We start from the raw sequence: 68,485 nt of genomic DNA, 5'->3' as shown, positions 1-68,485 counted from the left end.
CACTCCATAAGGAGCTAGCAGCCATAAAGGAGGATCTGCGGAAACGGGGTTCCGTAGTCTCCTCCCACCTGGATATGACAGTGAAGGCCGTCCCCGCATCACGGCCCCCACAAACACCGAACGAGACGTCCTCCGTGGAGGAGATCTGCCGTGCAGTGATGGTCCAGGTCGGAGGCATGATGAACGCCCGCCTGGCCTCGCTTGAGGACAGACTCCTCCCGGAGAGGAACCTGCGGCCGCCTCTCGCGGCCGATAAGAAGAGGGACGGGAGCTCGTACGCTGCCAAGCTTGCGGGGCAGCCGACGGTGCCCGCTAAAGGAAAAGAACAGGGAGCGGCCAGGCAGGCGGCGCAGAAAGTGCCAGCCCAGCCAGGCACCAGCGGCACCCAACGAAAGGCTCCCGCTGCGCCATCGCAGCGCCCGCCGGGCCCCGCCCAGAGCCGGCCCGAGACACAGGGCACGAGCGCCCCCTCACCCGCTACTGCGGAAAAGGGGAAGAGCAAGAGAAGGAGAAAGAGGAGGAAGAATAAGAAAAAGAACTCACCACCCGGGCAGCAGCAGTCGCAGCCCGTGGTGGGTGAGTGGATAAAGGTGGGGCCCAAAAGGCGACAAAAGGAGAAGGCTGGTGCCGCCAAACTCCACGCGCCCCGGTCGTCTGCGGTGGTCATTACGCTGCAGCCGGGTGCATCAGAGAGAGGTGCCACTTATGCAAGCGTCCTCGCCTCGGCAAAGGAGAGGATTAACCCGGCCGAGTTTGGAGCCCAGGGCGTTCGCCTTCGGAAGGCTGCCAACGGGGGTCGTATTTTTGAGTTCCCAGGCGCCTCCAGTGGCGAGAAGGCGGACTCCCTGGCCCAAAGGCTGCGGGAGGTCCTAGATGGTGAAGTCGTCCGCGTCTCCCGGCCTACTAAGTCGGTGGCGCTGCGGGTGTCAGGCTTAGACGACTCTACCACCGATGCCGAGGTGGTCGCCGCGATTGCTGCAGTGGGAGGGTGCCCCGCCGAGCAGCTGCGGGCCGGCGTGATGTCCACCGGCCGCGACGGACTGGGATCAGTGGTTGTCCAGTGTCCCGTCGCGGCTGCGAAAAAGATCGTGACCGCTGGTCGTCTTCTGGTGGGCTGGGTGTCCGCCCAGGCTAGAGTGCTGGATGCCCGGCCAATGAGATGTTTCAGGTGCCTGGCTCCCGGGCACCTATCCGGCCAGTGCCAGGGGGTGGACCGCTCCGGACTCTGTTTCCGGTGCGGTCAACCAGGGCACAAGGCCCGCGGATGCACCGCTGCGCCTCACTGCGTGGTCTGCGCTGCGGCCGGCGTGCCGGCGGAGCACCGAGTCGGCAACAAAGCCTGCGTCTCCCCACCCAAGGGGAAGAGAAGTAAGAAGGGAGGTGGGGACGGTCAGAACTCGACGGTCGGACAGCCCACTGCCTCACCCCTACAGGCGGCACCGCCGCAGGCCGAGGAGGTTGCTATGGTCGTGGAATAATGGCCCTAAACCTCCTCCAAGCCAACATCAATCACTCCGCCAGAGCTCAGGACCTTCTGTTCCAGAGCATGGCGGAGTGGTACATCCACGTGGCGGTGGTGGCCGAGCCATACCGGGTCCCAGCTGGGGACGATTGGGTGGGAGACGCAGACGGGCTGGTGGCCATAACATCCCGGTCCATCGCAGGCTCTCCGGCCTTCGCGGACGTGGTCCGAGGCCGGGGATACGTTTCGGCCCTCGTCGGCGACATCATGGTGGTCGGAGTGTACTTCTCGCCGAATCGGAGTCTCGCCGACTTCGAGTCTTTTCTTTCTGAGGTCGGCGTCCTGGTAGGCGGAAGTCGCTCCGCCCGGGTGCTCGTCGCGGGGGACCTCAACGCCAAATCCTCGGCTTGGGGGTGCCCGGCGACAGATCCGCGAGGCCGGGAGTTGGAAGATTGGGCGGTGGAGACCGGACTCGTGGTCCTTAACCAGGGGTCGGTCAACACGTGCGTGCGGCGTCAGGGCGGCTCCATCGTTGACGTCACCTTCGCCGATGCCGTCTTGGCACGCCGTGTTCGTGGCTGGCGGGTGGTCGAGGACGTGGAGACGCTATCGGACCACCGGTACGTGAGGTTCGACATCTCCGCGTCCCCGTCCAACCCGAGCCCAGTCCCAGGCCGGCCCCCGAGCGGGGAGGGCCCACGCTGGTCGCTGTCGCAGATGGACCGGGATTTCCTGGTCGAGGTCGCTCTCGTGGAGGCGTGGTTCTCCGCGCCCCGAGAGTCTGTGGTCGAGGTCGGTCAGGAGGCGGCGCGGTTGGGTGCGGCCATGTCGCGTATTTGCGACGGGGCCATGCCGAGGGTCCGTTCCGTCCCCTCCAAAAAGCCGGTGTACTGGTGGACCGCCGAGCTCACGCTGCTGCGCGGTTCTTGCGTGGCGGCGAGACGCCGGTACACCCGCTACCGTCGGCGGAGGCGTCGGGACCCGACGGAAGAAGAGCGGCTCTACTCCCTCTACAGAAGTGAGATCCAGGCCCTGCGGGCGGCGATCGGCGCGGCGAAGGACAAGGCGAATGACGAGATGCTGAAGACTCTGGACATCGATCCGTTCGGGAGGCCCTACAAGGCCGTGCGGCGAAAGCTCCGGTCTAGGGGTCCCCCCATCACCCAGAGTCTTCAGCCTCATGAAGTCGACACGGTGGTCGCTGGCCTGTTCCCGCCAGCAGCTGCCGGTTTCGTGGCGCCGGAAATGGCTGACCCCACTGTAGAGGGAGGAGCGGATTCAGGTGCACCGCCGGTAACGGAGGAAGAGCTGAGGGCGGCGGTGTTGCGCATGCGCGCTAAAAACACTGCCCCCGGCCCCGACGGTGTGCCCGGTTGCGCCTGGGTTCTAGCGCTGGAGCCGCTCGAACCGTGGATTCGGGCACTTTTCCAGGCCTGCTTGGAGCGGGGCCAGTTCCCGAGTGAGTGGAAGAAGGGGAAACTGGTCCTGCTCAAAAAAGATGGACGTCCGGCCCACGAGCCGTCGGCGTACCGGCCGATCGTTCTGCTGGACGAGATCAGCAAGCTCTTTGAGCGTGTCGTTGCCGCTCGTCTCGTCCAGCATCTGGAGAGGGTGGGGCCGAATCTCAGCGCCAACCAATTCGGCTTCCGCACTGGCAGGTCCACCCTTGACGCCATTGCGCGGGTGAGGACCCTTGCGGAGGATGCCGAGTCCCGGGGCGAGGTGTTGTTGGCCGTGTCTCTAGACATTTCCAACGCCTTCAACACCCTGCCCTGGGAAACCATCAGGGAGGCGCTGGGATACCACGGCTTCCCGCCGTACCTCAGGAGGATCGTCGCGGCCTACCTCTCCGAGCGATCGGTCGCGTATCCAACCAGCGTCGGCTGGTTGCAGAAGGCAACCTCGTGCGGTGTTCCGCAGGGGTCGGTTCTCGGGCCGCTCCTGTGGAACATCGGGTACGACTGGGTGCTGCGCCTGCCCCTCCCAAGCGGTGTCGAAGTCGTTTGCTATGCCGACGACACCTTGGTGACGGCGCGGGGCAGCACCCACAGGGAGGCCCGATGCAGGGCCACAGCTGGCTTGGCCATAACGGTGGCCAGGATCCGTCGCCTGGGTTTGGAGGTTGCATTGCACAAGTCGGAGGCCATGTATTTTCACGGGCCTCGACGAGCACCTCCGACCCAGTCCGCGGTCATGGTGGGCGGAATTTCCATCGGCGTCGGGGGCACTATGAAATACCTCGGACTCGTCCTCGATAGCCGATGGAAATTCGAAGAGCACTTCCGGCGTCTCGTCCCGAAGCTCATGGGGGCAGCTGGGGCCCTTAGCCGGCTCCTGCCAAACTTGGGCGGCCCGGGCTCGCGGTGTCGTCGCCTGTACACAGGCGTGGTGCGGTCGATGGCGCTTTACGGCGCACCCATCTGGGCGGATACTCTGACCGCCCGGACTCGAGCCCTGCTTCGAAAGCCGCAGAGGGTCATGGCGGTCAGAGTAAGTCGTGGCTATCGCACCGTGTCGTGCGACGCGGCCTGTGTGCTGGCGGGGACACCGCCATGGGACTTAGACGCGGAGGTGCTCTCTGGCGCCTACTGGCGGAGAGTGGATGCCCGATCCCGGGGGGAGATCCCTCCCCCGGATCAGGAGAGTGCGTGGCGGCGGGCGGCGGAGGCGCAGCTCATTACTGAATGGCGGGAGCGGCTGCTTACGGCGTCCGCCGGCCAACGCACCATTGAGGCGATCCGGCCCGTCCTCGAGCTCTGGACGGGTCGGAAGCACGGGGCTCTCTCGTTCCGTCTGGTGCAGGTACTCTCGGGACATGGTTGTTTCGGGGCGTATCTGTGCCGGATTGCGCGGCGAGAGCCCAGTGCGAGGTGCCATGAGTGCGGCCACGCTGAGGACTCGGCGCAGCACACTCTGGAGTCGTGTGTGCACTGGTCGGCCCAGCGCGCCGCACTCGTGGCAGAAATCGGGATGGACCTCTCGCTGCCCGCTGTCGTCAACGCGATGGTGGGTAGCGAGAGCTCCTGGAACGCTGTCGCCTCCTTCTGCGAAGAGGTGATGGCGCTGAAGGAGGCGGCGGAACGTCGGCGGGAGGAGGACGCAGCCGCGGACCCTCTTCGCCGTCGTCGCGACGGGCGCAGGCAGCAGGCGCACACCCGCCGTCTGCCTCCGTAATGGCAGAGCTCCGGGCGATGGACGGCCTATTGGCCCATCGCCCGCCAAACCTTCGAGTGCTAGGCGCGCCTGGTATCGGGTGCGCCTTAAGACGTGTGTTGTGGGGACTCCCTACATCTTTGTCCCCACAAGAGGAGAGTCCGAGTGGACAACGCCGGCTGGGTCGCGGAAGATTGCGCAAGTGTTCCCGTGACCCAGCCACAAGGCGGAATGGAGGGCCCGAGGGGTTTTAGTGGGTATGGCCGAACGACTTTAGGCGAGTCCCACACTCCCTGCGCCACTGCACATACAGGCCCGGCGCAGGGGTGCGTAACTGCATTTCCCCTCGTAAAAAAAAAAAAAAAAAAAAAAAAAAAAAAAAAAAAAAAAAAAAAGGTTAGGTTAGGTTAGGTTCCACGGACCTGCTCGGTTGTCCGAGTGGGCGGAGAGGTGAACTCCGACGTGGCGCGTCCCCGGGTGGTGGATAGGGGAACGCCCCGGCATATTGCTGGGGTAGGGCTTTTTTCGCCCCGCGAACCAAACACCAAAACCCGTAAATCCGCACCCAGCGGAAACGGGGGCTCTGCGCACTGAGCGTAGGGCCGCGAGGAAGAAAACCTCTATAAAAAATTACCCTGGTGGCAACACCACACTTGGCGCCCACTGGTCTTTATGATCGGTGGACGCCAAGTAAACCGTAAGTCCGCACTGAGCGGAAACGGGGGCTCTGCGCACTGAGCGTGGGGCCGCGAGGAAGAAAACCTCTATAAAAAATTACCCTGAGGAGGAGGTGGATGTTCCGTAGGGCTACACCGGACAGGGCCACCCATACCGGGCAGGCCTGCGGAACATCGACGAGGGCGTGCGGCATCACGTTAAAAGGCAGCGGACTTCGGTCGGAGTATGGCGGCCTCCAAGGCCGCGCGTCATGACTGGGGGACCTCACCCTGCTCAACAAAGGCGGCTTCCGGTGTCCGACAACGCCGGACCACCAATGACCATGGCAGACTCGAAAAATGTATTACCCCAGGAGGGTACCGCTGGCTACGCCAGCGGAGAATCCCTCCCAGAGGTCACTCTGACCTCTGGCCGGCCCACGTATTCTGGGGGGGCCAAAGGATGCCACACGACCACTGCAAGAATATTGACAACGATTGCGAGCGACTTGGATTTGTTGAAAAAGGAAAGACGGGAAGCGTCGAGAGAGAGAGGGCCAAAGACTGGCAAAAACCCGACGGAGGAGGACGACACTAGCGACGCTGAGCTAGTGTCTGTATCCGAAGTGTCCGGAATGTCGGGACTGTCTGGGCTATCCTCAGACTCGGACAGCACAGTTGAGGGCACAAAAGACCTGGCGGAGACGAGTAAGACCGCCCCCACAGCCCCGAGACTCGCCCTCAAATTTGCGGCAAAGATGCCAAAGAAGAGGGCGCTAAAAGATGACGGAGCGGCGGCCCCGGTCGCCACCAAGGTGTCCACGGCGGCAAGAGGCCGCCCTAGACGCCCAGGGGCTCATGCCGCCTATCTGCAGGAGGCGAGAGCGCACATGGCGGAGGAGGGGGAGAGTGGAGCAAGCGGCTCGAACCCCCCCCCCTACCGGCCTCCTTGCCTCCTGCCCAGAGACTCTTCGGAGCCAAGGTGCTCCCAGCCGGAGGCCGCTACTATCGAGGCCCTGGCTGCAAAAGCCCTCCTGAATGTGGCCGCCATTCAGGGGGAGGTTAAAAAGAGCGGCCACATTAAGGGCACGGTCCTGGGCCAGATAAACCGGGCCACAAAGGGGGTGATTGAGGCGGTGGAGGAGCTCCGCTCAATCACCCCCCAAGAGGAGCAACGCCGACTCCGCGCGGAGAACGCCAGATTGGCGCGGGAAGTAGAACTCATCCGCGCGGAGTTAAAAGCGTTCAAGGAAGCGTACTCGGAGTCGCAGAAAAAAGCGGCCGCGACTCCGAGGGAGACTCCTCCGGCCCGGGAGGAGAGTGTGGAAACCGTGCTCAGGGGCGCCCTCGAGGAGATGAGGCGCGACCTTCTAGAGTCCGTAGGCGGGATGGTTAACGCCCGCCTAGGAGACCTAGAAACGCGCCTCCCCCCTGAGCCGGTGGTCAGGCCGCCTCTCCAGGCGGACAGGAACCACCCGCCGCCGCCGCGCCCTGTGGCCCGGCCCAATTTAGTGGCTGGTGCCACCAAAACCGTGGAGGTACGACCGGCCCAGGCCCCTGTGGCCAAAGCCGGTCCAGCGAAAACAAAGCGGAAGATTAGCAAGACCGGACCGGCCGCCCCTCCCCCCCCTCCACCTGCTGGCGGAGGAGGGAGCGCAGAGACGGCCACAAAGGCCAAAGCCGGAGCCACCAAACCCGCCCCCCAAACACCCGGGGGCGAGGAAACACCATGGTCCAAGGTAGTCGGCCGGAAGGCCCGTAAGAAGAAGGCTCCGGCCAGGGCCCCGCCCGCTGCACAGGTTCATCCTGTAAGAACGCAGCGGGCTGCCCCCCCCCCCAAAGCGGTAAAGATCGTGGCCCCCAAGACGGCGGCCATCACCGTCACCCTCAAACCGGGGGCCACGATCACGACAGCGGAAGGTCAGGTCGCCGAGGCCAAATATACAGATGTATTGGCCAAGGCCAAGGCGGCGATCTGCCTTAGGGACCTCGGCTTGGAGACGGTCAAGGTGCGTACCAGCATGACCGGCTCCAAGCTGATGGAGGTGGGGGGGAGCACCCCAGAAGAGACGGCCGACCGCCTGGCCGCCGAATTGACACGCGTCATTGGCGGCTGGGCGGACATCGCGCGTCCGTCCAAGCTCGCAGACCTTCGGGTCTCGGGTTTGGACGAGACGATAACGTGCGAGGAGGTGGCAGCCAAACTGGCTACAATCGGAGGCTGCCACCCCGAGGCCGTCAAAGTGGGCCTAATCAGGCCCAGCTTCTGGGGTGGGGGGTCCACCCTTGTGAGATGTCCGGCAGCGGCGGCAAAAGCCGTCGCTCAGATAGGAAAGGTGGCCATAGGGTGGAGTATGGCCACCGTCACCGCGGTAAGGGCCCGGCCGCTGCGCTGTTTTAAGTGCATGCAGCTGGGCCACACCCGGGCCCTATGCCCGTCGGAAGCGGAGGATGGTCGCCTCTGCTTCCGATGTGGCCAAGAGGGCCACAAGAGGGCTGCGTGCGAGGCGCCTGTCCACTGCGCCGTGTGCAAAAGGACAGGCTGCCCGCACGCCCACGTCATGGGGGGGGCTAAATGCACCCCCCCCACCATAAGGGGGAAGGCCCGCTCCACCGGCCCTCCCCCTGCGCCAAGAGCGCAGCCGCCGTCCGGGCCGCATCAACCGCCCGAAGAGGAACGTATGCAGGTGTCATAAATGCCCAGACACCTGCATACGGAGTTCCTGCAGACCAACGCCAACCACTCCGCCCGCGCACAGGACCTGCTCATGCAGGCCCTGGCGGAGTGGAAAATTGCCGTTGCTGTCGTGGCCGAGCCCTACCTCATCCCTTCCCAGCCTCATTGGGTCGGGGACACGGAGGGCTCGGTCGGAATGGTGGCGCCGCCAACGGGCCCGCAAATCCTCTCTCTCAGAGAGAGGGGTGCGGGTTACGTGGCGGCAAACTGGGGAGAAGTAGTGCTCATCGGAGTCTACTTCTCCCCGAACAGGAGCCTCTCGCAATTTGAGAGGTTCCTGGATGGCCTGGAGCTGGTGGTGCGGAGGGCATTGCCAGCCCAGGTCATCGTGATGGGGGACCTCAATGCTAAGTGCGCGGCTTGGGGATCCCCCATCACTGACGTCAAGGGGGCGCACCTTCGGGACTGGGCCCTCACTATTGGCCTGGTCCCGGAGAACCGGGGCAGCGCCTTCACATGTGTGCGCGCACGGGGTGGCTCAGTTGTCGACGTGACGTTTGCCACCCCCAATATCGGCGCGCGCATCTCGTGTTGGCGCGTCCTGGAGGATGTGGAGACCCTGTCAGATCACCTGTACATCAGGTTCAGGGTCTCCACAGCGCCCCCTGGGCGTCAAACCCGCACGGCGGGCGGCAGGGGCGTCTTCCCTAGGTGGCAGCTGTCACGTCTCGACGAAGACCTGGCAGAGGAGGCCGCTATTGTTTGTTCGTGGGCCTCCGACCCCCCTCAATCCCTGGGGGTCGGAGAAAGGGCTGCCAGGTTCCGTCGGGACTTGACGGCTGTATGCGACTCGGCAATGCCTAGGGCTCGACGCCTCACGCCCCGAGAGGGGGTGTACTGGTGGTCGCGGGACCTCGCGGCCCTGCGTGCCACCAGCAACGCTGCCCGCCGTGCACTCTCCCGGTGCCGAAGACGTCGGCATCGGGAGCCGGGCGAGCTAGAGCGCCTTCACGCCGAAATGCGTTCGGCCAAGAAGGCGCTCCAAGCCGCCATAGGGGCCGCCAAGGACGCTGCATACTCGGAGTTCTTGGCGGCCCTGGACGCGGACCCGTGGGGGCGCCCGTACCGGATGGTACGGGCCAAATTCAAAACGGCGCCCCCCACGGAGGCCATGGAGCCGGCCGTCCTCAGCGCGGTGGTAGAGGGGCTATTTCCAGACAGCCCCCCATTCGAGCCACCGCGCATGTCGCAACAGAGGACTGACGACGAGGACGACGCCGCCGTCCCTAATCCTCCTCCGATAACCGAGGAGGAAATGCTAGGGGCGGCCCGCCGGCTCCAAGGCCCGCGGAAGGCCCCGGGACCGGATGGGGTCCCGGGGAAGGTTCTCCCCATCGCGCTGAAGCACCTCGGGGACCGCCTACGCTGCCTCTTCGAGGACTGCCTGGCAGCGGGGCACTTCCCTGAGGTGTGGAAGGAGGGGCGGCTGGTCCTTATCAGGAAAGAAGGCCGCCCCGCGGACTCTCCGTCGGGATACCGCCCACTAGTGATGCTGGATGAGGCCGGGAAGCTACTTGAGCGAGTTATAGCTGCCCGGATCATCCAGCATCTAGAGAGGGACGGGCCGCAGCTCTCGGTGAACCAATTCGGGTTCCGGTCAGGACGATCCACCTTGGACGCCCTGGCCGCCCTGAAGAAGTTCACCGACGAAGCGGCCCAAAAGGGGCAGGGAGCCATGGCGGTGTCATTAGACATCGCCAACGCCTTCGGCTCCCTCCCCTTTGCGGTAATAGAGGAGGCGCTCCGATATCACGGAGTGCCCCTCTACCTGCGGAGAGTCGTGGGACACTACCTGCAAGGGCGGGTAGTGTCCTACATGGGGAGAACCGGTCGAGAGGAGAGGCGGATGGCCTCCGGTGTTCCACAGGGGTCCGTGTTAGGGCCCCTCCTGTGGAACATCGGGTATGACTGGGCCATCCGCGGAGAGGTGCTGTCCCGGATGGCGGTCATCTGCTACGCAGATGACACGCTGGTAGCCGTCCGGGACACCACCTGGAGCCGGCTCGTGAGAAGGGCTGAGGCCGGAGCCACATTGTTGACCCGGAGGATCGAGGCACTAGGCCTCCGAGTGGCCCTCAGTAAGACCGAGGCCCTCTGTTTTAAAGGGCCTCGGTGGAGGGTACCTGCGGGGGCCACCCTCCGGGTCAACGGAGAGGAAGTCGGGGTCAAGGCCCGGATAAAATATCTGGGTCTTGTCCTCGACGGGGGTTGGCGCTTCGGTGATCACTTCCGAGCGCTGACCCCCCGGCTTGTGGGCGCGGCCTCAGCCCTAGCGAGGCTCCTCCCCAACCTCAGCGGTCCGGGTGTACATGCGAGGATGCTGTACACCACGGTCGTCAAGAGTATGGCCCTGTACGGTGCACCGATATGGGCTCGCGCCCTTAACGCACCGAACAGGGCCCTCCTCCGCAGGCCGCAACGCATTGTTGCGGCGCGTGCGTGCCGGGCCTACCGAACGGTAGGCCATGCGGCGGCCTGCGTTTTGGCCGGCACCCCTCCGTGGGAGATCGAGGCGGGAGTGCTGGCCGAAGCCTACTGGGCGCGGGCTAGACAAAGAGCTCGGGGCGAAGCCCCGGTTCCCGAGGAGCTCTCCCGCGCCCGGGAGGCGAGGAGAAGGACGACCGTGGAGCTGTGGGCGAGAGGCCTAGCGCACGCCAAATATGGCGTGCGCACCATAGAGGCCATACGCCCGCAGCTCCCGGAGTGGTGTGGGAGGAGCCACGGCTCCCTCACCTTCCGACTGACACAGGTGCTGTCCGGGCATGGTTGTTTTGGACGGTACCTGTGTCGGATCGGAAGGGAGGTGACGATGCGCTGCCACGAGTGCGGCGCCAGCGAGGATACGGCGCAGCACACACTCGAAGTGTGCTGCGCCTGGAATGATGAGCGCCGCACTCTGGTGGCGGCGATAGGCGGCGACCTCTCACTTCCCGGCGTCGTACGCGCCATGTTGGGAAGTGAGAGGTCTTGGAACGCGGTCTCCTCCTTCTGTGAATTAGTCATGTCGCAGAAGGAGGAGAGGGAGCGGGAGCGCGAAGGGGATCCCCTAGCGCCCCCGCTCCGGCAGAGAAGAGTGGGGAGGAGGAGGCGGCAATTCGCTGCTGCCCTTCTCCCCACGCCTTAAATTTTGAGGGCCCGTAGCGGCCAAACGCAGGCGGGGTCACGGAAGTAAGCTAACGCGTTCCCGTGGCCCCGCCGTAACGCGTGAGAGGGCAGTCTGGTTTTAGTGGGTATTCCGGTCGCCTTGTCTTTCTTCTGCGGCCGGCGAGTCCCACACTCCCCTACGCCATTGCACAGCCCGGCGTAGGGGGTGCGTAAATGCATTTCCAGACTATAAAAAAAAAAAAAAAAAAAAAAAAAAAAAAAAAAAAAAAAAAAAAAAAAAAAAAAAAAAAAAAAAAAAAGGTTAGGTTAGGTTAGGTTAGGTTAGGTTAGGTTCCCCACCAACGGTTCCCGCCTTGTCGTGGCGGTGGGGCTCTAGTAACCGTGGCTGCCTCCCACGGTGAAGCTAAGAGGAACCAGGGTCGGCCTAGCGTGCAGGACCGGCTGTCTTGGGCCGGACTGGGCTGGTCTAGCGTGCAGGGCCGACCCACCCGGAGGAGGCTGCCAGAGGCGGACTGTGGGGTCCGCTTCGGAGCATGCCAGAAGGTGGGGCCGCGGGGGGTGCGGGTGGGTACTGGTTTATCCTGCCCCCTGCAGCCCTCGTGGCCGGATGTGTATGGTGGGGCCGCGGAGGGGTACTGGCATACCCAGCCCCTCCGCGGCCCGTAGGGTCAACGGCGGGGCCCGACATCGGACCCGCCGATGGTGGCTGGGGAGGCGGGGGTAAAACCTCGTCTCTCCGGCTTCCATAGCCCCGTGGTGGCAGGTTCGGGGGGACCTGTCACCCGCCTCGAAGGGCAAGGAGGATGGCGCGTATCGTTCCGGCGCGCCTCCCCTAAAGGATGGATGGTGGGTTCACCCACCCCAGTGGTGGAGCCGCTTCGGCGGCTAGCGCAGACGGGGCCGCGGAGGAGTGCGAAAGCGTGCCCGTAGCCCCGTCACCAATGCGCAGGAGGAACAGAGGTGGTTTAGCGGGTATGCTCCCACTAGGGGAGAGAATCTCGCATAACTTCGTGTCCCCCCCGGGGCATGTCGTATGCATAAAGCATTCCCCTCTTTAAAAAAAAAAAAAAAAAAAAAGGTTAGGTTAGGTTAGGTTAGGTTAGGTTAGGTTCCACGGACCTGCTCGGTTGTCCGAGTGGGCGGAGAGGAGTACTCCGACGTGGCGCGTCCCCGGGTGGTGGATAGGGGAACGCCCCGGCTTCGGCTGGGGTAGGGCTTCGGCCCCGCGAACCAAACTCTAGGGTCGGTCATCGTGTTGGGTGTTGCACATGACCGACCCACCTGGAGAGGGCCGTCAGTGGTGGGTCACAGCAGTGACTCCGCCCTGACCATGCCCAACCGGGGTCGCACCGGCAGATGCGACGTGGTGGGGCCGCGGGGGGTGTGGGTGGGTACTGGTTTATCCTGCCCATCTTACAGCCCTCGTGGCCGGATGTGGGGTGAGGTCGTGGGGGCTGTGGGTGGGTACTGGTTTATCCTGCCCCCTGCGGCCCTCATGGCCAGATGAGGTGATGTATGAATGTGTGATGGAGAGGCCGAGGGGGGATACTGGTTTTCCAGTCCCCTCTGCGGCACGTAGAGTAGGGCGAGGGCGGGACCGGTTGGCCCCGCCGGTGGGGGCTGGGGTGGTAGGACACAAAAGATCCTGCCTCTCTGGCTTTCACCACTTAGGGAGAGGCGCTTCGGCGTCAGACGCGCGGCCCGAGCTTTGGTTATGGCTCAGCTGGTACAAAGCTCGGGTCATTGCGTTAAGGTGGGCATGAGGGTTTTTAGTGGGTATGGCTGAACGACTGTAGGCGAGTCCCACACTCCCTGCGCCATTGCACTGCCCGGCGCAGGGGTACGGAAGTGTATTTTCCCTCGTTACAAAAAAAAAAAAAAAAAAGGTTAGGTTAGGTTAGGTTCCACGGACCTCCACGGACCTGCTCGGTTGTCCGAGTGGGCGGAGAGGAGTACTCCGACGTGGCGCGTCCCCGGGTGGTGGATAGGGGAACGCCCCGGCTTCGGCTGGGGTAGGGCTTCGGCCCCGCGAACCAAACTCTAGGGTCGGTCATCGTGTTGGGTGTTGCACATGACCGACCCACCTGGAGAGGGCCGTCAGTGGTGGGTCACAGCAGTGACTCCGCCCTGACCATGCCCAACCGGGGTCGCACCGGCAGATGCGACGTGGTGGGGCCGCGGGGGGTGTGGGTGGGTACTGGTTTATCCTGCCCATCTTACAGCCCTCGTGGCCGGATGTGGGGTGAGGTCGTGGGGGCTGTGGGTGGGTACTGGTTTATCCTGCCCCCTGCGGCCCTCATGGCCAGTATGAGGAGACGGATGGATGCGTGATGGAGAGGCCGAGGGGGGATACTGGTTTTCCAGTCCCCTCTGCGGCACGTAGAGTAGGGTAGAGGGCGGGCCGATTGGTTCCGCCGGTGGGGGCTGGGGTAGTAGGACAAAAAAGATCCTACCTCTCTGGCTCTCACCACTTAGGGAGAGGCGCTTCGGCGCCAGACGCACGGCCCGAGCTTTGGTTAAGGCCCAGCTGATACAAAGCTCGGGTCACCGCGTTAAGGTGGGCATGAGGGTTTTTAGTGGGTATGGCTGAACGACTGTAGGCGAGTCCCACACTCCCTGCGCCATTGCACTGCCCGGCGCAGGGGTACGGAAGTGTATTTTCCCTCGTTACAAAAAAAAAAAAAAAAAAAAAGGTTCCACGGACCTGCTCGGTTGTCCGAGTGGGCGGAGAGGAGTACTCCGACGTGGCGCGTCCCCGGGTGGTGGATAGGGGAACGCCCCGGCTTCGGCTGGGGTAGGGCTTCGGCCCCGCGAACCAAACTCTAGGGTCGGTCATCGTGTTGGGTGTTGCACATGACCGACCCACCTGGAGAGGGCCGTCAGTGGTGGGTCACAGCAGTGACTCCGCCCTGACCATGCCCAACCGGGGTCGCACCGGTAGATGCGACGTGGTGGGGCCGCGGGGGGTGTGGGTGGGTACTGGTTTATCCTGCCCATCTTACAGCCCTCGTGGCCGGATGTGGGGTGAGGTCGTGGGGGCTGTGGGTGGGTACTGGTTTACCATGCCCCCTGCGGCCCTCATGGCCAGATGTGAGGAGATGGATGAATGTGTGATGGAGAGGCCGAGGGGGGATACTGGTTTTCCAGTCCCCTCTGCGGCACGTAGAGTAGGGCGAGGGCGGGACCGGTTGGCCCCGCCGGTGGGGGCTGGGGTAGTAGGACACAAAAGATCCTGCCTCTCTGGCTTTCACCACTTAGGGAGAGGCGCTTCGGCGTCAGACGCGCGGCCCGAGCTTTGGTTATGGCTCAGCTGGTACAAAGCTCGGGTCATTGCGTTAAGGTGGGCATGAGGGTTTTTAGTGGGTATGGCTGAACGACTGTAGGCGAGTCCCACACTCCCTGCGCCATTGCACTGCCCGGCGCAGGGGTACGGAAGTGTATTTTCCCTCGTTACAAAAAAAAAAAAAAAAAAAAAAAAGGTTAGGTTAGGTTGGGGACCATCGATGCGTTTAAACGTTTAACGTTTTCGCATCGTCGAGTTGTGCGTGTTGTGCGCGTTGTATGCGGCGTGTTTGTGTCAGCCCACGGACCTGCTCGGCCACGGACCTGCTCGGTTGTCCGAGTGGGCGGAGAGGAGTACTCCGACGTGGCGCGTCCCCGGGTGGTGGATAGGGGAACGCCCCGGCTTCGGCTGGGGTAGGGCTTCGGCCCCGCGAACCAAACTCTAGGGTCGGTCATCGTGTTGGGTGTTGCACATGACCGACCCACCTGGAGAGGGCCGTCAGTGGTGGGTCACAGCAGTGACTCCGCCCTGACCATGCCCAACCGGGGTCGCACCGGCAGATGCGACGTGGTGGGGCCGCGGGGGGTGTGGGTGGGTACTGGTTTATCCTGCCCATCTTACAGCCCTCGTGGCCGGATGTGGGGTGAGGTCGTGGGGGCTGTGGGTGGGTACTGGTTTTCCATGCCCCCTGCGGCCCTCATGGCCAGTATGAGGAGATGGATGGATGCGTGATGGAGAGGCCGAGGGGGGATACTGGTTTTCCAGTCCCCTCTGCGGCACGTAGAGTAGGGTAGAGGGCGGGCCGGTTGGTTCCGCCGGTGGGGGCTGGGGTAGTAGGACACAAAAGATCCTGCCTCTCTGGCTTTCACCACTTAGGGAGAGGCGCTTCGGCGTCAGACGCACGGCCCGAGCTTTGGTTATGGCTCAGCTGGTACAAAGCTCGGGTCATCGCGGCAAGGTGGGCATGAGGGTTTTTAGTGGGTATGGCTGAACGACTGTAGGCGAGTCCCACACTCCCTGCGCCATTGCACTGCCCGGCGCAGGGGTACGGAAGTGTATTTTCCCTCGTTACAAAAAAAAAAAAAAAAAAAAAAAAAAAGGTTAGGTTGGGGTGCGATGGCCAGTGACCTCCTCGTGGTGCACCCTGGAAACTCCCGAACGTCTTTAGGGAGGCTAACAACTGGCTAGGGGGGGGTATCCGCGGGGCTACACCGGACAGGGCCACCCATACCGGGCAGGCCCGCGGAATTTGGGGAGGGCGGCCCCGGCGTGCACTAACCCGCCGTCGGGGAGGGGTGGGGGGGGCATCCGTCCGCAACTAGGGAGGGTACGTCGACCTCCCTAGAAGTTCCGTAGACCTAGTGGCTTTGGGGGGGCTTTTTCTTTTTGTTTGTTTTTCTTGCATTTTTTGTTTTGGTCTTTTATATTTTTGGTTATGTTTTGTTTGTTAAGGGGAATTCTGCAACGACCCCGTAGAAGCGGCGCTATGGGTATGCGGGGCCACTAGGAGCGGAGCGCTTGCCTTAACCGGCCGGCGCGCGAGAAGGAAAACTCTAACAACCCGACAGCGAAGTCGTTAAAACCTGTGGACACCTGGCGCCCTCCACAGTATGCAGCCTTTCTCGCCGGAATGGTGTTACCCGGGGGTCGACATTTTTATCACCGTACTCGTGGGAACAATATGGAGACAAACAAAACAAAAAAACCGGTAGAGTTGGAGGAGGTAGCGAAGAAGGAGTTGAGAGTGGTGTTGACGCGCACGCCTGTGCCAGTTGCGCGCTTATCGGAGTCGGACTCGGATTCGGCGACCAGTTTCATGTCGGTCGCGAGTCGAGCGGGATCTATGGAGAGCCTGTATTCAGGCAGATCTTGGGGTGAGGGCCGCGGAAAAAAGCGGCCTCTTGAGGAGGGTCCAGAGGGCAGCACTCGCTCTCCGGGCAAAAGGAAGGGACGCGGTCGTCCACCAACCACAGGAGAGTACGTGGGGTTGGCGGCGGCAAAACAAGCTTTTTTAAAGGCTCAAGAAGAGGAGATGAAAGCCCGCGCTGAGGCTGAGCTCTTGGACTCAGTGGCAGAGGCACGCAGGACTCGCTCGACACTGTCCCCGGCGTATTCGCCGGAGCTTGTTCTTGGTGAGCCTGCAAATCCCGATGGTGACACGGCGACTTCAGTCCTGAAAAGGATAGGGGCAAGCCTAGAAATAGTGGAGAAGGTGGCGAATAAGTCGTCGAACCTAAAAGGCACCTTCGTGCGAGCGCTGCATGACGCCGTTAAGGCTATTAAAGAAGACTGCACAGCGCTCGCACAGAGGACGCTCTCGGAGGAGACCCGGGCTCTACAAGAAGATAATGCGCGCCTACGCAAGGAGCTCGAAGTTGTGCAAAAACAAATGAAGGAGATAATAGAGCAGATGCGCAATGCCCCGCAGGCGGCGCAATCTCATGACATCGAGGAGATGGAAGCACGAATCATCCGACGGTTCAATGCCCGACTGGAGGGGCTGGAACCGCGGCTGAATCCAGAACCGCGTATCAGGCCTCCTCTGGCCTCTAGTAAGAAGCCGTCTGCGGCACCAACGGCCACGACATATACATCGGCCTTGATGGCCTCAGTGGGTCCTGTGGCTGGCCCGTCTCGTGCGGCCCCCGCGGCTGGCTCGTCTCGCACGGCCCCCGCGGCTGGCCCGTCTCGTGCGGCCCCTGCGGCCCCTGCGGCACCAGCGGCTCCCGTGGCTGGCCCGTCTCGAGCAGCCCCTGCGGCTCCCGCAGTACCTGCGGCTCCTAAGGCTGGCCCGTCTCGGACGATCAATGCGGCTCTCCCGGCTCCCGGGGGTCCTGCAAAAACAAAGAAGAAAAGAAAGAAAAAGAAGAAAGGACCTGCGACAGTTGCAAAGCCACCATCGGCTACCGCAGCTGCTGCGCCAACCCGCCCCACCAACCCGGACGAACTACAGGAGAACTGGGCGTGGGTGAGGGTGGGTAAAAATGGAAAGGCCGAGAAGGCGACAAAGGTGCCCACGACATCCAGGGCACCTCAACGGCGGAACGCTGCTGCACCTGCGCCGCGCAAATTAAAAGCGCCGCAATGCTCTGCGGTTGTCGTCACGTTGACCGAAGGAGCGGTGAAGAAGGGCCTCACCTATAGTGCCGTCCTCAAAGAGGCTAAGGAGAAGTTGGATCTCCAAGAGACCATAGGAGTCGAGTCGGTCCAATTCCGCAGGGCGGTCACCGGGGCCACCATCATCTGCGTCCCGGGGGCCACCAGTGCTCCGAAAGCGGACATCCTGGCGCAGAAGCTCCAAGAGCTCTACAAAGACGACACAATCAAAATTTCCCGACCTGAAAAGTCTGTTGACATCAGGATCGACGGACTGGATGATGCAACGACAACGGAAGAGATCAAACAATGCATCGTCAAAAAAGGAGAGTGCACACCGGACCAAGTCCGAGTTGGTTCGTTAAGACCCAACAAATCGGGCATGTTTAGTGTGTGGGCCTATGTCCCAATCACCGCGGCGAAAAAGCTCGCCACCGGACGATTTCTAGTGGGCTGGGTTGCGGCGAGAGTAACAGTCGGCAGAGCGAGGGATCTCCACTGCTACCGTTGTCTGGAGAAGGGCCACGTGGCGAGTCGTTGTGCAGCGGAAGACCGTAGCCGACAGTGCTATAAGTGTGGCCAAGAGGGACACAAAGCGGCGTCTTGCTCGTCGCAACCCAATTGCGTCCTTTGTGTTGCGGCGGGCAAAGACGCCAAACATCGATTGGGAAGTGCAAATTGCTCGGCACCCAAAAAACCGATTACGAGAAGATCGCTGGTATCCCACCGCAGCGCTGCCCCACCGAGCGGGGAACAGATGGAGATCGCCGAAGCTGTCACTAATTAATGGCTGTACAGCTTTTACAAGCAAATCTGAATCACTGCGCCAGAGCTCAAGATTTATTGATCCAGAGCCTGGCGCAGTGGACGATTGACATTGCGGTGATTTCGGAACCGTATTCGGTTCCGGACAGAGGCAATTGGGTGGGAGATCTCGATGATTTAGTGGCCCTCTACACCCAAGTCGACCACCCAATTGCCTCACATAAAAAAGGAAGAGGGTGCGTAGGCGTCAAGTCTGCCGACGTCGCGGTGATTGGAGTTTATTGCTCGCCGAACCGGTCGCTGGCGGACTTTGACGCCTACTTAAACGAGGTTAGTGCCCTCATTCAATGGGGGCAACCGCTGGACATCGTCGTGGCCGGGGACCTAAATGCCAAATCGAGAGCTTGGGGTTCCCCGGTCTCGGACTGTCGCGGCGATCTATTGCTGGAGTGGATGGCCCAGCACAACTTGGTGCCATTAAATACGGGCACAGAACACACGTGCGTGCGCATGCTGGGTGGCTCTGTTATAGATGTCACATTCGCGACCCCCGCCCTAGCATGTCGCGTGCAGAATTGGAGGGTCCTGACTGGGGTGGAGACACTGTCGGACCACAGATACATCCGTTTCGAAGTTGTCTCCCCCCCATCCGGGGCCCCGACCAGGCGAAACCCCCCTACACCCGCGGGGATTGGACATATGTGGTCCCTAAGATCGATGGACAAAGAAGTAGCCGAACTTGCCACCATTGTCGGCACCTGGTCCCACAAGATGGAGGGAAAAGAGATTACTGAAGGCGTGAACTGGCTGACCGAGACATTGGCGCATATTTCCGATAGCGCCATGTCGAAGGTTCGGCCAGCGCAACATCGGAGAAATCGGGTCTACTGGTGGTCGGCAGAGCTATCGCGGTTGCGAGCTGTGTGTGTGGCTGCCCGCCACCAGTACGCTAGATACCGCAGACGTCGCGCAAGGGAAGAGACTGAGGAGCGGCGTCTCTACGTCTTATATCAAGATGCCAAGAAGGCCTTGAGATCTGAGATCGCCGCCTCCAAAGACCGGGCCTGGGAGGAATTTCTGAGCAGTCTGGAGTTGGACCCATGGGGCCGGCCGTACAAACTCGTCATGAGTAAGCTGCGCCCCTGGGCTCCTCCTCTGTCTTCGACTCTGGACCCGGCGCTACTAACATCTATAGTGACCACACTCTTTCCTCCCAGTGCCCGAAGCACCGGATTCGACTTCTCCGGCTCGATACCGCCCGGTTCTGTCCCGGAGGTATCCGAGTCGGAGATAACCCTAGCCAAGACGAAGATGCAGTGCAAGCGCACCGCCCCAGGTCCCGATGGGATTCATGGGCGGCTGCTTGCACTAGCATTAAACCACGGAATTGACGACGCACTTAGGTCACTACTGACCAAATGCCTAAACGATGGAAACTTCCCGTCAAAATGGAAAGTGGGAAAACTGGTCCTACTGAGGAAACCCGGGAAACCGGAGGACAGCCCGGCAGCCTATCGTCCAATAGTGCTGCTTGATGAGGCCGGCAAGCTGTTTGAGAGGGTGATTGCCGGCCGCATCAATCAACATCTCTCCTCAGTAGGGCCAGATTTGGCGGATTCCCAATTTGGCTTTAGGCGTCAACGGTCCACGGTAGACGCCATTGCCCATCTCCGAAATGTATGTACAGAGGCGACATCTCAGGGTGGGGTGGTGGTTGCAGTCTCGCTTGACATAGCGAATGCCTTCAACACCCTGCCCTGGGACAGCATAATGGCGGGGCTGGAACACCACAGGGTCCCCCATTACCTAAGGAGAATTGTAGGTTGCTATCTTCGGGATAGAAAAATCCTTTACCCTACTCGAGACGGCTGGGAGAGCCACATGGTGTCGTGCGGAGTTCCACAGGGGTCGGTCCTAGGGCCGCTCCTGTGGAACATTGGATATAACGCGGTGCTGCGGGGAGTGTTAGTCCGCGGTGTGCAGCTCATCTGCTACGCGGACGACACGCTCGTCGTAGCCACCGGCTCCGATTTTAGAGAGGCCAAACTGCGGGCCACAGCCGGTGCCTCGCAAGTCACGGCGAAGATCCGTGGTTTAGGCCTCAAGGTCGCCCTCGAAAAATCGGAGGCGATCTGCTTTCATGGAAGTAGGAGAGCACCCCAGACTGGGCTAGAAATAGTAGTCGGCGGTACTCCAATACCAATCCGCGGTACCCTAAAGTATCTCGGGTTGGTACTAGACTCGAAATGGACCTTCAGGCCGCACTTTGCGGCCCTAGCTCCCAAATTGGACGCCACGGCAGCCGCTTTAACACGCATACTGCCCAACATCGGTGGCCCAAGTAGCAAAAGGAGAAAACTCTATGCGATGATGCTGAGATCGAAGGCCCTATACGGATGTCCGGTTTGGGCCGGCGATCTCTGCCCGCAAAACAGGACTCTACTGCGGCGGTCCCAACGTGCTGTGGCCATCAGGGTGGCCAGGGCGTACCGCACGGTGTCTTTCGATGCCGTGTGTGTTATTGCCGGGCTCCCACCATGGCACTTGGAGGCCGCCGCCTTAGCGGATGTTTACTGGAAAAGAGACTGCAGCAGGAGAAATGGTGAGGAACCTCCCTCTCCCCTCCTCCCTCCTCCTCCTCCTCCTCCTCCTCCTCCTCCTCCTCCTCCTCCTCCTCCTCCCCCTGAACTAGTTCAGGAGTGGAGGGACCAAGCCCAGAGAAGAACCACGCAGACATGGAGCGATGAGTTGAGGATGTCTGTGGCGGGCAAGTGGACTTTGGACGCTGTCCGCCCCAGACTCCGAGACTGGTTAGACAGGCGGTGGGGGCACCTCTCCTACCGGCTGGTGCAGATGCTGAGTGGCCATGGCTGCTTTGGCAAATATCTGCACCAAATAGCCGGTAGGGAACTAACACCTCGGTGCCACCACTGTCCTGCTGAAATTGACGACGTGGCACATACCATTTTTGACTGCCCGGCATGGGAAACCGAAAGGCAACCTATAGCCCATATCTTGGACACGACGACACTGACTGGAGTGCTCGACAGTATGTTGCGTAACGAGCACGACTGGCGGGCATTCCAGCAGTTTGCTGAAAATATTCTTAATACTAAGGAAGAAGCGGAGAGGGTAAGAGAGGCTGACCCAGCATCCGCCCCTCTTCGTCAAAGGAGAACGGGCCGGCGCCGGCGCGCTTTCCATCGCCCGGCGTAGGCCATGTATATACATACATATTGGAGATTATATTTACAAATGTTTATATTTATATTTCTATTTTATACTTAATATTTATATAGTTATTTGTGAATATAGATTGTAAGGAGTAGGTGTTATATATATATTTTAATATTTATACACACATAATCATTTTAAGGAGATTATTTACTATTTATGTTATACACCTTAATTAATTAATCAATCAATTTTGTTGTTGTTATATGTAAATATGTAAATATCTGTAAATAAGTAGATTAATTAATTAAGGAGAGCTGCGCAAGCAGCAGCACAGGTCGAAACCCTGGTTAAGGCACTGCTGACACAGGGTGAGACCAATGTGTAAGGTGGGCACGAGGGTTTTTAGTGGGTATGGCCGAACGCCTGTAGGCGAGTCCCACACTCCCTGCGCCATTGCACTGCCCGGCGCAGGGGTACGGAAGTGTATTTTCCCTCTGACAAAAAAAAAAAAAAAAAAAAAAAAAAAAAAAAGGTTAGGTTAGGTTCCACGGACCTGCTCGGTTGTCCGAGTGGGCGGAGAGGAGTACTCCGACGTGGCGCGTCCCCGGGTGGTGGATAGGGGAACGCCCCGGCTTCGGCTGGGGTAGGGCTTCGGCCCCGCGAACCAAACTCTAGGGTCGGTCATCGTGTTGGGTGTTGCACATGACCGACCCACCTGGAGAGGGCCGTCAGTGGTGGGTCACAGCAGTGACTCCGCCCTGACCATGCCCAACCGGGGTCGCACCGGTAGATGCGACGTGGTGGGGCCGCGGGGGGTGTGGGTGGGTACTGGTTTATCCTGCCCATCTTACAGCCCTCGTGGCCGGATGTGGGGTGAGGTCGTGGGGGCTGTGGGTGGGTACTGGTTTACCATGCCCCCTGCGGCCCTCATGGCCAGATGTGAGGAGACGGATGGATGCGTGATGGAGAGGCCGAGGGGGGATACTGGTTTTCCAGTCCCCTCTGCGGCACGTAGAGTAGGGTAGAGGGCGGGCCGATTGGTTCCGCCGGTGGGGGCTGGGGTGGTAGGACAAAAAAGATCCTGCCTCTCTGGCTTTCACCACTTAGGGAGAGGCGCTTCGGCGTCAGACGCGCGGCCCGAGCTTTGGTTATGGCTCAGCTGGTACAAAGCTCGGGTCATTGCGTTAAGGTGGGCATGAGGGTTTTTAGTGGGTATGGCTGAACGACTGTAGGCGAGTCCCACACTCCCTGCGCCATTGCACTGCCCGGCGCAGGGGTACGGAAGTGTATTTTCCCTCGTTACAAAAAAAAAAAAAAAAAAAAGGTTAGGTTAGGTTAGAGTCCACGGACCTGCTCGGTTGTCCGAGTGGGCGGAGAGGTGAACTCCGACGTGGCGCGTCCCCGGGTGGTGGATAGGGGAACGCCCCGGCATATTGCTGGGGTAGGGCTTTTTTCGCCCCGCGAACCAAACACCAACAAACCCGTAAATCCGCACTCAGCGGAAACGGGGGCTCTGCGCACTGAGCGTGGGGCCGCGAGGAAGAAAACCTCTATAAAAAATTACCCGGTGGTGACACCACACTTGGCCGCCCACTGGTCTTTATGATCGGTGGACGCCAAGTAGACCGTAAGTCCGCACTGAGCGGAAACGGGGGCTCTGCGCACTGAGCGTGGGGCCGCGAGGAAGAAAACCTCTATAAAAAATTACCCGGTGGTGACACCACACTTGGCCGCCCACTGGTCTTTATGATCGGTGGACGCCAAGTAGACCGTAAGTCCGCACTGAGCGGAAACGGGGGCTCTGCGCACTGAGCGTAGGGCCGCGAGGAAGAAAACCTCTATAAAAAATTACCCGGTGGTGACACCACTTGGCCGCCCACTGGTCTTTATGATCGGTGGACGCCAAGTAAACCGTAATCCGCACTGAGCGGACCGGGGGCCCTGCGCACTGAGCGCGGGGCTGCGAGGAAGAAAACCTCTCTAAAAAATCACCCGGTGGCAACACCACACTTGGTCGCCCACCGGTCTTTATGATCGGTGGACGCCAAGCAAACCGTAATCCGCACTGAGCGGACCGGGGGCCCTGCGCACTGAGCGTGGGGCTGCGAGGAAGAAAACCTCTCTAAAAAATTACCCGGTGGCGACACCACACTTGGTCGCCCACTGGTCTTTATGATCGGTGGACGCCAAGCAAACCGTAATCCGCATTGAGCGGACCGGGGGCCCTACGCACTGAGCGTGGGGCTGCGAGGAAGAAAACCTCTCTAAAAAATCACCCGGAGGAGGGCACGCCTTCAGGGCGGTGCGGGGCGCGACGTGCACCGAGGTGCCGCCGTGCGCAGTGGAGGGGTGTCTTCCCGCGGGGCTATGCCGGACAGGGCCTCCCATACCGGACAGGCCCGCGGGGAACACCAGCGGACCCTAAGGGGTCGTAGGATGGAGGGCCTTCAAGGTCCTCGGCGCGGCAGGGTCGGTTTGAGTCTTCCGTAAGGCCAAATCAGGCCAGGTCGTGCAAACATCGGAGTGCGGCAGCACTATAAACTGCAGCGGACTTCGGTCGGAGGATGACGGCCTTCAAGGCCGTGCGGGACCTCACCCTGTACCAAAGGCGGTTTCCGGTGTCCGACAACACTGGAAAAAGTAAAAGTAAATGATGGCATCTCCCAAAACACAACTACCCCAGGAGGGTACCTCCGGCACCGCCGGGGGAGAATCCCTCCCCGTGGCTTCGGCCGCGGGCTGCCCCTCGTACTCTGGGGGGGGCAAGGACTGCCTTTCAAATACGACAACAACGACGACCCAGGCTAGGATTATGGAACTGATAGCAAGAGATTTGGACTCAGAAGTAACGAGGCGCCCATCACTGGATGGCGCCGAATTAAAGGAGGTGAGAGTGCGGCTGGAGCGCGTTCCGATCGCGGCGTCTAACGCCCCTCGACAACGCCTACCGGCACTCAGTGATACGTCGGACTCCGACATGGAGGTTGAGGCACCGGAGAACCGTGCAGACCGGCACCCTGGACAATGGGGGAGTCTTGGACGGAAACGACACCGGGATACAGTCGCCGCACCAGGCGACACAGAGACGGGACCCTCGCCCAAAGTGGCAGGTACAAGGAAAGGCCGAGGACGGCCACCGACAACTGGTGAATACGTTGGGCTCGCCAAGGCGAAACAGGAGCTGGCAGAGGCCACCCGTCGCCAACTAGAGTGGGAGGCGGAGAAAGATGTCGCCGAGCTAACGATGGGGCTACGGTCGACCAGAGCGGGGGTCCGACTTTCAGAGACCTCCGCATCTGAACCGGACGATGAAGGCGAGTTGGGCTCCGCAGAATTAGGCGGTCAAATAGAGCTTGGCGCAGCGGCCGTGGCGGCCGTCTGCGAAAAATCAAACAATCTGAAAGGCACATCGAAGAAAGCTCTTAAGGAGGCGGTAGCGCAGATCCGGGCGGCGGCAAAATGTCTGACGTCACGGAACGTTAATGAGGAGACGAGACTGTTGCGAGCGGCCAACTCCCGCCTACAGGCGGAAATGGCCGCACTAAAGAAGGAAGTGGCGGAATTGAAGGCGTGCGTGTCGCAGGCGGGGACGACACCTAAACCCGCCACAGCGACATGCTCGCAATCACCAGAGGAGGAACTGGAGAACCGAATCCTGAGCAGGCTCTCGGACCGGCTCAACGCTCGAATAGACGGGCTAGAGCCGCGCCTGAATCCGGAGCCTCGCCTAAGACCGGCACTGGCTCATGACAGACGCGAGGCGGAAGCCAGACCACCCCCGGCAAGCCGTCCACGCCAAACACCGGAGATGACCCAGGCGGAATTGCCTGAAGTGCGCCTTCCTGAAACAGTCCAATCGGGCTGGATCAAGGTTGGCGCAAAAGGAAAGAAGAAGGCGCCGACCTCTACATCGGCGCCGGCCGCCGCTTCCTCTTCTGCCGCGGCCCAACCCGCCCATCCGGGCCAAAAGGCGAAGACGATAAGGAAGGCCAATAAAAAGAAGAACAAGGCCAAAAAACCAGAGACGGGACGTCCCCTCCCGCCGGCGCCCGCTTCCATGAAGGAGACCATGGCGTCGGTGGTTAAGAGGGGCCTGAGAGAAAAGGCGCCGACTACCACCAGATCGGCGCCCCCGACGAAGAAAAAGGGGCAGGAAAAGATCAAGTCCTCACCTAAGCTGCGGGCCCCCAAGACCTCGGCAGTCGTGGTGACCTTACATCCCACGGCTGTGGAGAAAGGGGTCACATACGCCAAGGCTCTGGCGGAGGCGAAACAAAAAGTTAACCTCAAGGATTTGGAAATAGAGAGCGTCCGCTTCAAGCGGGCGGCAACCGGGGCGTCCATCATCGAAATCCCCGGTGCCACTAGCGCGCCAAAGGCAGACCTCCTCGCGGAGAGGCTTCGCGAGGTCTTCGGGAACGGAGGCGACATCACCGTCTCCCGTCCAACGAAAATGTCGGAGTTGATAGTAGCGGGACTTGACGATTCCGTAACTAAGGAAGAGGTGACAGCTGCGGTTGCGGCCAAAGGTGGATGCGCGGCCAACTGCATTAAAGTAGGCACACTCCGCCAGGAGAGGTCCGGTCTATTTGCCGTGTGGGTTTCCTGCCCCGTTGAGGCCGCCAAGAGGGTGGTTGAGGGGAAGCTCCTCGTCGGATGGGTCTCGGCCAGGGTGAAGCTCCTTGAACGAAGGGAGCTAAGGTGCTTCAAGTGCCTTCACTCTGGCCATGTCAAGGCGCGGTGTACTGCGGAGGTCGACCGGGGGCTTCAGTGCTACCGGTGCGGCCAGTTGGGACACCGCTCCGCAGAGTGTCATGCTGCCCCCCACTGCACACTGTGTGCGGAGGCTGGGAAAGCATCAAATCATCGCTTGGGGAGCAAGTTATGCTCGGCCCCCAAGAAAAGGATGTTCAGCAGGGTATTTGTTGCGAGCAGAGCCAGCCCGCAACAGGCACAACCACCACCGAGCGGTGAAGTAGAGATGGAGACCGAAAGTACTACAAAATAATGACGACGACGGCTACTAAATACATGCAAGCCAACATCAACCACTGCGCCAGAGCTCAGGATTTATTGATCCAAAGCATGGTGCAGTGGTCGATAGATGTTACGGTGGTGACTGAGCCCTACTTCATTCCCACGAGAAACAACTGGGTGGGCGATGACGACGGGCTGGCGGCAATCGCGGTGTCAAGCGACGTCGTTATAAGGAGGTCTCGGAAAGGTCGAGGAGTCGTTGCGGCGTTGTGCGGCGAGGTGATGGTGGTCGCGGCATATTTCTCGCCAAACCGGCCTCTCTCTGATTTCGAAGCGTTTCTCGTGGAAATGGACTCGGTCCTGGCCTGGTGCCGCCCAAACCGGATCGTCGTGGCCGGCGATCTGAACGCTAAGTCCACGATCTGGGGGTGCCCTACCACGGATGCGAGGGGAGAATTGGTGGAGGAGTGGCTTGCCTCGAATGGGCTGGTCGTCCTGAACGTAGGGAACACGGAAACATGCGTGCGGATGCAGGGTGGCTCAATTGTAGACGTGTCCTTCGCCAGTACGGACCTGGCACGAACCGTCCGGGACTGGGCAGTCCTGGAGGGTGTGGAGACTTTGTCTGACCACAGGTATATTCGGTTTGACGTCTCCCCCCTCCCTGGCGGTTCCGGTCCCGGGCGTGTTGCGTCGTCGTCGGAGATCGGCCCGAGGTGGGCCCTCAAAAAACTTGACGGGGAAGCGGCGATCCAGGCGTCTCTGGTCGCAAGCTGGAACCCAACACCGAGCGTGACGGAAGTAGAGTCCGAGTCGCGGTGGCTCCACGAAGCGGTCACGCACATTTGTGACGTCGCGATGCCCCGCGTGGTGCGGCCGCCGGCTCGGACGGCGGTGTATTGGTGGTCGGAAGATCTTGGTCGTCTTCGTGTGTCCTGCGTGTCAGCAAGGCGGCAATACTCAAGATATCGTCGTCGCCGTAGACGAAGCGGGCACACCGAGGAAGAGGAGAGGCGCCTCTACACCGCCTACCAGGACGCGAAAAAGGCCCTCAGGGTGGCCATCGCTGTTGCGAAGGAGGAGGCCTGGCAGGAGCTGCTGGCGTCGTTAGAAGTCGACCCCTGGGGTCGACCATATCGGCTCGTAATGAGCAAGCTCAGGCCCTGGGCCCCACCCCTAACGGCGAGCATGGATCCGGAGGTCCTGAACAGAGTGGTGGAGACCTTGTTCCCCTCCATGAGGGAGGATTTCGTTGCACCCAAAATGGTGTTTGCGCCAGCGACGTCAAATCGTGATGCGGACGGGGAAGTCCCGGAAGTGGAAGAGAGGGAACTGTGGGCGGCTGTGTCTCGGCTTCAGGCCAAAAACACCGCCCCAGGCCCCGATGGGATCCCCGGACGCATATGGGTCCTGGCGCTCAAGAATGGTCTAGATAGTAGGTTCCGAGATCTTCTCACCCGGTGCCTTAGAGAGAATATTTTCCCAGACGAATGGAAGACGGGGAAACTCGTACTTATTGCGAAGGCAGGAAGACCGGCAGATTCTCCCTCGGCGTATCGCCCAATCGTCCTGCTCGGGGAGGCGGGTAAGCTTTTTGAGCGCGTTATTGCGACCCGCCTCACAGAACACCTCGACCGAGTAGGGCCAAATTTGGCAGACTGCCAGTATGGTTTCCGGCGCGGCCGCTCTACCATCGATGCTATTGCACGGGTGAGGGCCGTCGCCGAAGAGGAGGTCCTTAAGGGCGGCGTCGTCTTGGCGGTATCTTTAGATATCGCCAACGCTTTTAACACGCTGCCTCACGCTTGTATAATGGAGGCCCTATGTTTTCATGGGGTCCCGTTGTACTTGCGTGAGACGATTAAGGCCTACCTATCGGACAGGACAGTGGTATATCCCACAACCACCGGATTAGGACAAAGAAGAGTGTCGTGCGGCGTTCCACAGGGTTCCGTTTTAGGGCCACTACTGTGGAACGTCGGTTACGACTGGGTCCTTCGTGGCCCAACTCTCCGTGGCGTTAGCGTCGTCTGCTACGCGGACGATACACTGGTGTTGGCAAGGGGCAGTAGCTATCGGGAAGCGAGTGTGCTAGCTACTGCCGGAGTAGCCCAAGTAGTGGGCAGGATTAGAAGTCTGGGCCTGACGGTGGCCCTGGAGAAGTCCGAAGCCCTGTGTTTCCACGGGCCTCGCCGAGCGCCACCGCCAGGCGCTCATCTGATTGTGGGCGGAGTTTCCATCGGCGTCGGGTCTACAATGAAATATCTCGGAGTTGTACTCGACAGCCGGTGGAACTTCCAAGAACATTTCCGGCAGATGGCACCAAAGCTCGCGCGCACTTCGTTCGCCCTGAGCAGGTTATTGCCTAATCTGGGCGGACCGAGCGCGAGTTGCCGGCGTCTCTATGCCGGAATTGTTAGATCGATGGCGTTGTACGGGGCCCCTATTTGGGCGGATGCCCTCGAGCGCCGCAACAAAGCCCAATTGCGCAGATCGCAGAGAGTAGTGGCGCTTCGAGCCGCACGAGCATACCGCACCGTATCACTGGAGGCGGCATGCGTGCTGGCCGGGACTCCCCCATGGGAGCTGGAGGCGTCGGCGTTGGCGGAGGTCTACTGGAAGTCCGCCGACGCCAAAAGTCGGGGAGAGGTCCCAAGTAGGGAAGAAATTGGAGAATGGCGAAAGAGCGCAAAGGATTCAATCCAGCGCTGCTGGCTCGAACAGCTGAGCCAGCCGGGAGCGGGTCACCGTACCATAGCGGCGATTCGCCCCGTTCTCAAAGATTGGTTGACGAGACGATGGGGTGCACTCTCATATCGCCTAGTGCAGATCCTCTCGGGGCATGGCTGCTTCGGGAGGTACCTGTGCAACGTGGCCAGACGGGAGCGCACTCCACAGTGCCGATTCTGTGGCGCTGCAGAGGACGACGCGGCACACACCCTGACATACTGCACAGCATGGGCGGAGGAGCGAGCCGTGCTTGTGAACAACATCGGAGATGACATCTCGCTGCCGGCCGTTGTATCTGCGATGGTCGGTAGTGAATCTGGATGGAGCGCCGTCGCCGCCTTTTGCGAGGCGGTGATGGAAAAGAAGGAAGTGGACGAGCGACGCCGGGAGGATGATCCGGAGGAGGATCCCGTGCGCCGCCGCCGACCGATGCGCCGACGCCGGGCTTTTGCCCAGGCGTCTTAGTAGTCTTATCATCAAAGACGTGTTGGTCGGCGCCGGGTTGGGGGACCCGGTAGGAGTAGGGCGATAGTTCTCCGTCGCCCACTCGGAGATGGTTGATGTGGCCATAAAATGCGTCACGAGAGATGTGTCTTGCTAAAGGACAAACGCCCGCCGGGGACAAGGATAAGGGTAACTGTCACCTTACCCCCGGCACTGGCGGGATGGCGGTTTCGAGGAGTTTTGGTCGGTAGTAGCCCCTCCGGTCATATACGGGCCGGGGGAGCGGCTGAGTCCGACACACCTGCCCGCTCCCTCCCCCCGAGCGGGTAGACGGCTCATAAACGGGTTTCTCCTCGTAAAAAAAAAAAAAAAAAAGGTTAGGTTAGAGTCGCGCGCCGGTTGCCGTACCGTGTGCATCGCTTCCGTGTCGCTCCGCATTTAAAATTCTTTAAATGTGGTAAAAAGTGAAGTGATTTACGTGTGTTATACATCGGGAGATGCGCCTCGGCGAGACGCATCTAGTGATATATAATACATAGTGGGCAGAGACCAAAATAGTTAAGTTTTTAGTGTTTTAGTGTTTTAACGGTTATTTCGGGCGTGGCACTTTTCGTCAAAGTCTAAAAGTGCTTCGATTTCGACGTGTGATATATCGGGAGATGCGTCTCAGTGAGACAAATCGACCGAAATAGTTTTAGTGTGGATAGAGACCAAATTAGTTAAGTTTTTAGTGTTTAAGTGTTGTAACGGTCGTTTGGGCGTGGCACTTTTACGACAAATTCCAAAAAGTGCCCCGATTTCGACGTGTTATATATCGGGAGATGCGTCTCAGTGAGACAAGCCGACCGATATAGTTTTTAGGGTGGACAGAGACCATAATAGTTTAGTTTTTAGTGTTTAAGTGCGTATCTTAGTGTTTGTAGAACTTTACTTATGAAAAGTCTACAATCGCTATGAGCGACCGAAACAAAGCGGCTTACGACATGGGGGAGGACACCTCCATGTCGGACTACACGTGCTCAGAGGACGAGGGCGCCTCCGGGCGCCGGCTGGGAGCTGCGGGCGCCGCGTGCAGCGAGGACGCTGCAAGGCAAAACAAGGGAGGTAAGCCGCGGTCAGCGGGCTTTAAATTACAGTTCCGAACGGGAACGACCCATAAACGGCCGTTGGCCGCTACATCCGCGGATGAGGACGCCCCGGCCGTGGCGCATAAAGTGGCCTCGTCTTCGACGAGGGGCCGCGTTAGGCGCCCGGTAGGGGTTTACAGCTTCCTCAAGGAGGCTAAAGACTACTTAGCTGATGGGGGGGACAGTGAGGGGGAGGACCCCGACCCAAGTTACCGCCCACGCGGGAGGATAGCGAGCCCCATAGTGGCTTCAGCAAAAGCCTCTGACGACGGGACCCCCGACGCCCTATCCAGGGGCACGGTCGAGGCCCTCGCCGAGGAGGCTCTAAAAAGTGTAGAAAAGATAAAGGAGGAAATTAAGAAGAGCGGCCACCTAAAGGGTACCGTGTGGGGGCAAATTAACCGGGCCACTAAATGTGTTGTTGAAGCGGTCGAGGGCCTTCGCGACATAACGCCTGAAGAAGAACAGCGTAGGCTCCGCGCGGACAATGCTCGCCTTTCAAGGGAGCTGGATATTGTCCGCAACGAGCTGCGTGCCTTCAAACAGGCGTACGTGGAGTCGCAGCGGAAGTCCGCTGCAGCCCCGAGAGAAGCGACAGGGCCCCAGCAGCCCAACTTTGAGGAGGTGCTCAGATGCGCCATGGAGGAGATGAAGGGGCAACTCCTACAGTCGGTAGGCGGGATGATCAATGCCCGCCTACAAGACCTGGAGATGCGCCTTCCTCCGGAGCCCGTCATGAGGCCCCCTCTGCGTGCCGACCAACGGCAGCCGCCGCCGCCCCGTCACAAGTCCCGATCGGGGCTCGTGGAAGGCGCCATGGAGGTGGATGGGGAGGCCCAGCCACCCCAAGCGCCCACACCCAGGGCGGTAAAGAAGGCGCCGAAGAAGGGCGCCGCTAAGCGGCCGACTGCCCCCCCGCCTCCTCCTCCCTCCAAGGGAAAACAGGGGGCAGGACAGGCAGACGCGACTCCTCCCCCCCCAACCGCTGGAACAAGCGGAGAGGGGGAAGCCCAGACGGGGACTGCGGGCAACTCCTGGTCCGAGGTTGTCCGGCGGAAGAAGAGGGGAAATGCGGCTGTTGCTGCTAATTCCCCCCCCTCAGCCGGAACAACCCGGCAGATCGCCCCGGCCCCACCAAAGGCCGTTAAAATCGTTGCCCCAAAAACCGCGGCCATAGTGGTGACCCTCAAGAAAGGGGCCACCATGACCACCGCGGAAGGGGCCACGACTGACGCGAAATACACCGAGGTCCTGGCAAAGGCCAGATCCTCGATTTCCCTGAGGGAATTCGGTTTGGAGTCGGTCAGGATCCGAACGAGCATGACCGGCTCCAAACTGATGGAGGTCGGGGGGACCACCCCCGAGGAAACCGCGGACCGCCTCGCCGCCGCCCTGGTGGAGGCAGTAGGGAGCTGGGCGGACATCACCCGCCCAACCAAAATGGCCGTCCTCAGGATCACCGGTCTGGATGACACGGTGACCACTGAGGAAGTGGCGGCCCAACTGGCATCGGTTGGCGGATGTTCCCCCGGCTCCATGAAAGTAGGCAACATCAGGCCGAGCTTCTGGGGCGGCGGCTCCGCCCTGATCAAGTGCCCAGCGACTGCCGCTAAGGCAATCGTGAAGGCGGGACGAGTGGCCATCGGATGGACGATGGCCACCGTCAAAGCAGTGGAGGCCCAGCCATTGCGTTGCTATAAATGCATGATGCTGGGCCACACTCGCGCTCTATGCCCAGCGGAGGCAGAGAACGGGCGTCTCTGCTTCCGCTGCGGCAGTGAAGGGCATAAGTCGGCAGAGTGCGAGGCCCCCTGCAAATGCACCGTGTGTGCAACGACGGGGCGCCCACACTCACATGTGATGGGGGGTGCCAAGTGCACACCCCCGTCGGTGAAGGGCAAAGCCCCGTCGTCGAGCAGAGTGCCTCGCACTCAGCCCCAACCGCACGGCAGCCGCAGGGCTGAAGAGGAAGAAATGCAGGTGTCCTAATGCCTAGACACCTGCATTTCGAAATTTTACAGACGAACACCAACCACTCTGCCCGCGCACAGGACCTGCTCATGCAGTGCCTGGCAGAGTGGAGAATTGCTGTTTCCGTCGTGGCTGAGCCCTACTTTGTCCCTCCCCAACCCAGTTGGTTCGGGGACACAGAGGGCTCAGTAGCCATAGTGGTGCCGCCATCGAGTCAGCAACACCTCTCCCTCAGGGAGAGAGGAGCTGGCTACGTGGCGGTCAACTGGGGAGAAGTAGTACTCATAGGAGTATACTTCTCCCCAAACAGGAACCTCCGGCAATTCGAGAGGTTCCTGGATGGCCTGGAGCCGGTTGTGCAGAGAGCATCACCGGCCCAGGTCATCGTGATGGGGGACCTCAACGCTAAGTGCGCAGCGTGGGGGTCCTCCATCACTGACCTGAAAGGGGCGCTTCTCCGGGACTGGGCCGTCATGATCGGCTTAGTTCCGGAGAACCAAGGCAACGCCAACACGTGCGTGCGCCGACAAGGGGGATCAGTCGTGGACGTCACGTTCGCGACCCCCGGCATCGGTGCACGCATATCGTGTTGGCGTGTCCTTGAGGAGGTGGAGACCCTGTCCGATCATTTGTACATCCGGTTCAGGGTCTCCACCGCGCCCCAGGGGTCACAGGCCCGGACGGCGACGGCAGGACGGCGAGGCGCTGAGGGCTTCCCAAAGTGGCAGCTCTCACGCCTCGACCCTGACCTGGCGGAAGAAGCCGCCATCGTCCGGGCATGGGCGGAGGAACCCCCCCAAACGGTGGGGGTCGACGAGAGGGCGGCGAGATTTCGTCGAGATTTGACCGCCGTCTGCAACGCCGGAATGCCCAGGGCGCGACGTGGTTTCGCGCCCCGGGAAGGTGTGTACTGGTGGTCGCAGGACCTAGCCGCCCTGCGCTCCGCCAGTAACGCCGCCCGACGGGCATTCACCCGGTGCCGCAGACGGCGGAACAGAACAGAGGAGGAGCTGGAGCGCCTTCACACCGAGCTGAGCTCGGCAAAGAAGGCGTTCTCCAGTGCGATCAAGGCCGCCAAGGACTCTGCCTATGCGGAGTTCTTGGCGACCCTAGACGCAGACCCGTGGGGGCGCCCATACCGCATGGTGCGGGCGAAGTTGAAGGTGACGCCCCCCACGGAAACGATGGAGCCGGCGGTCCTTAGCGCGGTGGTCGAAGGGCTGTTCCCGGATAGCCCCTCTTTTGTACCACCGCGCATGACAAGAGACATGCCGGCGGACATCGAGCCGTTGAACCGATCCGCCGCTCTCGCCCCACCCCCGATAACGAAGGAGGAAATGGCCAGGGCGGCGGGCCGGCTCAGGGGGACCCGCAAAGCCCCGGGGCCAGATGGAGTGCCTGGCAAGGTTTTGCACATTGCGCTGGAACACCTCGGGGAACGCCTCCGCAGACTGTTTAACGACTGTCTGGCGGAGGGGCGTTTCCCCGGGGTGTGGAAGGAGGGGCGACTGGTGTTGCTGAGGAAGGAGGGTCATCCCGTCGACTCTCCTTCCGGCCACCGGCCGCTCGTGATGCTGGATGAGGCCGGGAAGCTGCTCGAAAGGGTATTGGCGTCCCGGATCATCCAGCATCTGGAGACGGAAGGGCCGCAGCTCTCCGAGAATCAGTTCGGGTTCCGGTCCGGGCGATCCACCCTGGACGCTCTGACCGCCCTGAAAAGGTTCTCGGAGGATGCGGCCGAGAGAGGACAGGGGGCGATGGCGGTGTCACTTGACATCGCCAACGCCTTCGGCTCCCTCCCCTTCGGAGTAATAGAGGAGGCACTTCGGTTTCACGAACTGCCCCTCTATCTCCGGAGGATTGTGGGACACTACCTGCGAGAGCGGGTAGTGTCCTACATGGGGAGGGAGGGAAGAGAGGAGCGGCGGATGGCCTCCGGTGTTCCTCAGGGGTCCGTCCTAGGACCCCTGCTGTGGAACATCGGCTTTGACTGGGCCATCCGCGGGGAGGTGCTGCCCCGGATGGCTGTCATCTGCTACGCGGATGATACGATGATAACCGTCCGGGACACCACCTGGAGGAAAGTCAAGAGGAGGGCGGAAGCCGGGGCCACCCTGTTGGTCCGGAGGATCGAGGCGCTCGGACTCCGCGTGGCACTCCACAAAACCGAAGCCCTTTGCTTCAAAGGGCCGAGGTGGAGAGTGCCCGCAGGAGCGACCCTCCGGATCAACGGGGACGAGGTCGAGGTTAAGGCCCGGATCAAATATCTTGGCCTTATCCTCGATGGGGGTTGGCGTTTCGGAGATCACTTCCGGACGCTAACCCCCCGACTCGTCGGCGCGGCTTCCGCCCTCGCCAGGCTCCTCCCGAACCTGAGAGGTCCGGGCGTACAGGTCAGACGACTGTACGCCATGGTCGTTCGCAGTATGGCCCTGTACGGCGCGCCGATATGGGCAGAAGCCCTTGACGCGTCAAACAGGGCCCTCCTCCGCAGGCCGCAGCGCATCGTTGCGGTGCGCGCATGCATGGCCTACCGCACGGTTGGCCATGCAGCGGCCTGCGCTTTGGCCGGCACTCCCCCGTGGGAGATAGAAGCGGGTGTGCTGGCCGAAGCGTACCGGGAGCGGGCCGAGCAGAGAGCTCGGGGCGAAGCCCCGGCTCCAGAGGAGCTTGCCCGGTCCCGGGCGGAGAGAAAGCGAGCGACCATAGAGCTGTGGGCTGCTGGCCTAGCGGACGCCGAATACGGCGCCCGCACCATAGAGGCCATACGCCCACGGCTCTCGGACTGGTGCGGGAGGCGCCACGGCGCAATAACATACAGAATTTCCCAGATTTTGACAGGTCACGGCTGCTTCGGGCGGTACCTTCACCGGATACGAAGGGAGGAGAGGATGTCGTGCCACGAGTGCGGCGCTGATGAGGACACCGCGCAACACACCCTTCAGGTATGTACAGCGTGGTCCGAAGAGCGCCGCACTCTGGTAGCGGCGATTGGTGATGACCTCTCACTCCCAGGCGTAATTCGCGCCATGCTGGGCAGTGAGGGGTCATGGGAGGCGGTTTCCTCCTTCTGCGAAATAGTAATTTCGCAGAAGGAGGAAAGGGAGCGAGAGCGCGAGGATAACCCCCTCACGCCCCCGCTCAGACGCAGGAGAGTGGGGAGAAGGAGGCGGGGTTTCGCCGCCGTACTTCTCCCCACAAACCATGCGTGAGAGGGAGGCCCCTTCAGGGCGATAACGCAGGCGGGGTCACGGAAGAAAGCTAAAGCGTTCCCGTGGCGCCCGCCATAATGCGTTAGAGGGCAGTCAGGTTTTAGTGGGTATTCTGGTCACCTTCTGTGGCCGGCGAGTCCCACACTCCCTACGCCATTGCACAGCCCGGCGTAGGCGTGCGTAAACGCATTTCCTGACTATAAAAAAAAAAAAAAAAAAAAAAAAAAAAAAAAAAAAAAAAAAAAAAAAAAAAAAAAAAAAAAAGGTTAGGTTAGGTTAGGTTAGGTTCCCCACCAACGGTTCCCGCCTTGTCGTGGCGGTGGGGCTCTAGTAACCGTGGCTGCCTCCCACGGTGAAGCTAAGAGGAACCAGGGTCGGCCTAGCGTGCAGGACCGGCTGTCTTGGGCCGGACTGGGCTGGTCTAGCGTGCAGGGCCGACCCACCCGGAGGAGGCTGCCAGAGGCGGACTGTGGGGTCCGCTTCGGAGCATGCCAGGAGGTGGGGCCGCGGGGGGTGCGGGTGGGTACTGGTTTATCCTGCCCCCTGCAGCCCTCGTGGCCGGATGTGTATGGTGGGGCCGCGGAGGGGTACTGGCATACCCAGCCCCTCCGCGGCCCGTAGGGTCAACGGCGGGGCCCGACATCGGACCCGCCGATGGTGGCTGGGGAGGCGGGGGTAAAACCTCGTCTCTCCGGCTTCCATAGCCCCGTGGTGGCAGGTTCGGGGGGACCTGTCACCCGCTTCGAAGGGCAAGGAGGATGGCGCGTATCGTTCCGGCGCGCCTCCCCTAAAGGATGGATGGTGGGTTCACCCACCCCAGTGGTGGAGCTGCTTCGGCGGCTAGCGCAGACGGGGCCGCGGAGGAGTGCGAAAGCGTGCCCGTAGCCCCGTCACCAATGCGCAGGAGGAACAGAGGTGGTTTAGCGGGTATGCTCCCACTAGGGGAGAGAATCTCGCATAACTTCGTGTCCCCCCCGGGGCATGTCGTATGCATAAAGCATTCCCCTCTTTAAAAAAAAAAAAAAAAAAAAGGTTAGGTTAGGTTCCCCACCAACGGTTCCCGCCTTGTCGTGGCGGTGGGGCTCTAGTAACCGTGGCTGCCTCCCACGGTGAAGCTAAGAGGAACCAGGGTCGGCCTAGCGTGCAGGACCGGCTGTCTTGGGCCGGACTGGGCTGGTCTAGCGTGCAGGGCCGACCCACCCGGAGGAGGCTGCCAGAGGCGGACTGTGGGGGTCCGCCTCGGAGCAGGCCTGGAGGTGGGGCCGCGGGGGGTGTGGGTGGGTACCGGTTTATCCTGCCCATCTAACAGCCCTCGTGGCCGGACGTGTGGTGGGGCCGCGGAGGGGTACTGGCATACCCAGCCCCTCCGCGGCCCGTAGGGTCAACGGCGGGGCCCGACATCGGACCCGCCGATGGTGGCTGGGGAGGCGGGGGTAAAACCTCGTCTCTCCGGCTTCCATAGCCCCGTGGTGGCAGGTTCGGGGGGACCTGTCACCCGCTTCGAAGGGCAAGGAGGATGGCGCGTATCGTTCCGGCGCGCCTCCCCTAAAGGATGGATGGTGGGTTCACCCACCCCAGTGGTGGAGCCGCTTCGGCGGCTAGCGCAGACGGGGCCGCGGAGGAGTGCGAAAGCGTGCCCGTAGCCCCGTCACCAATGCGCAGGAGGAACAGAGGTGGTTTAGCGGGTATGCTCCCACTAGGGGAGAGAATCTCGCATAACTTCGTGTCCCCCCCGGGGCATGTCGTATGCATAAAGCATTCCCCTCTTTAAAAAAAAAAAAAAAGGTTAGGTTAGGTTAGGTTAGGTTCCACGGACCTGCTCGGTTGTCCGAGTGGGCGGAGAGGTGAACTCCGACGTGGCGCGTCCCCGGGTGGTGGATAGGGGAACGCCCCGGCCTTCTGCCGGGGTAGGGCTTCGGCCCCGCGAACCAAACGCCAACAAACCCGTAAGTCCGCACTGAGCGGAAACGGGGGCCCTGCGCTTATCGTGGGGCCGCGAGGAAGAAAACCTCTATAAAAAATTACCCTCAGGGGGGGGTGGGGTTTAGGTAGGGTGGGGGGGGTTTTTCCGCGGGGCTACACCGGATAGGGCCACCCATACCGGGCAGGCCCGCGGAAAATTGGGGAGGGCGGCCCCGGCGTGCACTAACCTGCCGTCGGGGAGGGGTGGGGGGGGCATCCGTCCGCAACTAGGGAGGGTACGCCGACCTCCCTAGATTTCCGTAGACCTAGTGGCTTTGGGGGGGCTTTTTTCTTTTTTGTTTGTTTTTTCTTGCATTTTTTCGTTTTGGTCTTTTATATTTTTTGGTTATTTTTTTTGTTTGTTAAGGGGAATACCGCAACGACCTCGTAGAAGCGGCGCTATGAGTATGCGGGGCCACTAGGAGCGGAGCGCTTGCCTTAGCCGGCCGGCGCGCGAGAAAGGAAAACTCTATAAAAACCCGACAGTAAAGTCGTTAAAACCTACAGATACCTGGCGACCTCTGTAGTAAGAAGCCCCATTATCCGGAACGGGCGTCACCCGGTGGTGGAGTGTATATCGTCCCATAATCGTGGGAACAAGTATGGATATAAAAGAAAACAAAAGTAATGAGGAGGGGAACGTGATGAAGGAGTTGACGAAGGAGTTGAGGGTTGTGCTTACGCGCACCCCGATACCGGTAGGGCCTCAGGCCGACAGGAGGGTTTCGGAGTCCGACTCGGACGCGGCGGCGAGCATGGCGTCCGCTGCTAGTCGTGTTGGGTCCCTAGAGGTATTGAACCGGGACGATCTCGGTAGGTTCTGGAGTGAGGGTCGCGGGCAAAAGCGCCCCAGTGAAGTAGATATGGCAGGCTGGTCTGATGAGGAAAGGTCGGAGGCATCAGTTTGCATAGGGCCTCGTACAGAAAAGAGGGCCCAGGCGAAAGCAGCTAGGCAGCGGGCTGAGGAAGACCTCGCCAGGGAGGCAAATATCGCCCGCTTTCGGCGGGAGACCCGGGCTAAGTTGTTCCCGGAGCCCAAGCAGAGGATGGAAGAGAGGGGGGCAGCCCAGCTGCAGGAACAAGTAAAGGAGGACTTGGAGGTCATCACCAAGGTAGCCACCAAGTCCTCCAACCTGAAGGGTACATTCGTGCGGACCCTTAAGGACGCCGCGGCATCTATTAAGGAAGCCGTGGAAGTCCTCGGGGCCCGCACAATCACGGAAGAGACGCGGCATTTGCAGGCGGACAACGCCCGCCTAAGAGCCGAGATGGCCAGCCTCCGCAAGGAGCTGGCAGAGCTACGGGAGGAAATGCAGAGAGGGCGGACACAAGGTCCCGCCCCCACAGCCACGGACATGACCGCGGAGGCCGCCCCTACAGGGCCCTCCCAACTAGAGGAGATCTGTCGGACGGTGATGGTCCAGGTGGGCGGGATGTTAAATGCCCGCCTGGCCTCGTTTGAAGACAGGCTCCTCCCGGAGAAAAGATTGCGGCCGCCGCTGGCAGCCGACAAGAGAAACAGCGGACGCTCTTACGCGGCGGCGCTCTCGGGGCCAGCACCGGTATCAGCACCGGTGCCAGCTCCACGAGTACAGGGCAAGGCGCCCCCAGCGCCGCCAGCCAAACCTGGCGCCAGCGGGCTCCCGCGGCAGGCTCCCGGTTCGTCCACGCAGCGCCCTGCGGCGTCCGCACAAATTCGTCCGTCCAAAGCCCAAGCGCGGGCTACAAAAGTAGGCACTTCTTCTACCCCGCTTTCGGAGGGGGAGAAGAAGAAAAAGAAAAAGAAGAAGAAGAAGACAAAAAGTAGTCCTCCACAGGGGCATCAGCAGCCGCCGCAGCCGCCGCAGCTTATTGAGTTCCCATGGATTAAGGTGGGGCCTAAAAAGCGGCCCGACGCAAAGAGTCGCGCCCGTAAGCTCCAAGAACCCCAGTCGTCAGCAGTCGTCCTGACGTTGCAACCGGGGGCGGAAGAGAAGGGCGCGACTTATGCGAAGGTGATTGCCGCGGCAAAAGAAAAGATAGACGTGGCGGAATTCGGTGGTCAGGGGGTCCGACTTCGAAAGGCAGCCAATGGAGGCCGCCTTTTCGAATTCCCAGGGGCCTCCAGTGGTGAAAAGGCGGACTCCCTGGCTCAAAAGCTGCGGGAGGTCTTAGGTAGCGAAGTCGTCCGGGTCTCCAGGCCCATGAAAATGGCTAGCCTACGGGTTACGGGTCTGGACGACTCCGTTACCAGTGCCGAGGTGGTCGCCGCTGTTGCGGCGGCAGGAGTATGTCCAGCGGAACAAGTGCGGGCTGGAGGAATAAACGCTGGCCGCGACGGACTAGGGTCAATAATTGTTACCTGTCCCGTCGCAGCTGCGAAAAAAATTGTAGAGGGCGGAAGGCTGCTCGTGGGCTGGGTGTCCGCACAGATCCAGCTTCTGGACGCCCGGCCCCTTATGTGCTTTAAGTGTCACGAACGTGGGCACACGGTGGGCCAATGCAGCGAAGAGGTTGATCGCAGCGCTTTGTGTTACCGTTGCGGTCAACCGGGCCACAAGGCCCGCGAGTGCTCCGCGGCACTGTGCTGCGCGGTTTGCACTGCCGCTGGCAGGCCGGCAGGCCACCGCGCGGGCAGCAGAGCCTGCGTCTCCCCACCCAAGGGGAAAAAGAAGGGAGGAAAAGGCAGTTCGAGCCAGGTGGCCGGACAGTCTTCTTCCTCGCCCCAGGCGGTAGCGCCAGTGGCTGAGGAGGTTCCAATGGTCGAAGGTTAAGAATGGACTTGAACCTCCTCCAGGCTAATATCAACCACTCCGCCAGAGCTCAAGACTTATTGTTCCAGAGTATGGCGGAGTGGGGGATCCACATCGCAGTGGTAGCCGAGCCCTACCGCGTCCCGTCAGGGGATGATTGGGTGGGGGACATAGATGGTGTCGTGGCTTTGACGTCCCGGTCCATGGTGGGATCTCCGGCCTTCGCCAACGTTGTCCGAGGCCGGGGATACGTCTCCGCTCTTGTCGGCGACATCATGGTGGTCGGGGTGTACTTCTCGCCGAACCGGAGCCTCGCCGACTTTGAAGAGTTTATAGAAGAAGTCGGCGTTCTCATAGGCAGAAGTCACTCCGCCCGCGTGCTCGTCGCCGGAGACCTCAACGCCAAGTCAACGGCTTGGGGGTGCCCGGCGACGGATCCGCGCGGACAAGAGCTGGAGGAGTGGGCGACGGCGACCGGACTCACGATCCTGAACCAGGGGTCGGTTAATACGTGCGTTCGGCGCCAGGGCGGCTCAATAGTAGACGTCACTTTTGCCGGTGCCGCTCTGGCACGACGTATTCGGGGCTGGGAGGTGCTGGAGAACGTGGAGACACTGTCGGACCATCTTTACATAAGGTTCGTTGTCTCCACGACTCCGGCCAACCCCACGGGCCCAAGCCGACCCTTGCGGGGGGATGGTCCCCGCTGGTCGCTCCCACGCATGGACCGCGACTTCCTTGTTGAGGTTGCCCTTGTTGAGGCGTGGTTCTCCGCACCGCGTGAGGACAACGTCACCGACGCCGGACAGGAGGCGGAGCGCCTCGGTGCTGCCATGACGCGCATTTGCGACGGCGCCATGCCGAGAGTGCGTTCCGCCCCCTCGAGGCAAGCGGCGTATTGGTGGTGTGCGGAGGTCGCCTCACTGCGCCGCTCATGTGTGGCGGCGCGGCGCCAATACACCCGCTGCCGTCGTCGAAGAAGGCACAACTTGGCCGAAGAAGAGCGACTCTACTCCCTCTACAGGGAGGCGGTAAAGGCTCTGCGGACGGCCATCGGTGTGGCCAAAGACAGGGCCAACGACGAGATGCTGGGGACTCTGGATAGAGATCCGTTCGGGAGGCCCTATAAGATGGTTCGGAATAAGCTTCGGTCCAGGGGTCCTCCCATTACCCGGAGTCTTCAGCCTCTCGTCGTGGAGTCGGTGGTCGCGGCGCTGTTTCCGCAAAGAGCTGAACACGAGGCGCCCTGCATGGCGCCTCCAACTGTAGAGGGAGAAGAGAGCCTAGGCGCGCCACCGGTCACGGAGGCCGAGCTCGGGGCGGCGGTGATGCGCATGCGCGCGAAAAATACCGCCCCAGGCCCTGATGGCATCCCCGGTCGCGCCTGGGCGCTGGCACTAGGGCCGCTCGAACAGTGGGTTCGGGCTTTGTTCTGCGCCTGTCTCGAGCAGGGTCGGTTTCCGGGAGAATGGAAGAAGGGAAAGCTGGTCCTGCTCAGGAAGGATGGACGCCCGGCAAACGAGCCGTCGGCGTACCGACCGATCGTGTTGCTGGACGAGGTGGGTAAACTTTTTGAGCGTGTGATCGCTGCTCGCCTCGTCCACCACTTGGAGACGGTGGGGCCGCACCTCAGCGCCAACCAGTATGGCTTCCGCAGGGGCAAATCCACCATCGACGCAATAGCGCGGGTGAAGGCCCTTGCGGACAGTGCGGTATCCCGGGGGGAGGTGTTGGTGGCGATATCTATTGACATCTCGAACGCCTTCAACACCTTGCCCTGGAGCTGCATCAAGGAGGCGCTGAGGTACCACACGGTCCCCCGGTACCTTCGGAGGATCGTGGCGGCCTACCTCTCCGAGCGATCGGTCGGGTACCCTACCAGCGGTGGCTGGTCAGAGAGGGAGATGTCGTGCGGTGTTCCACAGGGGTCGGTTCTTGGGCCCCTCCTGTGGAACATCGGGTACGACTGGGTCCTGCGCGGGGCCGTCCCGAGGGGTGTTAACGTCGTATGCTACGCCGACGACACCCTCGTGACGGCCTGTGGCAGCACGGACAGGGAGGCTCGAAGCAGAGCAACAGCCGGCGTGGCCCAAATAGTGGCCAGAATCCGAGGACTGGGATTGGAGGTAGCCTTACACAAATCTGAGGCCCTATACTTTCATGGGCCTCGAAGAGCGCCTCCAGCCCAGTCCGAAGTCGTGGTTGGCGGAGTTTCCATCGGCGTCGGGAGCACAATGAAATACTTAGGTCTTGTTCTCGACAGCCGATGGAACTTCGAGGAGCACTTTCGGCGTCTCGTCCCAAAGCTCGTGGGAGCGGCTAGAGCCCTCAGTAGGCTCCTGCCGAACTTGGGCGGACCGAGCTCGCGGTGTCGCCGCCTTTACACAGGTGTGGTGCGATCCATGGCGCTCTACGGAGCGCCTATTTGGTCGGACGCTCTGACCGCCCGTACTAGGGCCCTTTTACGTGGGCCCCAGAGAATCATGGCGGTCAGAGTGATCCGAGGATATCGCACCATATCATGTGAGGCGGCCTGTGTGTTGGCGGGGACGCCGCCCTGGGATTTGGACGCCGAAGTGCTCGCCGGTGTTTACTGGCGGCGAGCGGATGCCCGTCTCCGGGGAGAACCCCCTCCCCCAGTGCAGGAACGTACGTGGCGGCAGGCGGCGGAGGCCGAACTTGTCGTTCAGTGGCAGGAGCGGCTTTTAACGCCGTCTGCCGGCCACCGCACAATTGAGGCAGTCCGGCCCGTCCTTGAGCTATGGACGGGCCGGAAGCATGGAGCTCTCTCTTTCCACCTGGTGCAGATCCTGTCGGGGCACGGTTGCTTCGGCAGGTATCTGTGCAGGGTGGCGAGACGAGAGCCCACCGAGGAGTGCCACGAGTGCGGCCACGTGGAAGACACAGCGCAACATACGCTGGAGTCATGCACTCATTGGTCGACCCAGCGGGCCGCACTAGTGGCGGCAATAGGAACGGACCTCTCGCTGCCCGCCGTCGCTAATGCCATGGCGAGCAGCGACAGTTCGTGGCAAGCCGTCGCCTCCTTTTGCGAGGAGGTGATGACGCAAAAGGAGGCGGCTGAGCGGCGGCGGGAGGACGATGCAGTCGGTAATCCTCTCCGCCGCCGCAGGGCCGGGCGCAGGCAGCGTGCCCAAGACCGCCGCATGCCCCCATAGTGGCAGGGCTCCGGGCGATGGACCTGAGATAGCCATCGCCCGCCAAGCGTCAAAATTGATCTCGAGGTGGAAGGCGCACTGTAATGTTCCCGGTGCGCCTTATATGAAGTTCGGGGACCCCAGGTCCCCACAAAGGAGGGTCTGCTTTGTCGGACGGCGCTGACCGGGTCGCGGAAGATTGCGCAAGTGTTCCCGTGACCCGGTCACCAGGCGCGTGGCGGAACATCGTTGGGTTTTTAGTGGGTATTCCGGCCACTTCTTCTTGGCCGGCGAGTCCCACATACCCTCCCGGAAACGGGAGGGATGCGGAAATGCATTTTCCCAACGTAAAAAAAAAAAAAAAAAAAAAAAAAAGGTTAGGTTAGGTTAGGTTCCCCACCAACGGTTCCCGCCTTGTCGTGGCGGTGGGGCTCTAGTAACCGTGGCTGCCTCCCACGGTGAAGCTAAGAGGAACCAGGGTCGGCCTAGCGTGCAGGACCGGCTGTCTTGGGCCGGACTGGGCTGGTCTAGCGTGCAGGGCCGACCCACCCGGAGGAGGCTGCCAGAGGCGGACTGTGGGGTCCGCTTCGGAGCATGCCAGAAGGTGGGGCCGCGGGGGGTGCGGGTGGGTACTGGTTTATCCTGCCCCCTGCAGCCCTCGTGGCCGGATGTGTATGGTGGGGCCGCGGAGGGGTACTGGCATACCCAGCCCCTCCGCGGCCCGTAGGGTCAACGGCGGGGCCCGACATCGGACCCGCCGATGGTGGCTGGGGAGGCGGGGGTAAAACCTCGTCTCTCCGGCTTCCATAGCCCCGTGGTGGCAGGTTCGGGGGGACCTGTCACCCGCCTCGAAGGGCAAGGAGGATGGCGCGTATCGTTCCGGCGCGCCTCCCCTAAAGGATGGATGGTGGGTTCACCCACCCCAGTGGTGGAGCCGCTTCGGCGGCTAGCGCAGACGGGGCCGCGGAGGAGTGCGAAAGCGTGCCCGTAGCCCCGTCACCAATGCGCAGGAGGAACAGAGGTGGTTTAGCGGGTATGCTCCCACTAGGGGAGAGAATCTCGCATAACTTCGTGTCCCCCCCGGGGCATGTCGTATGCATAAAGCATTCCCCTCTTTAAAAAAAAAAAAAAAAAAAGGTTAGGTTAGGTTAGGTTAGGTTCCACGGACCTGCTCGGTTGTCCGAGTGGGCGGAGAGGAGTACTCCGACGTGGCGCGTCCCCGGGTGGTGGATAGGGGAACGCCCCGGCTTCGGCTGGGGTAGGGCTTCGGCCCCGCGAACCAAACTCTAGGGTCGGTCATCGTGTTGGGTGTTGCACATGACCGACCCACCTGGAGAGGGCCGTCAGCGGTGGGTCACAGCAGTGACTCCGCCCTGACCATGCCCAACCGGGGTCGCACCGGCAGATGCGACGTGGTGGGGCCGCGGGGGGTGTGGGTGGGTACTGGTTTATCCTGCCCATCTTACAGCCCTCGTGGCCGGATGTGGGGTGAGGTCGTGGGGGCTGTGGGTGGGTACTGGTTTACCATACCCCCTGCGGCCCTCATGGCCAGATGTGAGGAGATGAATGAATGTGTGATGGAGAGGCCGAGAGGGGATACTGGTTTTCCAGTCCCCTCTGCGGCACGTAGAGTAGGGAAGAGGGCGGGACCGGTTGGCCCCGCCGGTGGGGGCTGGGGTAGTAGGACAAAAAAGATCCTACCTCTCTGGCTCTCACCACTTAGGGAGAGGCGCTTCGGCGTCAGACGCGCGGCCCGAGCTTTGGTTATGGCTCAGCTGGTACAAAGCTCGGGTCATTGCGTTAAGGTGGGCATGAGGGTTTTTAGTGGGTATGGCTGAACGACTGTAGGCGAGTCCCACACTCCCTGCGCCATTGCACTGCCCGGCGCAGGGGTACGGAAGTGTATTTTCCCTCGTTACAAAAAAAAAAAAAAAAAAAAGGTTAGGTTAGGTTAATCGCGCGCCGGTTGCCGTACCGTGTGCATCGCTTCCGTGTCGCTCCGCATTTAAAATTCGATAAATGTGGTAAAAAGTGAGGTGATATACCAGTGTTATACATCGGGAGATGCGCCTCGGCGAGACGCATCTAGTGATATATAATACATAGTGGGCAGAGACCAAAATAGTTAAGTTTTTAGTGTTTTAGTGTTTTAACGGTTATTTCGGGCGTGGCACTTTTTCGTCAAAGTCTAAAAGTGCTTCGATCTCGACGTGTGATATATCGGGAGATGCGTCTCAGTGAGACAAATCGACCGATATAGTTTTTAGTGTGGATAGAGACCAAATTAGTTAAGTATTTAGTGTTTAAGTGTTGTAACGGTCGTTTTGGGCGTGGCACTTTTACGACAAATTCCAAAAAGTGTTCCGATTTCGACGTGTGATATACCGGGAGATGCGTCTCAGCGAGACAAATCGACCGGTATAGTTTTAAGGGTGGACAGAGACCAAATTAGTTTAGTTTTATTAGTGATTAAGTTTGTTTTTAGTGTTGTAGAACTTATGAATAGTCTGCAAACGCTATGAACAACAATAGCAAAGTGACTTACGACATGGGGGAGGACACCTCCATGTCGGACTACACGTGCTCAGAGGACGAGGGCGCCTCCGGGCGCCGGCTGGGAGCCGCGGGCGCCGCGTGCAGCGAGGACGCCGCAAGGCCAAACAAGGGAGGTAAGCCGCGGTCAGCGGGCTTGACATTAAAGTACCGAACGGGAACGACCCATAAACGGCCGTTGGCCGCTACATCCGCAGATGAGGACGCCCCGGCCGTGGCGCATAAAGTGGCCTCCTCTTCGACGAGGGGCCGCGTTAGGCGCCCGGTAGGGGTTTACAGCTTCCTCAAGGAAGCTAAAGACTACGTAGCTGATGGGGGGGATAGTGAGGGGGAGGACCCCGACCCAACTTACCGTCCATCCGGGAGGAAGACGAGCCCCGTAGTGGCTTCAGCAAAAGCCTCTGACGACGGGACCCCCGACGCCCTATCCAGGGGCACGGTCGAGGCCCTCGCCGAGGAGGCTCTCAAAAGCGTGGAGAAAATTAAGGAAGAAATCAAGAAGAGTAGCCACCTAAAGGGTACCGTGTGGGGCCAAATTAACCGGGCCACTAAATGCGTTGTTGAAGCGGTTGAGGGCCTCCGCGATATAACGCCAGATGAAGAGCAGCGCAGGCTCCGCGCGGACAATGCTCGCCTTTCAAGGGAGCTGGATATTGTCCGCAACGAGCTGCGTGCCTTCAAGCAGGCGTACGTGGAGTCGCAGCGGAAGTCCGCTGCAGCCCCGAAAGAGGCCACAGGGCCACAGCAGCCCAACTTTGAGGAGGTGCTAAGATATGCTATGGAGGAAATGAAGGGGCAACTCCTGCAGTCGGTAGGCGGGATGATCAATGCCCGCCTACAAGACCTGGAGATGCGCCTTCCTCCGGAGCCCGTCATGAGGCCCCCCCTGCGTGCCGACCAACGGCAGCCGCCGCCGCCCCGTCACAAGTCCCGGTCGGGGATCGTGGAGGGCGCCATGGAGGTGGATGGGGAAGCCCAGCCATCCCCGGCGCCCACACCTAGGGCGGTAAAGAAGGCACCGAAGAAGGGCGCTGCAAAGCGGCCGACTGCCCCCCCGCCACCTCCTCCCTCCAAGGGAAAACAGGGGGCAGGACAGGCAGACGCGACCCCTCCCCCCCCAACCGCTGGAACAAGTGGAGAGGGGGAAGCCCAGTCGGGGACTGTGGGCAACTCCTGGTCCGAGGTTGTCCGGCGGAAGAAGAGGGGAAATGCCGCTGTCGCTGCTTATTCCCCCCCCTCAGCCGGAACAACCCGGCAGATCGCCCCGGCCCCACCAAAGGCCGTTAAAATCGTGGCCCCAAAAACCGCGGCCATAGTGGTGACCCTCAAGAAAGGGGCCACCATGACCAATGCGGAAGGGGCCACGACTGACGCGAAGTACACCGAGGTCCTGGCAAAGGCCAGGTCCTCGATATCCCTGAGGGAATTCGGTTTGGAGTCGGTCAAGATCCGAACGAGCATGACCGGCTCCAAACTGATGGAGGTCGGGGGGACCTCCCCCGAGGAAACTGCTGACCGCCTTGCCGCCGCCCTGGTGGAGGCAGTAGGCAGCTGGGCGGACATCACCCGCCCAACCAAAATGGCCGTCCTCAGGATCACCGGTCTGGATGACACGGTGACCACTGAGGAAGTGGCGGCCCAACTGGCATCGGTCGGCGGGTGTCCCCCCACCTCCATGAAAGTAGGCAATATCAGGCCGAGTTTCTGGGGCGGAGGCTCCGCCCTGGTCAAGTGCCCAGCGACTGCCGCTAAGGCAGTCGTGAAGGCGGGACGAGTGGCCATCGGATGGACGATGGCCACCGTCAAAGCAGTGGAGGCCCAGCCATTGCGTTGCTATAAATGCATGATGCTGGGCCACACTCGCGCTCTATGCCCAGCGGAGACAGAGAACGGGCGTCTCTGCTTCCGCTGCGGCAGTGAAGGACACAAGTCGGCAGAGTGCGAGGCCCCCTGCAAATGCACCGTGTGTGCAACGACGGGGCGCCCACACTCACATGTGATGGGGGGTGCCAAGTGCACACCCCCGTCGGTGAAGGGCAAAGCCCCGTCGTCGAGCAGAGTGCCTCGCACTCAGCCCCAACCGCACGGCAGCCGTATGGCTGAGGAGGAAGAAATGCAGGTATCTTAATGCCAAGACACCTGCATTTCGACCTACTACAGACGAACACCAACCACTCTGCCAGGGCACAGGACTTGCTCATGCAGTGCCTGGCAGAGTGGAGAATTGCTGTTGCGGTCGTGGCTGAACCCTACTTTGTCCCCCCCCAACCCAGTTGGTTCGGGGACACAGAGGGATCAGTCGCCATTGTGGCGCCGCCTTCGAGCCCGCGACCCCTCTCCCTCAGGGAGCGAGGAGCGGGCTACGTGGCGGTGAACTGGGGAGAAGTAGTACTCATAGGAGTCTACTTCTCCCCAAACAGGAACCTCCGACAATTCGAGAGGTTCCTGGATGGCCTGGAGCCGGTTGTGCAGCGAGCATCACCGGCCCAGGTCATCGTGATGGGGGACCTCAACGCTAAGTGCGCAGCGTGGGGGTCCTCCATCACTGACCTGAAAGGGGCGCTTCTCCGGGACTGGGCCGTCATGATCGGCTTAGTTCCGGAGAACCAAGGCAACGCCAACACGTGCGTGCGCCGACAAGGGGGATCAGTCGTGGACGTCACGTTCGCGACCCCCGGCATCGGTGCACGCATATCGTGTTGGCGTGTCCTCGAGGAGGTGGAGACCCTGTCCGATCATTTGTACATCCGGTTCAGGGTCTCCACCGCGCCCCAGGGGTCACAGGCCCGGACGGCAGCGGCAGGACGACGAGGCGTTGAGGGCTTCCCAAAGTGGCAGCTCTCACGCCTCGACCCTGACCTGGCGGAAGAAGCCGCCATCGTCCGGGCATGGGCGGAGGAACCCCCCCAAACGGTGGGGGTCGACGAGAGGGCGGCGAGATTTCGTCGAGATCTGACCGCCGTCTGCAACGCCGGAATGCCCAGGGCGCGACGTGGCTTCGCGCCCCGGGAAGGCGTGTACTGGTGGACGCAGGACCTAGCCGCCCTGCGCTCCGCCAGTAACGCAGCCCGACGTGCATTCACCCGGTGCCGCAGACGGCGGAACCGAACAGAGGAGGAGCTAGAACGCCTTCACGCCGAGCTGAGCTCGGCAAAGAAGGCGTTCTCCAGCGCGATCAAGGCCGCAAAGGACTCTGCCTATGCGGAGTTCTTGGCGACCTTAGACGCAGACCCGTGGGGGCGCCCATACCGCATGGTGCGGGCGAAGCTGAAGGTGGCGCCCCCCACGGAAACGATGGAGCCGGCGGTCCTTAGCGCGGTGGTCGAAGGGCTGTTCCCGGATAGCCCTTCTTTTGTACCACCGCGCATGACAAGAGACATGCCGGCGGACGACGACGAACCGCTGAACCGGTCCGCCGCCCTCGCCCCACCCCCGATAACGAAGGAGGAAATGGCCAGAGCGGCGGGCCGGCTCAGGGGGACCCGCAAGGCCCCGGGGCCAGACGGAGTGCCTGGAAAGGTCCTACACATTGCGCTGGAACACCTCGGGGAACGCCTCCGCAGACTGTTTAACGACTGTCTGGCGGAGGGGCGTTTCCCCGGGGTGTGGAAGGAGGGGCGGCTGGTGTTGCTGAGGAAGGAGGGTCACCCCGTCGACTCTCCTTCTGGTCACCGGCCGCTCGTGATGCTGGATGAGGCTGGGAAGTTACTCGAAAGAGTATTGGCTTCCCGAATCATCCAGCATCTGGAGACGGAAGGGCCGCAGCTCTCCGAGAACCAGTTCGGGTTCCGGTCCGGGCGATCCACCCTGGACGCCCTGACCGCCCTGAAAAGGTTCTCGAAGGATGCGGCCGAGAGGGGACAGGGGGCGGTGGCGGTGTCACTTGACATCGCCAACGCCTTCGGCTCCCTCCCCTTCGGAGTAATAGAGGAGGCACTTCGGTTTCACGAACTGCCCCTCTATCTCCGGAGGATTGTGGGACACTACCTGCGAGAGCGGGTAGTGTCCTACATGGGGAGGGAGGGAAGAGAGGAGCGGCGGATGGCCTCCGGTGTTCCTCAGGGGTCCGTCCTAGGACCCCTGCTGTGGAACATCGGCTTTGATTGGGCCATCCGCGGGGAGGTGCTGCCCCGGATGGCTGTCATTTGCTACGCAGATGACACGATGATAGCCGTCCGGGACACCACCTGGAGAAAAGTTAAGAGGAGGGCGGAAGCCGGGGCCACCCTGTTGGTCCGGAGGATCGAGGCGCTCGGACTCCGCGTGGCACTCCACAAAACCGAGGCCCTCTGCTTCAAAGGGCCGAGGTGGAGAGTGCCCGCAGGAGCGACCCTCCGGATCAACGGGGACGAGGTCGAGGTTAAGGCCCAGATCAAATATCTTGGCCTTATCCTCGATGGGGGTTGGCGTTTCGGAGATCACTTCCGGACGCTAACCCCCCGACTCGTCGGCGCGGCTTCTGCCCTCGCCAGGCTCCTCCCGAACTTGAGAGGTCCGGGCGTACAGGTCAGACGCTTGTACGCCATGGTCATTCGCAGTATGGCCCTGTACGGCGCGCCGATATGGGCAGAAGCCCTGGACGCGCCAAACAGGGCCCTCCTCCGCAGGCCGCAGCGCATCGTTGCGGTGCGCGCATGCATGGCCTACCGCACGGTGAGCCACGCAGCGGCCTGCGCTTTGGCCGGCACTCCCCCGTGGGAGATAGAAGCGGGTGTGCTGGCCGAAGCGTACCGGGAGCGGGCCGAGCAGAGAGCTCGGGGCGAAGCCCCGGCTCCAGAGGAGCTCGCCCGGTCTCGGGCGGAGAGAAAGCGAGCGACCATAGAGCTGTGGGCTGCTGGCCTAGCGGACGCCGAATACGGCGCCCGCACCATAGAGGCCATACGCCCACGGCTCTCGGACTGGTGCGGGAGGCGCCACGGCGCAATCACATATAGACTTTCGCAGATGCTGACAGGCCACGGGTGCTTCGGGCGATACCTTCACCGAATACGAAGAGAGGAAAGGATGTCGTGCCACGAGTGCGGCGCTGATGAGGACACCGCGCAACACACCCTTCAGGTATGTACAGCGTGGTCCGAAGAGCGCCGCACTCTGGTAGCGGCGATTGGAGATGACCTCTCACTCCCAGGCGTAATTCGCGCCATGCTGGGCAGTGAGGGGTCATGGGAGGCGGTTTCCTCCTTCTGCGAAATAGTAATTTCACAGAAGGAGGAAAGGGAGCGAGAGCGCGAGGATAACCCCCTCGCGCCCCCGCTCAGACGCAGGAGAGTGGGGAGAAGAAGGCGGGGTTTCGCCGCCGTACTTCTCCCCACAAACCATGCGTGAGAGGGAGGCCCCTTCAGGGCGATAACGCAGGCGGGGTCACGGAAGAAAGCTAAAGCGTTCCCGTGGCGCCCGCCATAATGCGTTAGAGGGCAGTCAGGTTTTAGTGGGTATTCTGGTCACCTTCTGTGGCCGGCGAGTCCCACACTCCCTACGCCATTGCACAGCCCGGCGTAGGCGTGCGTAAACGCATTTCCTGACTATAAAAAAAAAAAAAAAAAAAGGTTAGGTTAGGTTAGGTTAGGTTAGGTTAGGTTAGGTTAGGTTAGGTTCCACGGACCTGCTCGGTTGTCCGAGTGGGCGGAGAGGTGAACTCCGACGTGGCGCGTCCCCGGGTGGTGGATAGGGGAACGCCCCGGCCTTCTGCCGGGGTAGGGCTTCGGCCCCGCGAACCAAACGCCAACAAACCCGTAAGTCCGCACTGAGCGGAAACGGGGGCCCTGCGCTTATCGTGGGGCCGCGAGGAAGAAAACCTCTATAAAAAATTACCCTCAGGGGGGGTGGGGGTTAGGTAGGGTGGGGGGGGGTTTTCCGCGGGGCTACACCGGATAGGGCCACCCATACCGGGCAGGCCCGCGGAAATTGGGGAGGGCGGCCCCGGCGTGCACTAACCTGCCGTCGGGGAGGGGTGGGGGGGGCATCCGTCCGCAACTAGGGAGGGTACGCCGACCTCCCTAGATCTCCGTAGACCTAGTGGCTTTGGGGGGGCTTTTTTCTTTTTTGTTTGTTTTTCTTGCATTTTTTCGTTTTGGTCTTTTATATTTTTTGGTTATTTTTTGTTTGTTAAGGGGAATACCGCAACGACCTCGTAGAAGCGGCACTATGAGTATGCGGGGCCACTAGGAGCGGAGCGCTTGCCTTAGCCGGCCGGCGCGCGAGAAAGGAAAACTCTATAAAAACCCGACAGTAAAGTCGTTAAAACCTACAGACACCTGGCGACCTCTGTAGTAAGAAGCCCCATTATCCGGAACGGGCGTCACCCGGTGGTGGAGTGTATATCGTCCCATAATCGTGGGAACAAGTATGGAAATAAAAGAAAATAAAAGTAATGAGGAGGGGAACGTGTTGAAGGAGTTGACGAAGGAGTTGAGGGTTGTGCTTACGCGCACCCCGACACCGGTAGGGCCTCAGGCCGACAGGAGGGTTTCGGAGTCCGACTCGGACGCGGCGGCGAGCATGGCGTCCGCTGCTAGTCGCGTTGGGTCCCTGGAGGTATTGAACCGGGACGATCTCGGTAGGTTCTGGAGTGAGGGTCGCGGGCAAAAGCGCCCCAGTGAGGTAGATATGGCAGGCTGGTCTGATGAGGAAAGGTCGGAGGCATCAGCTTGCAGAGGGCCTCGTACAGAAAAGAGGGCCCAGGCGAAAGCAGCTAGGCAGAGGGCTGAGGAAGACCTCGCCAGGGAGGCAAATATCGCCCGCTTTCGGCGGGAGACCCGGGCTAAGTTGTTTCCGGAGCCCAAGCAGAAGATGGAAGAGAGGGGGGCAGCCCAGCTGCAGGAACAAGTAAAGGAGGACTTGGAGGTCATCACCAAGGTAGCAACCAAGTCCTCCAACCTGAAGGGTACATTCGTGCGGACCCTTAAGGACGCCGCGGCATCTATTAAGGAAGCCGTGGAAGTCCTCGGGGCCCGCACAGTCACGGAAGAGACGCGGCACTTGCAGGCGGACAACGCCCGCCTAAGAGCCGAGATGGCCAGCCTCCGCAAGGAGCTGGCAGAGCTACGGGAGGAAATGCAGAGAGGGCGGACACAAGGTCCCGCCCCCACAGCCACAGACATGATCGCGGAGGCCGCCCCTACAGGGCCCTCCCAACTAGAGGAGATCTGTCGGACGGTGATGGTCCAGGTGGGCGGGATGTTAAATGCCCGCCTGGCCTCGTTTGAAGACAGGCTCCTCCCGGAGAAAAGATTGCGGCCGCCGCTGGCAGCCGACAAGAGAAACAGCGGACGCTCTTACGCGGCGGCGCTCTCGGGGCCAGCACCGGTATCAGCACCGGTGCCAGCTCCACGAGTACAGGGCAAGGCGCCCCCAGCGCCGCCAGCCAAACCTGGCGCCAGCGGGCTCCCGCGGCAGGCTCCCGGTTCGTCCACGCAGCGCCCTGCGGCGTCCGCACAAATTCGTCCGTCCAAAGCCCAAGCGCGGGCTACAAAAGTAGGCACTTCTTCTACCCCGCTTTCAGAGGGGGAGAAGAAGAAAAAGAAAAAGAAGAAGAAGAAGACAAAAAGTAGTCCTCCACAGGGGCATCAGCAGCCGCCGCAGCCGCCGCAGCTTATTGAGTTCCCATGGATTAAGGTGGGGCCTAAAAAGCGGCCCGACGCAAAGAGTCGCGCCCGTAAGCTCCAAGAACCCCAGTCGTCAGCAGTCGTCCTGACGTTGCAACCGGGGGCGGAAGAGAAGGGCGCGACTTATGCGAAGGTGATTGCCGCGGCAAAAGAAAAGATAGACGTGGCGGAATTCGGTGGTCAGGGGGTCCGACTTCGAAAGGCAGCCAATGGAGGCCGCCTTTTCGAATTCCCAGGGGCCTCCAGTGGTGAAAAGGCGGACTCCCTGGCTCAAAAGCTGCGGGAGGTCTTAGGTAGCGAAGTCGTCCGGGTCTCCAGGCCCATGAAAATGGCTAGCCTACGGGTTACGGGTCTGGACGACTCCGTTACCAGTGCCGAGGTGGTCGCCGCTGTTGCGGCGGCAGGAGTATGTCCAGCGGAACAAGTGCGGGCTGGAGGAATAAACGCTGGCCGCGACGGACTAGGGTCAATAATTGTTACCTGTCCCGTCGCAGCTGCGAAAAAAATTGTAGAGGGCGGAAGGCTGCTCGTGGGCTGGGTGTCCGCACAGATCCAGCTTCTGGACGCCCGGCCCCTTATGTGCTTTAAGTGTCACGAACGTGGGCACACGGTGGGCCAATGCAGCGAAGAGGTTGATCGCAGCGCTTTGTGTTACCGTTGCGGTCAACCGGGCCACAAGGCCCGCGAGTGCTCCGCGGCACTGTGCTGCGCGGTTTGCACTGCCGCTGGCAGGCCGGCAGGCCACCGCGCGGGCAGCAGAGCCTGCGTCTCCCCACCCAAGGGGAAAAAGAAGGGAGGAAAAGGCAGTTCGAGCCAGGTGGCCGGACAGTCTTCTTCCTCGCCCCAGGCGGTAGCGCCAGTGGCTGAGGAGGTTCCAATGGTCGAAGGTTAAGAATGGACTTGAACCTCCTCCAGGCTAATATCAACCACTCCGCCAGAGCTCAAGACTTATTGTTCCAGAGTATGGCGGAGTGGGGGATCCACATCGCAGTGGTAGCCGAGCCCTACCGCGTCCCGTCAGGGGATGATTGGGTGGGGGACATAGATGGTGTCGTGGCTTTGACGTCCCGGTCCATGGTGGGATCTCCGGCCTTCGCCAACGTTGTCCGAGGCCGGGGATACGTCTCCGCTCTTGTCGGCGACATCATGGTGGTCGGGGTGTACTTCTCGCCGAACCGGAGCCTCGCCGACTTTGAAGAGTTTATAGAAGAAGTCGGCGTTCTCATAGGCAGAAGTCACTCCGCCCGCGTGCTCGTCGCCGGAGACCTCAACGCCAAGTCAACGGCTTGGGGGTGCCCGGCGACGGATCCGCGCGGACAAGAGCTGGAGGAGTGGGCGACGGCGACCGGACTCACGATCCTGAACCAGGGGTCGGTTAATACGTGCGTTCGGCGCCAGGGCGGCTCAATAGTAGACGTCACTTTTGCCGGTGCCGCTCTGGCACGACGTATTCGGGGCTGGGAGGTGCTGGAGAACGTGGAGACACTGTCGGACCATCTTTACATAAGGTTCGTTGTCTCCACGACTCCGGCCAACCCCACGGGCCCAAGCCGACCCTTGCGGGGGGATGGTCCCCGCTGGTCGCTCCCACGCATGGACCGCGACTTCCTTGTTGAGGTTGCCCTTGTTGAGGCGTGGTTCTCCGCACCGCGTGAGGACAACGTCACCGACGCCGGACAGGAGGCGGAGCGCCTCGGTGCTGCCATGACGCGCATTTGCGACGGCGCCATGCCGAGAGTGCGTTCCGCCCCCTCGAGGCAAGCGGCGTATTGGTGGTGTGCGGAGGTCGCCTCACTGCGCCGCTCATGTGTGGCGGCGCGGCGCCAATACACCCGCTGCCGTCGTCGAAGAAGGCACAACTTGGCCGAAGAAGAGCGACTCTACTCCCTCTACAGGGAGGCGGTAAAGGCTCTGCGGACGGCCATCGGTGTGGCCAAAGACAGGGCCAACGACGAGATGCTGGGGACTCTGGATAGAGATCCGTTCGGGAGGCCCTATAAGATGGTTCGGAATAAGCTTCGGTCCAGGGGTCCTCCCATTACCCGGAGTCTTCAGCCTCTCGTCGTGGAGTCGGTGGTCGCGGCGCTGTTTCCGCAAAGAGCTGAACACGAGGCGCCCTGCATGGCGCCTCCAACTGTAGAGGGAGAAGAGAGCCTAGGCGCGCCACCGGTCACGGAGGCCGAGCTCGGGGCGGCGGTGATGCGCATGCGCGCGAAAAATACCGCCCCAGGCCCTGATGGCATCCCCGGTCGCGCCTGGGCGCTGGCACTAGGGCCGCTCGAACAGTGGGTTCGGGCTTTGTTCTGCGCCTGTCTCGAGCAGGGTCGGTTTCCGGGAGAATGGAAGAAGGGAAAGCTGGTCCTGCTCAGGAAGGATGGACGCCCGGCAAACGAGCCGTCGGCGTACCGACCGATCGTGTTGCTGGACGAGGTGGGTAAACTTTTTGAGCGTGTGATCGCTGCTCGCCTCGTCCACCACTTGGAGACGGTGGGGCCGCACCTCAGCGCCAACCAGTATGGCTTCCGCAGGGGCAAATCCACCATCGACGCAATAGCGCGGGTGAAGGCCCTTGCGGACAGTGCGGTATCCCGGGGGGAGGTGTTGGTGGCGATATCTATTGACATCTCGAACGCCTTCAACACCTTGCCCTGGAGCTGCATCAAGGAGGCGCTGAGGTACCACACGGTCCCCCGGTACCTTCGGAGGATCGTGGCGGCCTACCTCTCCGAGCGATCGGTCGGGTACCCTACCAGCGGTGGCTGGTCAGAGAGGGAGATGTCGTGCGGTGTTCCACAGGGGTCGGTTCTTGGGCCCCTCCTGTGGAACATCGGGTACGACTGGGTCCTGCGCGGGGCCGTCCCGAGGGGTGTTAACGTCGTATGCTACGCCGACGACACCCTCGTGACGGCCTGTGGCAGCACGGACAGGGAGGCTCGAAGCAGAGCAACAGCCGGCGTGGCCCAAATAGTGGCCAGAATCCGAGGACTGGGATTGGAGGTAGCCTTACACAAATCTGAGGCCCTATACTTTCATGGGCCTCGAAGAGCGCCTCCAGCCCAGTCCGAAGTCGTGGTTGGCGGAGTTTCCATCGGCGTCGGGAGCACAATGAAATACTTAGGTCTTGTTCTCGACAGCCGATGGAACTTCGAGGAGCACTTTCGGCGTCTCGTCCCAAAGCTCGTGGGAGCGGCTAGAGCCCTCAGTAGGCTCCTGCCGAACTTGGGCGGACCGAGCTCGCGGTGTCGCCGCCTTTACACAGGTGTGGTGCGATCCATGGCGCTCTACGGAGCGCCTATTTGGTCGGACGCTCTGACCGCCCGTACTAGGGCCCTTTTACGTGGGCCCCAGAGAATCATGGCGGTCAGAGTGATCCGAGGATATCGCACCATATCATGTGAGGCGGCCTGTGTGTTGGCGGGGACGCCGCCCTGGGATTTGGACGCCGAAGTGCTCGCCGGTGTTTACTGGCGGCGAGCGGATGCCCGTCTCCGGGGAGAACCCCCTCCCCCAGTGCAGGAACGTACGTGGCGGCAGGCGGCGGAGGCCGAACTTGTCGTTCAGTGGCAGGAGCGGCTTTTAACGCCGTCTGCCGGCCACCGCACAATTGAGGCGGTCCGGCCCGTCCTTGAGCTATGGACGGGCCGGAAGCATGGAGCTCTCTCTTTCCACCTGGTGCAGATCCTGTCGGGGCACGGTTGCTTCGGCAGGTATCTGTGCAGGGTGGCGAGACGAGAGCCCACCGAGGAGTGCCACGAGTGCGGCCACGTGGAAGACACAGCGCAACATACGCTGGAGTCATGCACTCATTGGTCGACCCAGCGGGCCGCACTAGTGGCGGCAATAGGAACGGACCTCTCGCTGCCCGCCGTCGCTAATGCCATGGCGAGCAGCGACAGTTCGTGGCAAGCCGTCGCCTCCTTTTGCGAGGAGGTGATGACGCAAAAGGAGGCGGCTGAGCGGCGGCGGGAGGACGATGCAGTCGGTAATCCTCTCCGCCGCCGCAGGGCCGGGCGCAGGCAGCGTGCCCAAGACCGCCGCATGCCCCCATAGTGGCAGGGCTCCGGGCGATGGACCTGAGATAGCCATCGCCCGCCGAGCGTCAAAATTGATCTCGAGGTGGAAGGCGCACTGTAATGTTCCCGGTGCGCCTTACATGAAGTTCGGGGACCCCAGGTCCCCACAAAGGAGGGTCTGCTTTGTCGGACGGCGCTGACCGGGTCGCGGAAGATTGCGCAAGTGTTCCCGTGACCCGGTCACCAGGCGCGTGGCGGAACATCGTTGGGTTTTTAGTGGGTATTCCGGCCACTTCTTCTTGGCCGGCGAGTCCCACATACCCTCCCGGAAACGGGAGGGATGCGGAAATGCATTTTCCCAACGTAAAAAAAAAAAAAAAAAAAAAAAAAAAAAAAAAAAAAAGGTTAGGTTAGGTTAGGTTAGGTTAGGTTAGGTTAGGTTAGGTTAGGTTCCCCACCAACGGTTCCCGCCTTGTCGTGGCGGTGGGGCTCTAGTAACCGTGGCTGCCTCCCACGGTGAAGCTAAGAGGAACCAGGGTCGGCCTAGCGTGCAGGACCGGCTGTCTTGGGCCGGACTGGGCTGGTCTAGCGTGCAGGGCCGACCCACCCGGAGGAGGCTGCCAGAGGCGGACTGTGGGGTCCGCTTCGGAGCATGCCTGGAGGTGGGGCCGCGGGGGGTGCGGGTGGGTACTGGTTTATCCTGCCCCCTGCAGCCCTCGTGGCCGGATGTGTATGGTGGGGCTGCGGAGGGGTACTGGCATACCCAGCCCCTCCGCGGCCCGTAGGGTCAACGGCGGGGCCCGACATCGGACCCGCCGATGGTGGCTGGGGAGGCGGGGGTAAAACCTCGTCTCTCCGGCTTCCATAGCCCCGTGGTGGCAGGTTCGGGGGGACCTGTCACCCGCTTCGAAGGGCAAGGAGGATGGCGCGTATCGTTCCGGCGCGCCTCCCCTAAAGGATGGATGGTGGGTTCACCCACCCCAGTGGTGGAGCTGCTTCGGCGGCTAGCGCAGACGGGGCCGCGGAGGAGTGCGAAAGCGTGCCCGTAGCCCCGTCACCAATGCGCAGGAGGAACAGAGGTGGTTTAGCGGGTATGCTCCCACTAGGGGAGAGAATCTCGCATAACTTCGTGTCCCCCCCGGGGCATGTCGTATGCATAAAGCATTCCCCTCTTTAAAAAAAAAAAAAAAAAAGGTTAGGTTAGGTTAGGTTCCACGGGGGGTGCGATGGCCAGTGACCTCCTCGTGGTGCACCCTGGAAACTCCCGAACGTCTTTAGGGAGGCTAACAACTGGCTAGGGGGGGGTATCCGCGGGGCTACACCGGACAGGGCCACCCATACCGGGCAGGCCCGCGGAATTTGGGGAGGGCGGCCCCGGCGTGCACTAACCTGCCGTCGGGGAGGGGTGGGGGGGGCATCCGTCCGCAACTAGGGAGGGTACGTCGACCTCCCTAGAAGTTCCGTAGACCTAGTGGCTTTGGGGGGCTTTTTCTTTTTTGTTTGTTTTTCTTGCATTTTTTGTTTTGGTCTTTTATATTTTTTGGTTATGTTTTGTTTGTTAAGGGGAATTCCGCAACGACCCCGTAGAAACGGCGCTATGGGTATGCGGGGCCACTAGGAGCGGAGCGCTTGCCTTAACCGGCCGGCGCGCGAGAAGGAAAACTCTAACAACCCGACAGCGAAGTCGTTAAAACCTGTGGACACCTGGCGCCCTCCACAGTATGCAGCCTTTCTCGCCGGAATGGTGTTACCCGGGGGTCGACATTTTTATCACCGTACTCGTGGGAACAATATGGAGACAAACAAAACAAAAAAACCGGTAGAGTTGGAGGAGGTAGCGAAGAAGGAGTTGAGAGTGGTGTTGACGCGCACCCCTGTGCCAGTTGCGCGCTTATCGGAGTCGGACTCGGATTCGGCGACCAGTTTCATGTCGGTCGCGAGTCGAGCGGGATCTATGGAGAGCCTGTATTCAGGCAGATCTTGGGGTGAGGGCCGCGGAAAAAAGCGGCCTCTTGAGGAGGGTCCAGAGGGCAGCACTCGCTCTCCGGGCAAAAGGAAGGGACGCGGTCGTCCACCAACCACAGGAGAGTACGTGGGGTTGGCGGCGGCAAAACAAGCCTTTTTAAAGGCTCAAGAAGAGGAGATGAAAGCCCGCGCTGAGGCTGAGCTCTTGGACTCAGTGGCAGAGGCACGCAGGACTCGCTCGACACTGTCCCCGGCGTATTCGCCGGAGCTTGTTCTTGGTGAGCCTGCAAATCCCGATGGTGACACGGCGACTTCAGTCCTGAAAAGGATAGGGGCAAGCCTAGAAATAGTGGAGAAGGTGGCGAATAAGTCGTCGAACCTAAAAGGCACCTTCGTGCGAGCGCTGCATGACGCCGTTAAGGCTATTAAAGAAGACTGCACAGCGCTCGCACAGAGGACGCTCTCGGAGGAGACCCGGGCTCTACAAGAAGATAATGCGCGCCTACGCAAGGAGCTCGAAGTTGTGCAAAAACAAATGAAGGAGATAATAGAGCAGATGCGCAATGCCCCGCAGGCGGCGCAATCTCATGACATCGAGGAGATGGAAGCACGAATCATCCGACGGTTCAATGCCCGACTGGAGGGGCTGGAACCGCGGCTGAATCCAGAACCGCGTATCAGGCCTCCCCTGGCCTCTAGTAAGAAGCCGTCTGCGGCACCAACGGCCACGACATATACATCGGCCTTGATGGCCTCAGCGGGTCCTGTGGCTGGCCCGTCTCGTGCGGCCCCCGCGGCTGGCTCGTCTCGCACGGCCCCCGCGGCTGGCCCGTCTCGTGCGGCCCCTGCGGCACCAGCGGCTCCCGTGGCTGGCCCGTCTCGAGCAGCCCCTGCGGCTCCCGCAGTACCTGCGGCCCCTAAGGCTGGCCCGTCTCGGACGATCAATGCGGCTCTCCCGGCTCCCGGGGGTCCTGCAAAAACAAAGAAGAAAAGCAAGAAAAAGAAGAAAAGACCTGCGACAGTTGCAAAGCCACCATCGGCTACCGCAGCTGCTGCGCCAACCCGCCCCACTAACCCGGACGAACTACAGGAGAACTGGGCGTGGGTGAGGGTGGGCAAAAATGGAAAGGCCGAGAAGGCGACAAAGGTGCCCACGACATCCAGGGCACCTCAACGGCGGAACGCTGCTGCACCTGCGCCGCGCAAATTAAAAGCGCCGCAATGCTCTGCGGTTGTCGTCACGTTGACCGAAGGCGCGGTGAAGAAGGGCCTCACCTATAGTGCCGTCCTCAAAGAGGCTAAGGAGAAGTTGGATCTCCAAGAGACCATAGGAGTCGAGTCGGTCCAATTCCGCAGGGCGGTCACCGGGGCCACCATCATCTGCGTCCCGGGGGCCACCAGTGCTCCGAAAGCGGACATCCTGGCGCAGAAGCTCCAAGAGCTCTACAAAGACGACACAATTAAAATTTCCCGACCTGAAAAGTCTGTTGACATCAGGATCGACGGACTGGATGATGCAACGACAACGGAAGAGATCAAACAATGCATCGCCAAAAAAGGAGAGTGCACACCGGACCAAGTCCGAGTTGGTTCGTTAAGACCCAACAAATCGGGCATGTTTAGTGTGTGGGCCTATGTCCCAATCACCGCGGCGAAAAAGCTCGCCACCGGACGATTTCTAGTGGGCTGGGTTGCGGCGAGAGTAACAGTCGGCAGAGCGAGGGATCTCCACTGCTACCGTTGTCTGGAGAAGGGCCACGTGGCGAGTCGTTGTGCAGCGGAAGACCGTAGCCGACAGTGTTATAAGTGTGGCCAAGAGGGACACAAAGCGGCGTCTTGCTCGTCGCAACCCAATTGCGTCCTTTGTGCGGCGGCGGGCAAAGACGCCAAACATCGATTGGGAAGTGCAAATTGCTCGGCACCCAAAAAACCGATTTCGAGAAGATCGCTGGTATCCCACCGCAGCGCTGCCCCACCGAGCGGGGAACAGATGGAGATCGCCGAAGCTGTCACTAATTAATGGCTGTACAGCTTTTACAAGCAAATCTGAATCACTGCGCCAGAGCTCAAGATTTATTGGTCCAGAGCCTGGCGCAGTGGACGATTGACATTGCGGTGATTTCGGAACCGTATTCGGTTCCGAACAGAGGCAATTGGGTGGGAGATCTCGATGATTTAGTGGCCCTTTACACCCAAGTCGACCACCCAATTGCCTCACACAAAAAAGGAAGAGGGTGCGTAGGCGTCAAGTCTGCCGACGTCGCGGTGATTGGAGTGTATTGCTCGCCGAACCGGTCGCTGGCGGACTTTGACGCCTACCTAAACGAGGTCAGTGCCCTCATTCAATGGGGGCAACCGCTGGACATCGTCGTGGCCGGGGACCTAAATGCTAAATCGAGAGCTTGGGGTTCCCCGGTCTCGGACTGTCGCGGCGATCTATTGCTGGAGTGGATGGCCCAGCACAACTTGGTGCCATTAAATACGGGCACGGAGCACACGTGCGTGCGCATGCTGGGTGGTTCTATCATAGACGTCACATTCGCGAGCCCCGCCCTAGCATGTCGCGTACAAAATTGGAGGGTCCTGACTGGGGTGGAGACACTGTCGGACCACAGGTACATCCGTTTCGAAGTTGTCTCCTCCCCATCCGGGGCCCAGACCAGACGAAACACCCCTGCTCCCGCCGGGAACGGACAAATGTGGTCCCTAAGAACGATGGACAAAGAAGCAGCCGAACTTGCCACCATTGTCGGCACATGGTCCCACAAGATGGAGGGAAAAGAGATTACTGAAGGCGTGAACTGGCTGACCGAGACATTGGCGCATATTTCCGATAGCGCCATGTCGAAGGTTCGGCCAGTGCAACATCGGAGAAATCGGGTCTACTGGTGGTCGGCAGAGCTATCGCGGTTGCGAGCTGTGTGTGTGGCTGCCCGCCACCAGTACGCTAGATACCGCAGACGTCGCGCAAGGGAAGAGACTGAGGAGCGGCGTCTCTACGTCTTATATCAAGATGCCAAGAAGGCCTTGAGATCTGAGATCGCCGCCTCCAAAGACCGGGCCTGGGAGGAATTTCTGAGCAGTCTGGAGTTGGACCCATGGGGCCGGCCGTACAAACTCGTGATGAGTAAGCTGCGCCCCTGGGCTCCTCCTCTGTCTTCGACTCTGGACCCGGCGCTACTAACATCTATAGTGACCACACTCTTTCCTCCCAGTGCCCGAAGCACCGGTTTTGACTTCTCCGGCTCGATACCGCCCGGTTCTGTCCCGGAGGTATCCGAGTCGGAGCTCCACATGGCTAAGACTAAGATGCAGTGCAAACGCACCGCCCCAGGTCCCGATGGGATTCATGGGCGGCTGCTTGCACTAGCATTAAACCACGGAATTGACGACGCACTTAGGTCACTACTGACCAAATGCCTAAACGATGGAAACTTCCCGTCAAAATGGAAAGTGGGAAAACTGGTCCTACTGAGGAAACCCGGGAAACCGGAGGACAGCCCGGCAGCCTATCGTCCAATAGTGCTGCTTGATGAGGCCGGCAAGCTGTTTGAGAGGGTGATTGCCGGCCGCATCAATCAACATCTCTCCTCAGTAGGACCAGACTTGGCGGATTCCCAATTTGGCTTTAGGCGTCAACGGTCCACGGTAGACGCCATTGCCCATCTCCGGAACGTATGTACAGAGGCGACATCTCAGGGTGGGGTGGTGGTTGCAGTCTCGCTTGACATAGCGAATGCCTTCAACACCCTGCCCTGGGACAGCATAATGGCGGGGCTGGAACACCACAGGGTCCCCCATTATCTAAGGAGAATCGTAGGTAGCTATCTTCGGGATAGAAAAATCCTATACCCTACTAGGGACGGCTGGGAGAGCCACATTGTGTCGTGTGGAGTTCCACAGGGGTCAGTCCTCGGGCCGCTCCTGTGGAACATTGGCTATAACGCGGTGCTGCGGGGAGTGTTAGTCCGCGGTGTGCAGCTCATCTGCTACGCGGACGACACACTCGTCGTAGCCACCGGCTCCGATTTTAGGGAGGCCAAACTGCGGGCCACAGCCGGTGCCTCGCAAGTCACGGCGAAGATCCGTGGTTTAGGCCTCAAGGTCGCCCTCGAGAAATCGGAGGCGATCTGTTTTTATGGAAGTAGGAGAGCACCTCAGACTGGGCTAGAAATAGTGGTCGGCGGTACTCCCATACCAATCCGCGGTACCCTAAAATATCTCGGGTTGGTACTGGATTCGAAATGGACCTTCAGGCCGCACTTTGCGGCCCTAGCTCCAAAACTGGATGCCACGGCAGCGGCTCTAACCCGCATACTGCCAAACATCGGTGGCCCAAGCAGTAAACGAAGACGGCTTTATGCTATGATGCTGAGATCGAAGGCCCTATACGGATGTCCGGTTTGGGCCGGCGATCTCTGCTCACAAAATAGAACTCTGCTGCGGCGGTCCCAACGTGCTGTGGCCATCAGGGTGGCCAGGGCGTACCGCACGGTGTCTTTCGATGCCGTGTGTGTTATTGCCGGACTCCCACCATGGCACTTGGAGGCCGCCGCCTTAGCGGAGGTTTACTGGAGAAGAGACTGCAGCAGGAGAGAAGGCGAGGAACCTCCCTCTCCCCTCCTCCCTCCTCCTCCTCCTCCTCCTCCTCCTCCTCCTCCTCCTCCTCCTCCTCCTCCTCCTCCTCCTCCTCCCCCTGAACTAGTTCAGGAGTGGAGGGACCAAGCCCAGAGAAGAACCACGCAGACATGGAGCGATGAGTTGAGGATGTCTGTGGCGGGCAAGTGGACTTTGGACGCTGTCCGCCCCAGACTCCGAGACTGGTTAGACAGGCGGTGGGGGCACCTCTCCTACCGGCTAGTGCAGATGCTGAGTGGCCATGGCTGCTTTGGCAAATATCTGCACCAAATAGCCGGTAGGGAACTAACACCTCGGTGCCACCACTGTCCTGCTGAAATCGACGACGTGGCACATACAATTTTTGACTGCCCGGCATGGGAAGCCGAAAGGCAACCTATAGCCCACATTCTGGACACGACGACACTGACTGGAGTGCTCGACAGTATGTTGCGTAACGAGCACGACTGGCGGGCATTCCAACAGTTCGCAGAGAATATTCTCAACATTAAGGAAGAAGCGGAGAGGGTAAGAGAGGCTGACCCAGCATCCGCCCCTCTTCGTCAAAGGAGAACGGGCCGGCGCCGGCGCGCTTTCCATCGCCCGGCGTAGGCCATGTATATATACATATTGGAGATTATATTTACAAATGTTTATATTTATATTTTATTTTATACTTAATATTTATATAGTTATTTGTGAATATAGATTGTAAGGAGTAGATGTTATATATATTTAATATTTATACACACATAATCATTTTAAGGAGATTATTTACTATTTATGTTATACACCTTAATTAATTAATCAATCAATTTTGTTGTTGTTATATGTAAATATGTAAATATCTGTAAATAAGTAGATTAATTAATTAATTAATTAATTAAGGAGAGCTGCGCAAGCAGCAGCACAGGTGGCAACTCTGGTTAAGGCACTGCTGATACAGAGTGAAACCAATGTGTAAGGTGGGCACGAGGGTTTTTAGTGGGTATGGCCGAACGCCTGTAGGCGAGTCCCACACTCCCTGCGCCATTGCACTGCCCGGCGCAGGGGTACGGAAGTGTATTTTCCCTCTGACAAAAAAAAAAAAAAAAAAAAAAAAAAAAAAAAAAAAAAAAAGGTTAGGTTCCACGGACCCCACGGACCTGCTCGGTTGTCCGAGTGGGCGGAGAGGTGAACTCCGACGTGGCGCGTCCCCGGGTGGTGGATAGGGGAACGCCCCGGCATATTGCTGGGGTAGGGCTTTTCTCGCCCCGCGAACCAAACGCCAACAAACCCGTAAGTCCGCACTGAGCGGAAACGGGGGCTCTGCGCACTGAGCGTGGGGCCGCGAGGAAGAAAACCTCTATAAAAAATTACCCGGTGGTGACACCACACTTGGCCGCCCACTGGTCTTTATGATCGGTGGACGCCAAGTAGACCGTAAGTCCGCACTGAGCGGAAACGGGGGCTCTGCGCACTGAGCGTGGGGCCGCGAGGAAGAAAACCTCTATAAAAAATTACCCGGTGGTGACACCACACTTGGCCGCCCACTGGTCTTTATGATCGGTGGACGCCAAGTAGACCGTAAGTCCGCACTGAGCGGAAACGGGGGCTCTGCGCACTGAGCGTAGGGCCGCGAGGAAGAAAACCTCTATAAAAAATTACCCGGTGGTGACACCACTTGGCCGCCCACTGGTCTTTATGATCGGTGGACGCCAAGTAAACCGTAATCCGCACTGAGCGGACCGGGGGCCCTGCGCACTGAGCGCGGGGCTGCGAGGAAGAAAACCTCTCTAAAAAATCACCCGGTGGCAACACCACACTTGGTCGCCCACCGGTCTTTATGATCGGTGGACGCCAAGTAAACCGTAATCCGCACTTAGCGGACCGGGGGCCCTGCGCATTGAGCGTGGGGCTGCGAGGAAGAAAACCTCTCTAAAAAATCACCCGGTGGCAACACCACACTTGGCCGCCCACCGGTCTTTATGATCGGTGGACGCCAAGTAAACCGTAATCCGCACTGAGCGGACCGGGGGCCCTACGCACTGAGCGTGGGGCTGCGAGGAAGAAAACCTCTCTAAAAAATCACCCGGAGGAGGGCACGCCTTCAGGGCGGTGCGGGGCGCGACGTGCACCGAGGTGCCGCCGTGCGGAGTGGTGGGGTGTTCTTCCGCGGGGCTACGCCGGACAGGGCCTCCCATACCGGACAGGCCCGCGGGAAACACCAGTGGACCCTGAGGGGTCGTAGGATGGAGGGCCTTCAAGGCCCTCGGCGCGGCAGGGTCGGTTTGAGTCTTCCGTAAGGCCAAATCAGGCCAGGTCGTGCAAACATCGGAGTGCGGCAGCACTATAAACTGCAGCGGACTTCGGTCGGAGGATGACGGCCTTCAAGGCCGTGCGGGACCTCACCCTGTACGAAAGGCGGTTTCCGGTGTCCGACAACACTGGAAAAAGTAAAAGTAAATGATGGCATCTCCCAAAACACAACTACCCCAGGAGGGTACCTCCGGCACCGCCGGGGGAGAATCCCTCCCCGTGGCTTCGGCCGCGGGCTGCCCCTCGTACTCTGGGGGGGGCAAGGACTGCCTTTCAAATACAAACACAACGACGACCCAGGCTAGGATTATGGAACTGATAGCAAGAGATTTGGACTCAGAAGTGACGAGGCGCCCATCACTGGATGGCGCCGAACTAAAGGAGGTGAGAGTGCGGCTGGAGCGCGTTCCGATCGCGGCGTCTAACGCCCCTCGACAGCGCCTACCGGCACTCAGTGACACGTCGGACTCCGACATGGAGATTGAGGCACCGGAGAACCGTGCAGAACGGCACCCTGGACAAGGGGGGAGTCTTGGTCGAAAGCGACATCTAGCCGCCGCATCAGGCGATACAGAGGTGGGACCCTCGCCCAAAGTGGCAGGAACAAGGAAGGGCCGTGGACGGCCGCCTACAACTGGAGAGTACGTCGGGCTCGCCCAGGCGAAGCGGGAGCTGGCAGAGGCCACCCGCCGCCAACTCGAACTGGAAGCGGAGAAGGACGTCGCCGAGCTTACGATGGGGCTGCGGTCGACCAGAGCGGGGGTCCGACTATCAGAGACCTCCGCATCTGAAATAGAGGACGAGGACGAGCTGGGCTCGGTGGAACTTGGCGGACAAATCGAGCTTGGCGCAGCGGCAGTGGCGGCCGTCTGCGACAAGTCAAATAACCTAAAAGGGACTTCTAAGAAAGCTCTTAAGGAGGCGGTAGCGCAGATCCGGGCGGCGGCAAAACGTCTGACGTCACGGAACATTAATGAGGAGACGAGACTGTTGCGATCGGCCAACTCCCGCCTACAGGCGGAGATGGCCGCGTTAAAGAAAGAGGTGGAGGAACTGAAGGCGTGCATGTCGCAGGTGGGGGCGTCACCCAAACCCGTCGCAGCGGCATACCCGCAACCCACGGAGGAGGAACTAGAAAACCGGATCTTGAGCAGGCTCTCGGACCGGCTCAACGCCCGAATAGACGGGCTAGAGCCGCGTCTGAACCCGGAGCCTCGCCTGCGACCGGCACTTGCTCACGACAGGCGTGAGGCGGAAGCCAGGCAGAAACCCCCGACAAGCCGCCCACGCCAAACACCGGACATGACCCAGGCGGATCTGCCTGAAGTGCGCCTCGCAGAAACGGCCCAATCGGGCTGGATCAAGGTTGGCGCAAAAGGAAAGTCGAAGGCGCCGAAATCGGCGCCGGCCGCCCCTTCTTCTTCTGCTGCGGCCCAACCCGCCCATACGGGCCAAAAGGCGAAGACGAAAAGGAAGGCCAATAAAAAGAAGGATAAGACTAATAAACAAGAGACGGGACGCCCCCTCCCGCCGGCGCCTGCTTCCATGAAGGAGACCATGGCGTCGGTGGTTAAGAGGGGCCTCAGAGAAAAGGCGCCGACTACCACCAGATCGGCGCCCTCGACGGAGAAGAAGAGGCAAATGAAGGCCAAACCTACGCCTAAGCTGCGGCCCCCCAAGACCTCGGC

General features: G+C 60.7%; 7 protein-coding genes across 7 annotated transcripts in view; all 7 read left to right on the top strand.

The window, feature by feature from the left end:
* The window catches only part of LOC123721893, a 2,310-nt gene extending 832 nt beyond the window's left edge, over positions 1–1,478 (top strand). Inside the window, exon 1 of the mRNA XM_045681968.1 lies at positions 1–1,478. This exon is cut by the window's left edge and continues 832 nt beyond it. Coding sequence (XP_045537924.1) covers positions 1–1,478 — 1,478 coding nt within the window.
* A 4,065-nt stretch (positions 1,479–5,543) lies between these two features.
* LOC123721892 (caskin-1-like) lies at positions 5,544–7,967 on the top strand. The gene has a single exon (XM_045681966.1). It carries the CDS (start codon positions 5,544–5,546, stop codon positions 7,965–7,967), a length of 2,424 nt encoding a protein of 807 aa, XP_045537922.1.
* Positions 7,968–24,087: 16,120 nt separating this feature from the next.
* LOC123721891 lies at positions 24,088–26,442 on the top strand. Its single transcript, XM_045681965.1, has one exon. The coding sequence runs from the start codon at positions 24,088–24,090 to the stop codon at positions 26,440–26,442; it is 2,355 nt and encodes a 784-aa protein (XP_045537921.1).
* A 4,126-nt stretch (positions 26,443–30,568) lies between these two features.
* On the top strand, positions 30,569–32,701 carry LOC123721890 (spermatogenesis-associated protein 21-like). Its single transcript, XM_045681964.1, has one exon. The coding sequence runs from the start codon at positions 30,569–30,571 to the stop codon at positions 32,699–32,701; it is 2,133 nt and encodes a 710-aa protein (XP_045537920.1).
* Positions 32,702–38,459: 5,758 nt separating this feature from the next.
* LOC123721888 (protein MLP1 homolog) lies at positions 38,460–40,610 on the top strand. The gene has a single exon (XM_045681963.1). The coding sequence runs from the start codon at positions 38,460–38,462 to the stop codon at positions 40,608–40,610; it is 2,151 nt and encodes a 716-aa protein (XP_045537919.1).
* Positions 40,611–46,295: 5,685 nt separating this feature from the next.
* LOC123721887 (spermatogenesis-associated protein 21-like) lies at positions 46,296–48,428 on the top strand. Its single transcript, XM_045681962.1, has one exon. The coding sequence runs from the start codon at positions 46,296–46,298 to the stop codon at positions 48,426–48,428; it is 2,133 nt and encodes a 710-aa protein (XP_045537918.1).
* Positions 48,429–52,645: 4,217 nt separating this feature from the next.
* Positions 52,646–54,796, top strand: LOC123721886. Its single transcript, XM_045681961.1, has one exon. It carries the CDS (start codon positions 52,646–52,648, stop codon positions 54,794–54,796), a length of 2,151 nt encoding a protein of 716 aa, XP_045537917.1.
* The last annotated feature ends 13,689 nt before the right edge of the window (positions 54,797–68,485 follow it).

The sequence above is a fragment of the Papilio machaon genome, chromosome 17, assembly GCF_912999745.1.
Source record: "Papilio machaon chromosome 17, ilPapMach1.1, whole genome shotgun sequence".
NCBI lineage: Eukaryota > Metazoa > Arthropoda > Insecta > Lepidoptera > Papilionidae > Papilio > Papilio machaon.
Note: the sequence above shows the minus strand (reverse complement) of the source record. Positions and strands in the feature narration are given on the sequence as shown.

Excerpts from the sequence above, each read along its gene's own strand:
- LOC123721892 (XM_045681966.1), top strand. The coding sequence starts at position 5,544 with ATGACTGGGGGACCTCACCCTGCTCAACAAAGGCGGCTTCCGGTGTCC.
- LOC123721891 (XM_045681965.1), top strand. The coding sequence starts at position 24,088 with ATGGCATCTCCCAAAACACAACTACCCCAGGAGGGTACCTCCGGCACC.
- LOC123721890 (XM_045681964.1), top strand. The coding sequence starts at position 30,569 with ATGGGGGAGGACACCTCCATGTCGGACTACACGTGCTCAGAGGACGAG.
- LOC123721888 (XM_045681963.1), top strand. The coding sequence starts at position 38,460 with ATGGATATAAAAGAAAACAAAAGTAATGAGGAGGGGAACGTGATGAAG.
- LOC123721887 (XM_045681962.1), top strand. The coding sequence starts at position 46,296 with ATGGGGGAGGACACCTCCATGTCGGACTACACGTGCTCAGAGGACGAG.
- LOC123721886 (XM_045681961.1), top strand. The coding sequence starts at position 52,646 with ATGGAAATAAAAGAAAATAAAAGTAATGAGGAGGGGAACGTGTTGAAG.